Source organism: Pecten maximus, chromosome 19 (genome assembly GCF_902652985.1).
Source record: "Pecten maximus chromosome 19, xPecMax1.1, whole genome shotgun sequence".
NCBI lineage: Eukaryota > Metazoa > Mollusca > Bivalvia > Pectinida > Pectinidae > Pecten > Pecten maximus.
Genome location: NC_047033.1, coordinates 23,808,248 through 23,859,475, shown reverse-complemented (window position 1 = coordinate 23,859,475; position 51,228 = coordinate 23,808,248). Strand labels below are relative to the sequence as shown.

General features: G+C 35.8%; 1 protein-coding gene across 2 annotated transcripts; it reads left to right on the top strand.

Moving 5' to 3' along the window:
- Positions 1–3,192: 3,192 nt before the first annotated feature.
- LOC117318111 (electroneutral sodium bicarbonate exchanger 1-like) lies at positions 3,193–43,564 on the top strand. 2 transcript variants are annotated; one of them, XM_033873113.1, is made up of 23 exons: positions 3,193–3,325; positions 27,710–27,880; positions 28,243–28,383; positions 30,121–30,141; positions 31,770–31,899; positions 32,887–33,047; positions 33,499–33,714; positions 33,924–34,039; positions 34,363–34,608; positions 35,020–35,166; positions 35,501–35,640; positions 36,071–36,245; positions 36,837–36,970; positions 37,161–37,698; positions 37,946–38,059; positions 38,404–38,568; positions 38,799–38,977; positions 39,122–39,194; positions 40,061–40,129; positions 40,543–40,719; positions 41,185–41,307; positions 41,557–41,702; positions 42,056–43,564. In XM_033873113.1, the coding sequence occupies exons 2-23, from the start codon at positions 27,796–27,798 to the stop codon at positions 42,171–42,173; spliced, it is 3,414 nt and encodes a 1,137-aa protein (XP_033729004.1). In that variant the 5' UTR covers positions 3,193–3,325; positions 27,710–27,795; the 3' UTR covers positions 42,174–43,564. The 2 variants fall into 2 exon arrangements, with proteins under 2 accessions (XP_033729004.1, XP_033729005.1); XM_033873114.1 differs by lacking the exon at positions 30,121–30,141.
- The last annotated feature ends 7,664 nt before the right edge of the window (positions 43,565–51,228 follow it).

The window sequence follows — 51,228 nt, the reverse complement described above, 5'->3', positions numbered from 1 at the left end:
TATACAATGGGACCTAGGTATTCTCTGATACCAACGCAAATGTTTGATAGCAATGTTCGATTTAAAAACTGAAATTTAATTTGACCTACACACTTGTAAGTTTCCTCTGACATGTTCTGTCACCAATATTTACAGCGGTAATATTGTCCTACTAGGGGAAATTTCCTCACTTCAGATCAGAAAGAATTGACTTAAATAAATCATCACTGTGACGTCACGGTTTCGCTTTATTAGCATACATGTTTCACAAATCCTTGTAGGATAACAGATGTTTAAAACAAAAATTTCCATCTGTTTAGGGAACATTGGGGGCCTAGTTGTATGACTCTAGTATCCCACTACACGCAGATTGTAGGAGGCCCTGACCACCACTCCAACTCAGGAAAAATCGGCGATGACCCCCTGGATGTGTGTGTCAAGAACAGTAAATGTGTGTAACTTTTTGCTTAAGATATAATTTAAAAAAATTAATTGATGAGAATAAGTGCTGGGAGTAAATTACAATATACTTATACTGCAACGTCCTTATTTCGGCGTACTCAAGTGTTCACCTAACCAAATTAATCGCATTTCTACCAGTAAAATATCAAAAACTATTCATTCTACAAAAGTGATAGTGAAAAATATCACTTTTTCTAATTTGACCAATCAAAGCACTGCTTACAAACGACAATGGGAGAACTTTAAAGCTGCCCCGAAGATTTTTCTATAAAATGTAATGAACAGAATATCCCACAATATGTTCAGTAATACCAAATATATTTTACACTCGGGACTAATATTTTGATAGTTTTCACTCGTGCTACCCACTCGTGAAAAATGTCAAAATATTAGTCCCACTCGTGAAATTTATTTGGTATTAATGAATGCACTGTTATCTGTATGAATTGACACGACAATAGTCGTCTTACAAAGCTAATAGGTATAAACTGAAGTTAGTGCTATCATAGTTTAGTGGAATGTTTTTATCGTGATCGGCGATATAATAAGATTACTTCTACAATATAAGTTGGCAATAATAATATTTATCTTATTTCATATTGTTTCAGATTGGGTTGGCGATTCGTTTTTAAACAATATAATCATTGATTTCAGTTTCTAATTCAGAATACAATGTTTTCGTTTTCACTCATGTACAGTTTACCAAAATTATTAATATAACTTAAATGTATATCAAAATATGCATATGCCATATTACACTGAAAATTACAAAGGAAACCTAATTGACTCCATATTAAGACGAAGGATATATATGCATATGTGCACTGTGATATTATGATATAAAAACATTCTGTTACATTTGTCTTCCCTGGACTTCTTTGTCTTCCTCTCTTTATTTATTCCATCTGAAGTCTTTCTATTGTTTGGCTATATCAAGTATATATATATATATGTGTAATGATGCCGTCACATTGTTGTTGTCCTCGTTGTTGAGAGTGCTTCAATAAGTTGACATAACTTGTAACCAATCAACTTGCTTAAATTGTTGGAGGCATAATTTTCTGTTCTACACGAAGTTAAGCTAATGCGTTACGAAATTGACACCACTATCCGTGACGTAATCATATGTACTGCAGTGACATACATTTGTTTGTCCTTGTCGGCACGTCAAATCATCAGGCTATTAATGTTGTAACTGGAAGGCGTTGTCATAGTCTCAGCAGACACATTAACAGACTGGTAAGGACAATGGCAAGATATCACACTAAAGTAGCGGCCGACAAATACCGCCAATAACTGGCAATTTTCACAAATATGATCATATCTGTCTATCTTTTACAGATGTAGAGTCGGTCATGTTCGAATTAATTGTAGATACATAATATATTTAGCTACCTTTGTTATGCAAAGCACGTTTGGGGTTAGAAGGGGGCATGTACACAGAAAAAATACGACATCGTTGTCCTCTGGTGCAATTTCCTGTATTTTGACAACGAAATTAGACGCTTTGGTGTTCTCCGTTTCTCCATGTTAAGCCTCCCTAACAAGAAATTCACAATTAACTTGTAACATTAATGATCTTTTGTCCATTTTTGACATTTTGGTAAACAAGGAAAACGGACCCGATGTTCAATTTATAACGGATGTTTCGCTTTATGATAACTTTGACTTATCGTTTTTTTTCAGTATACGTTGTAATTTTAAATAATACTGAAGCCACGTCAATGTTATATACCAGCAGAAAGGGCAACGCGGTAGCTCTGTTGGCAGAGTATCGGGAGGAACAGTTCGCTCTCTACCCGGGGCGATGTGCGTTTGTCATGAAGTTGGGATGAAGGACCGTTCTGTATATGTTGACATTGCTATGACCTTTTTACCCCAATTGTTCTGGGTAGAACGCGACATGTCATCTGTTGTTGTTAAGTAAGACCACCACAAGGAGATGGCTCGCTGTCTCTTCACTGGGTGAGATCCCAGCGGGCAAATTGCAGAAAAGTATAAACTCGTATTGCCCTGATGTTAACTTCTGGATTCTAATATAATTTTCCTGAATCAAATTGTGGACGGAAACACAAAGATGAGTGATTTCTACGATGACAATGATGTATAGCCAGCGTTTGAACAAGCCGAGTAGTTAACAGTGAAGTAGTTCTATATTCTGTAAAATTTATTTCAATTTGAACATTCACAGCAGAACTGTTTTGGACATAACATTTTCACTTTTATAGTTGCAAATATTAATAAAATATTAATACGGACTATTTCCGGATGCTCAGTCGAGCTAAATTACAAAGTCAATCAGCTTCCTCAACAAGGGAAGAGCGAATAAGCATGTTGTTAATATGTAAGTGAATTGAAAGTGTTTCTTTCGTCCGTCTTTCTGACTTTGCAAGTCTACTACGCCGAGACGTTGTTGATGATATCTACGTAGTAACATGTATCATTATGACATCCATCAATGTTTATCTGTCATGTAAATTACTGTTGTGTGCTAATATCATATATTACAATGTTCAACGTCACACACATCATTTATAACATGATATAATGTATAACATGATATAATGTACACACGTTTATGTACAGTGAAATATATGCCCTTTCACATTACCGTACAGCGTTTGACCGTCTGCGCATGTTGTAAATGACACGAGATAGGTAATGACAGGCGGAAAATACGTCTGCGTCATAAGATGTGCTCACTGAAGCGTGCGAATGAATGAAACAAAAGTAGTTCGCGTCCGTATCACACTCTCTTTGTCAGGTGGCGCTCCGAGCGTCACGAGCCGATACGACGCCTGTCGTCTGCTAGTGTGTGAAAAGTGGGAGAAACAGGGGAAAATCTACCAAAATTGTGACAACTATCAGGATATATATATATAAGGTAAGTGTTTACATAAATGTGTCGTAATGTTGTATCGGAAAAAAATAAGATAAAACACTTAATGCCGAAAAACTGAAATATTTAGTGCGTATTTGCACATATAAATTGGAAATTGACTACTTTCATTTTCAAGGAGAAACAGTTTTTTTTCATAACTTTGTTATTCAATAACACTTAAAGAAATATGTTTCATTTTGAATTGTAGTAGCTATAACTTGGTGACAGGTAAAATAACTTCTGGTTTTTTTTAAAATGACATGGTAAATGTACTGCCAGCCCTTGAATTAGTAGATGCATCAAAATGGAAAAAACAAAATAAAATAAAATTGAAATACAATGTATTTAGATTTCACATTCGTTCATATGTGCACGAATTCACCTAAATGTATCTAAACCTTCTGCTGCAAAATGAGTAAATTCTCTTGATCTGGCGCAATGTCATGCAAAGGACATGCACATGCTCGGCTCCCATTGCCAGACAAGGTATTCACAAGTGAAAATAATCATAGTTCTGATAATAAAATTAGAAATAAACAGCATATTGGAATAGCTCAATATAAAATAAATGTCTTACAACTTGCATAAGTATAGGTGTACATGTAAATGTATGGAACGTGATAACTTTGACAACTGATTTACTCCCATGTTATCAAGTATCTGTAAGTACCCGGATGTTGGATATTAAATGTGTAAGAACAGTTCATAATTTATTTGACGACGCCTGAGGTAGGGAAGTAGAGCGACCGGCTTGTCTCTCGTTGATACCTTCCATGTGGACATGTGTTATATCGTAGCCACAAATTTTATCAATGAGAGTCCGACGTGTTATAAATCATAGATCACTTGGGTGGACGTGATAGACGTGGAGACAGAGCTAGTGTTTCTCTGACCGGCTCCTAGTCGTCCATCAAATCTAATAATCTACAGGGTATTCTGGACTTCAAGGAATATCCCTAAATTTTAACACCCCCGCCCCAAAAGGAAAGAATAAAATGGAAAAATGTATTTTCATTTTCCTTTTCTTTTACTTCGCCTACACTTCTCAACTCGCACCCTATCCAACTCCCAAAACTAGCTGTCCTCCCATATTCGGCTTTGATTTTTTGACAATCAGCATTATTTTCTCTGAAGGCACTTTGCTCGTTATATTTGAAATATTAACATAACGTCCCAAATTACACGTGTCATATGAACTTAACAAGACACTGTAATTAAATTAGTGATAGTTAACATTGAGTTAAGATGCATTTAGAATCCAAGGACTTAAGATTTACGTAGGCGCATGAAGAACAACTTCAAAGTGACCTTTTATCACGTGATAGAGGTAGACTAGTTCGTACATTAATTTGCATATCTAATGAGTCATTAATTCGTCGCTGTAAGACACAAGCTTCTGAGGTGACGTCACATATCCTAGGACATGTAGGTACATACAAAGGTGTCATCGCCTGCCAACTACGGCAAGGGCAAAATGGAAATCTAAGGGCATAACTGCCTGTTGCCTCGACTTCAATCTTTCTATATTTACTACAGTTAATCAACATCCCGGCTATGGAGTAATATGATTTCGGAACATTCTGACTCCAATTCCCACCGCATTTAACGGCGTTATTGATAACGTGTTTTTTTTACCGTAGTCCATCAACTTATGCTACTTTTGAAAATGACCTTCTAACTTATACACTTCTGATTCAAGTTGTGACAACGACAGAAAAGATTGTGCTAGTCATTATAGACGAATTGAGATCAAACAAACAGGCATCTTCGGCAATGTCGCTGTGGCATGCAGTCGATTTAAGGATACGAATTTCCTGTTTCTACAAATATTCAAGCAATTATAAAAAAAAGTGTGACTGATAGGAAATTGTCTATGATGTTTGATAAGAGATGTGTTCGCACTAGATTTCTGATTTCAATTAGAATGACAAACGCCTTGTCAAGGTCTCAGGAGGTGATGGATTATACAATGTAGTGAAGTCAGCATAATTCTATAAATCATTGTCAATTTAAAGTAATTCAGTGCTTCGTTAAAGAAGAATATGCAAACGAATGTAAAACTAAATCTTTTGAATTTATACAGAGTACAATGAAATTAATGAACATTTTTTTAATGGGGTAATTTCAAAGAAGTAAAATCATTCAGCTTTTCATGTTAAACACTTAGATGAGATTCCTGTTGTATTTCATTTCAAATACATTTTTATTAAAATTCTAACTGTAGGAAATCACAATAAGTCGTCCTTTATGTAACACAATGGAGTATATTTTCATGTCTTCTTAGTAAACTCTGACTGCGTTAAAATAATTAGTATGAAGCCTATAGGATGATAAAAAATGTTCTTTCGGTAAACACCGTGATAATATCCGAATGATTATACATATACTTCCGGTAAATACCGTGATAATATCCGAATAGTAACACATGAAGTTTTGGTAAGTACCTGATGTGAATGATAATCGACACGCCATCTATGGGGAAACCATGACAACTCTTGATTTTCCTAGAACCAAGTGACCATGTAACACAATACAAGTACACAAGGTTTTCACCCTCAATATGGAAATTATAAGATTTAGTGAAAAATGAGACATTTGAGGAGGTTTTTGCTCGTCATTAAATATGCATATGTTAATCAACCTATTAAGGGTTTACTGTACAGTGACCTGTTCTTCACAATGATGACTATGTACTTGTAATTTCAACAATATATTCTGTCAAACTATTTGAATACATGAATATGTAAATGTTTTATTTAGTATGGGTCTCGTTAACTATGATGTAAACGGACTGCCCGACCTGGTAGTGTGACCCCGATAGGCCTACCTGTCAGTTACTTTGGTTGATATGAAACTTGCGTTAGTTACAAATGATAAGTAAAATAGCATTTTTAATAACAAATGCGTATATGTCATAACTCATACATCGTCCCTTTAGATGTTGTAATTAGTAGGTACATAATCTCTAATATAAATCATGTTAGTAGAACAGTAGCAAGAATTGTTTGCTACGTCACCAGAATAGTGTAGTAGTATGACGTACTACACATGTGTACTGACTACAGATTATTTGAAACGAGTTTGTTTCTAGTTATGTTAGGTATAAACGACAACGAAAACTTAATAAATTAAAATATTATCATTAAAATGAACATTTTTGATACTATTATGCCTATAATAGCGAGTATTATTTATGGTAACAAAAAGTGGCGACCATTTTTGATTATGAAGAGGAAATCTTAATCTAACTAAAAACTTCATACTCCTGTAAAACATGCATTATGACTAAAGTGAGCACTCCATGTCGCATTGTTTATCATTATTCCAATACACCAATACTATGCCATCGAAGTTCTATTTATAATCTCACTCCCGTAGATTTAAATTCCATTGACCATTAATAATGCCATCTGTGAAACCTTATGGTATTTGGCCATGCACATAGTATTTATAAGAGAACAGAGTCAGTTTTTCACCGACCAATTTGAATCGCTCTTTGGGTCATAATGTTTTCCCATAGCTACTGTGACCCTTATAGGCCGGAATGATTTTTTTGTAGAATACAGCTCCTTTGATAACACTGCCATGGTTATAGAATCCATCTGACAGACTCTTCTTATAATGACGCCACTGTTTGTACAGATATACCAAATTATGGAGAACATAAGGCTAGAACAACGAGTGGATTTTCTTTTTGAATGTATAAGGTTTCAGCTAAATAATCATCAAAAGCTGTCACGTGATCTAACAATTATTCCTAGCCCGTGGTACCACCGTGGTAAAATCTTACCTCCGTGAAAAATTAAAGGGTTTCGACACTATCAAGTACAAGATGTCCAGTTTAAATACACGTTGGTCAGTTGTAAATAGCCACTGTTCAGTAGTCAGTGCTAATAGCCTTCGGGGCTGTATCAGACGGTCAAAGTACAGTTACCAATACTAAGAATGTGATTGCTTTCTGGTGCAATTGTTTTGTGGTCAACGATGAATTTTCTCCTTGTGATTGTAAAAGTTTGTTGAAACTATCCTCAGGCATTATTCGAGAATGTGCTAATGATTCAGAATCCTTGAAACTCTTACTTTGTGCTGGTTGGGACGTGACTTTTGATGATTAATTATTATCCACTCTGATGACTCCAGTGAATCACACACACAATAAGGATCATCATCTACTTTATCTCTTTCTGATGCCAGTAACAGATCTTCTAGATATATCATTAAACAGATTCCTTTCCTTGGAGTGTTGTATCACCGGACGAAGTGTTTAACAAAATAATACTGACTCTATTTACACCCAAAGGCAACATATTCCACACATAAAATCGCTATTCCACTGACGTCCAAAAATTGAGATGATTCTACATTCCTTTTAACTTGTGATTATCAAACTCTATATTCTAGTTTTTCTTTTCTATGAATGGAATCTGTACACCCTTTTTTATCCAGTTTACAAATATTCCTCACAGTCTGTCCATGTTTTTGATAATGACGAAGGCAACATAAAGTATACTGAAAGCGAAAGTCATGTCGTTGTAATGTGATTTGATATATTTCAATATCTATACTGCCATGGACGATTCCCTCTGAATCCTCTTCCGCCTCGGAAGAAGCCCCAGCCACGGGAGTTGCCTCCTGCTGTACGATTTCCCTCTTGTTGTACCGACAATTAAGGCCTCTAAGTGTTGTAATGACGTCAATGATTCTTAAGTAAAACCCGCCGTATTCTTGTGAATCGCTTTATCTTTGTCAAACTGTCTGTATTTTGTGAAATCATCATCCAGTTTTATGATATTTTAGAGTGGTCTCCACATTTTTTCTATCACTGCCGATTGCTCTTCATCCTCCCGTTTACTGCCTGTCTGGAATCGGACACTTTTAAGTCTTTGTGAGGAGTTTTAAACTTGATAAGGAGTCCTTTATACTGTTAAAGTCTCCCTGTTAGTCCAGGTCAACGCTGCCCGTGGGGAACCTGTCAATGTCCCAGTAATACGGCCTCCCAATTCCCCCATAAATTGAGGCAGAGGTCATCTGTACAACTTCTTTATTTTCTGCCTTTTTCCAGAGTGAGAAGTTTGAAATATTCTGAGATTTGTCGAAGAAAGATTTGTGAAGGGCTCGAAGCATCATAATTCTGCCTGTGGAGAGTAGGAAAAGTTGGTGATTATGCAGGAATTCTTGGGCAATATCAGTTATCTTTTGATGTTAATATGCTCCATACAGTGTTCAACTACACGGGTTACCAATGTCCACTGTATCATATGACTAAGTACGAGTTAATGGTTCAACTATGTGTCTCATATTACTTCGTACAAGTTAATGGTTCAACTGTGTGTCTCATATTACTTAGTACAAGTTAATGGTTCAACTATGTGTCTCATATTACTTAGTACAAGTTAATGGTTTAACTGTGTGTCTCATATTACTTAGTACAAGTTAATGGTTCAACTATGTGTCTCATATTACTTAGTACAAGTTAATGGTTCAACTGTGTGTCTCATATTACTTAGTACAAGTTAATGGTTCAACTGTGTGTCTCATATTACTTAGTACAAGTTAATGGTTCAACTGTGTGTCTCATATTACTTAGTACAAGTTATTGGTTTAACTGTGTGTCTCATATTACTTAGTAAAAGTTAATGGTTCAACTGTGTGTCTCATATTACTTAGTACAAGTTAATGGTTCAACTGTGTGTCTCATATTACTTAGTACAAGTTAATGGTTCAACTGTGTGTCTCATATTACTAAGTACAAGTTATTGGTTTAACTGTGTGTCTCATATTACTAAGTACAAGTTAATGGTTTAACTGTGTGTCTCATATTACTAAGTACAAGTTAATGGTTTAACTGTGTGTCTCATATTACTTAGTACAAGTTAATGGTTCAACTGTGTGTCTCATATTACTTAGTACAAGTTAATGGTTCAACTGTGTGTCTCATATTACTTAGTACAAGTTATTGGTTTAACTGTGTGTCTCATATTACTAAGTACAAGTTAATAATTCAACTATTGCTCTCAGTATTTCATTTACAAATTGACGATAAAGCTGTTGTATCTTGCAGTTCTTCAGTAAAGTTTGATAGAAGTTTGTTGTTTCATATTCTGCTACTCTAGACTGTATTACGTATTGTACTGTATCGAGATTTGAAGTAAAACAGCCGTGTTTGAGTAGGGAAGACTTAGGATTAGGTAAGCCACGCTGTTTATAACGTATACTTATGCTTGAGTTGTTACCCAAGAGTAAGTACTTGAGTACTTAGATTGTTGATCTGTGATGAATTGCATTCTCCAATTTTGACTGATGTGCGGATTTGATTACTATGAAAGAAAAATAATCAATATCTTCAGTTTTTGGCGAACAATCGTGATTTTGTGATATAACAGGAAATGGTTGGGGATGACGTGGTCGAATTGTACCATATGTGTTAGGAAACATAAGTGGTCGCTGATATGGTATGGATACAATTTTGACAGCTATTCTGCTATTTGCTGTCGACAAACCAACCCTTAATTTGATGATAATTGCATGATACTTAAAACTTAAATCACTACACGAATAAAAAGCATGCACTATACAGATTACGCCATGCATACATCTGTCACATGTATATCCCGGCGATATATAGGAACTGTAATATATGCCTTTAAACAGATCAGACAATCCCCTGTCCCCACTGACAATGAAGTGTTCTGTTTAATTAAGTAAAATCTACATATATATGTTGTGAAGGGCGAGCTGTGAGAGGTGAAAGTCATTGATGACAGCTACAGGTGACACGAAACAATGGGCGTGACATACAACAGCATGTAATTATCATTTCATAATTACAGAGTTATCTACCCTTTCAGGATCTGACTTAAATGCCACAGGAAAATACGTCTTCGGGATCTTATATAAATTTAGAATTTTCCTAATTTAGCATTCCATGAAATATGGTAAACTCATTTAATATAACCAGATCTCAGAAGTTTAAGGTCTAATTGCATATCTGGGATTACCTGAGAACACACGAGACTCAGCATTAGGCATTATGTCAGATGTAATGGAAGGGCATTGGTATCCTGATTCGTTTTTAACATTTGATGAATATATTTTAAGGTGTGATGGATGTGTATAATGCACCTTACATTGATTTAAATATGTTTCTTTTAATGATTCCTTCTTTTTCTTGGCGTCATTTTGTCTGACCGTTTCTGTATGGTCATGTAACTGTGGGTCACGGCGTTATCGTAAAGCCAGTGTACCTTAACCAGGAGGTGTCACGTGACTCGTCAAGGTGTTTAAGTATGAGTAATTGTCTGCCATATTTAACCTGTTTACACGAATCATTTATGGGTGACCTAGAAACGACAAAGATGCCCTTCAAGAGAGCTATGATTTCGACCAATCACGTGGTACACTGGTCAAACTGTATTCGTTAGTACTGGTCAGTTGTTCAGCCATCGTCCATAAAAACGACAAATATTTGTCTTCTTCCATCAATAAGTATCGGTCAAGTGTCCAAGCTTCAGGTAAAACTCAGTTAAAATGAAAGAAATCCGGATTTGGCCCTCCTTTAAATTTACCCATCGTGTGGATTTAATTGTAACATGAATACGTCAGAAGATGTACACGTCACAAGTTCAATAAACGTCAACTGATACAAAAACGGTACTGACCTGGAAATTATTTGTACACAGGGACAATATAAAGGTAAAGGTATATAGGAATCTACATCAGTAAAAGTGAGAGTGTAGGGTAGGTACCAACAATGTCAACCTAGGTTATATTGTACGATATGTACTACAGCAGGACAACAATTGATCAGATAATGCTAATACATAGTACATACACGTAGCATGCTAGGATACATAGCTATAGTGTCAATGGTTTATCTGGGATTTTATGTTACTTTTACATCCTAACGAGGCTACCGTGGGTTAACGACGATGCACTAGTGTTAATAGACAAACATACAGAGAGAAACAGTACCACGTGACATTACAGCTGTACAAAGGGGAAAGAATTAAAGTCTTAGAACAAACGTCAATATAAACAGGTACTAGGGTCATGACAGTAGTAGGAAGGGGTCATCAGAGATCCAAGGGCTAAAAAGGAAAGAGTAGGATCTAGTATAGCAGACAATGTTTACATAGACAACGCTAGGTACACAACTCCATGCTCATGCCATGCTTGTCCATCCCAATAAATAAGTTATATAACATGACACATCTCATATGACACTGAATATCGTGAGTACGTCACCAACAAAAACTTAGTGAGGTGCAAAGTTCTTCTTCTTCTTCTTCTTCGTGTTAAAACTATTTACATGAGGAGGACTAGTGGCCTACCCGTGGATTGGCCAACCCAGGGTGTCCAACTTGGCCTGATACTTCTCCAATGTGTTTGATGTCACTACCTCCCCTGGGAGTTTTTGTTTCATCCTCTGGTAGATCCTCGTGGATCTGGGAAAGGACATTTGTTAGACTTCCTTGTTTTTCTTGCTTTCTCTGGTTCTTGAGTCTCTTCCCTGACAGCATTAAGCATGGTCGACTGGGGCATGATGTTGAAGTCTTTGTTTATATCTCCGATGTTCTAGACTCTTTCTCTACCTTGGCCTTTACACGTCCAGGTGTTCTGGTGTAGAAGTCGCTGTAGGTGCTTGTTCAATCTCTGTGATGAGTTAATTGTGGATCCCAAACTAGCGCTTCCTACTCCGGGGTCGGTGGGACGAGAGAAAGGTACATACTACTCCAGGTATACACCATCGGATGTTCCTCCTGAGAATGTCGAGTATTCTTGATGCCTTGCCGACACTCTTGTGTGTTGGTTCTATGTCGGGTGCTTGTTGATGAGTTGCATCGCAACAATACCAAAGACAGCAATGGTCTTGTAGGGAACACATCACGGACATACCAATATGTATAATACTATGGACATACTCGATTAGAAGTTAACTCAACTTTGCAAATGTAGAGAGGGTAGTTTCAAGGTAGAAAGCACAACTTATTCCAACTTTATAATAGGAAAACAGTGTCAACGTACATAGCAAACGGGACTGTTGAACTACACAGAAATTCTACTGAGAAACACAGCCATTGGCTCAACATAAGCAACTAACATTAGACTACAAGTAAGAAGTAAATCAGAAGCTCTCTGTTGAAGAACACGTTATCTTCATTTAATTATAAACAGGTGTGGACATCTAAACACTGGAGTGTTGACAATCGTTTCCGCATGACGCCTGTCGGTATTATGCTCGCGGGTAATCATTGTGTGATCTACATGTTTCACGTCTGTTAATTAATATACACTGTCAGTTGTGTCTGAGTCGTCTTAGACACACTGTTATGTACATATATGGACAAGGAAACGATAGTCTGTGTGGAGAGATAGTCATACTGTCGGTACCAGTAATTAGGGTCTTGCCTGTTGATAGACTACAGGTATCCAGCAGAATATTTCGTAAGCATTCTGTAACCACAGAGTGACGTCATCAATCCATTCTCTCATTAGGGAATTCGTACAGCTTACCTTGGTCACTGCGTCCCGTGATATTCTCTGCATATGTTCCAATTTATTTCTGGTCTTGGTGGTCGATTATAAATCATATATAGAGGAAGGAACGGATTGTGTCAACTTAATTGTTATATACGCGGATCATCAGATTATGTTATCATAATGCTTATATACAGCGGAGAATCGGATAATGTCAAATGCTTATGTACAATGTACGGACATCGGGCGTTATATAAAAAAATGTCAACTTAATATCAACGTATCTTTACCTTTCGTTTTTCCTGAGAATATCATTGCTGTTTCTAGGGTTTTAGCAGAACTTTTAGATCCATATTTTGTTCATTTCAATCCGAAATTTTAAGTATTTGGTAATATACATGATTATCACAAAAATTTGAAGACTGATATGTCACTATCCTGAAATTGGGCGTATATTCATATAAACACATGCTTCCGGTTGTCCCAGATTATACCTCAAAGGAAAAATTGCCCTGCATTATGTACGAACATATCCACACCGGAAATGACGTAAAAAGTCGGGTCACCATTTTGACGCAAACTTGTCTAATAAACATGGAGGTCTATTTCCTCGAATCATTCAACTGTAAACGCCGATATCAAATCTGTTTTGATGTGACTGTCATCTCATCAAACCATTGACTTCGCTGACGCTAATTACAGGTCATTATCAATTCAATGAGATGTGTTTTCCTCTGAACAATATCAATATACAAATTTATGGTAGCAAACACTAACAGTTATATGACAATTATACTTCAATTTTGTTTGATATTTTTCTTTAAATTTAATAATTCCAGTTTTGTCAAATTTTGGTGTTCCCCACTTTTTTACGCCAGTTTTGTGTAACAGCAAGGTGTTGTCATCCGTGACCGCGTAAATCTGTTTCACCAGAATGTTTTGTCTGTTTATCTAGTCTCTGTGACATGTATAAGCGTTTGATTGAAAACGTGACTGCAATAAACACAGTGTCAGTTCGGTCAGCCACCCATAAAGATATAGTCATCCGTGTTTGATCACGTGGAAGACACATGTACCGGAAGTATACATGTTCCGAGGATGGACGATACTAGTGCGTTTGATATCAGGGAATCTTTCAAGCGTTTGAGCAATCAGGATAATATCAAAACCTGACGGAAGTAGCGACCGGTAAGTCTATAATATGTTTACAACTTTATTCCCTAACAGTTTTATAGGCGTATATGAGTTGATGTTCACATTCCTAATTGCCTTAGGGAATATGTAGTAACTTATCTATCTTTAATCATCCTTTGTTATTACCTAAGCTGCACACAGAAAGGTGCTTGTATAGATAAATCAGTTTTATATACAAATGGAAAGAAAAATACATGTAGCTGTAGCATGAACGCCGATAGGTATTAAATGGAACATGATACCCGCATTGTTACGGTCTAGTGCACTGTTCTCACAAAGACATATTTAACACTAAGGGTATTGCCTGACTCCACCTTGTAGTACACTATAAGTGATATCTGTGTCAATATTGTCATCAAGAAGATGTCTCATACAATGGGCGATTTACTGCGTCAATACAATGCAATTTTATCTATTTTAAGTTTTCACAACTCCAGTCAATTAACCACTGCAGTGAAACTACTTCAGGGGAAAAGTTTCAGAAGAACAATATAAAAAGTGAATGCATGACTGGGTGAACATGTGATGGTCAACTATAGGATACAGAAATTCTAAGTCATCACGATAAGATTTTTAAAATCTAATTAACTAGTACATAATTAATCATTAATCATTTTGTAATTATACATTTCCCCAGAGCAGTAGTATTGGTAGAAAAAATATATAATGGTAACATCGTAACCTTGAATTACTTTTATTGCTAGTGATGCGATTTACCTGTAGGACCAAATTACAATTCATTGGCTTTTTTTGACATTTAAGTATTTTCATCATCGAATTTCATCTTGTTAAAATCATTATAGCCTTAATGAGAATAAAGGTCGATACGTACCGGAAGTGCTAGTTATCAACCCTTGACAAACCATTGAATGAAAACAAAAGGAAAACAAACGTAAAAATATATAGATATATGTGATAAAAATCTGAAAAGATCCCAAACCAGCAGGTACAAATCTATACCCAGCAGTGTGGGCGGATTACGGGACTATAGGACTTAAAAGTTCAGCTGATTGGCTTAATGCCTCAATGCATTTCACTATGTATGTCCACAATGGTGATACCCTATACTGACCTATCCTAAACACCCGTATTCTATGACGCATATTCTCTACGCTGTTTGTGAAATGGAGTTGTATACAGCAGGATGGTGTTTTTAGCTCACCTCTGATTATGTAAAGATAAACGTATACAAAATAGAAAATAAAAATATTCTTAAAAGAATTAAGGATAAATTTGATTAAATCTGTAATAGATTCAAGCAATATTAAGAGGAATGGTATTTTTAAGGAGTAAGATTTGCATCTGAAATCAAGATTCACATCTCGGTAATAATTTAGTATATACAGCGATATTCTTATAACACAGTCTTTTGATGGGTCTTAAATCGACATTTGATATCACAGACATTTTATATAGTGGGGTAATAAACACAATCATTAAGAGATGTTTGTCACGTGGTAGAGATAGAAATCAGACATGCTATTTATAATATGTATATAGATGTTTTACGTTTGTGTCCTCGGGTAACGCTTACCTGCTTCTGACAGGTACATAGCAAAGTGAGTTCGGAAGTTTTCCGTAACTTATATCAGTGTTGGCGACGAGTAATACTTATTCAAGAAGATACATCCATAGACAATTAAATCAATGTTATATGAAGGGTTTTGTGTGGAATACGTAAGTATAGCGTTAAAATGATTAGTAATGTTCAAAACAAACCCCAAATTTTAAGATGACCAAACTCGGAGGGTTGTCCTATGAAATTCGAGCACGACCTCCTTTGACGTCACAGATGACGCATTCCATTCTATTTATAACGTAATTTTAAAAATTCAATAGAAGATACTTGGTAACATCTGACCTTAAAAGTGTTAATTTAGCAGCATCACGGGTAGATGGTTATGTGCTCATAATGTTTTATTACATAATGAAAACCGTCAGGTTATTTTCCATCCCGTACTGGGGGGAATGCTGGGCTCCCTTAAGAAAGTAGGTACACCTTCGAAAGACGTCCCATTGAAATACTGAGATTTAGATAATTCTCTCTCACGGTTTAGAAGCACAGCGAATTAGTTAACGTCAATATCATGCTATACTGCATGCTACTCGAGGCTTAATTTGTGGAATATACATTCTTGTATATCATAATTACATGTCAGGACTATTGCATCAAATTGTTTAATTTTTGCATTAAGTGCTGCATTTTAATCTTGAATACGATTATTTATCACTTACTACCATTGTGGAATACTATTATCAGAGTTAACGTGGCTATGTATGAGAATCCTCATCATTATGCTTTGCTTTTGCAATAATTATGAAACACTTTCTCATAACTTTTACCGGCTCTTACGGGAGCGTACAGGTATTGTCAGAGTGAGGGGATGACGAGATGAGCGGTATGTCAGCTCCCTACTCTTTATCACAGAATGATTAGTTTCAGCACAAACAAAAATAGAACATAAATCCTAACAACTGGTTCACATGACATTTTCCTGGAGGATAGAGGATCCGCTGACCACGTACCATTAATACAGCGGTCCTGGTCACCTGTCTGCCCTTAAGTCGTGAAAGAATGACACTTGGTGACAATCAAATGACCGTTACATGTCCAGGTACGTCACAGAGGCGTCAAGACAAATGCCTAAACAACGAAATGACCACGAGGATTAATTCCAGCTTGTAAATAATGCAGATATTGTTTGTCATATCTACTTCGCATGCAGAAGTGAACTTCTCATATTTCAACAGTCTTTATAGCTGTTGTAGGCTTGATATAGCTAGACCTTGTTTCGTATAGGTACTTTCTGTAAGCTTCTATCTTGTCTAACACCTTAACAGCATTGCTATCAACCTCTTAATGACAATAAATGGATGAGAGATGCATTGTAAAAAATTCTGATATAATATTTGCAAAGAATTTAGAAGTTGATATTTTTGGGGCCGATTTGTGTTGCTTTATATTTTGTGAGACAGATATAGGAATTGCTTTTACACGTTGTAAATAAGCTGAAGCTACAAGGATGGGTGTAGTTATTAGGGGATTGTTTTATGGTAGTCTGCCATTACTTTAGTAGCTGTCAGGGGGTGACTTTTAACTTGTTTAGAGGCTAAAGTTGTGATTTATTCGACGTTCACCTTTTAGATTAAGATGTGTGTCATAAATATATTTCACCTGGTCAAGGCGAGCTATCCAACCTCCCATCCATCGATTGTGGGACAGTTTACAGACACTGGTAATAGTAGGCCGTGGCCCAGGGGCACATATCATTCATACCATTAATATATCAAGATGGGAATTTTTCAATCGCATGACAATTATCCAACTTATAGGTACTTAGTCATTACTACAACTCCTTTCTGAATGAAACGCAAATTTATAATATTCAGATTGCATAAGTCTGTAATGTAAAAGTGAGGTTGGTATTCACAGCGGCCTTGAATGTATTAACTGGTTAGAATCTGTACGTATCTTCCATACTGTGTCATTATGTCGCATTTCTCTAGCTGTTAATGATTTCATTTCAGACAGAAGTTTCGATATTCTCTGGTTTAATATTTCTAATCCAACATACAACACACGAATATCATTCAATAATTCATCGTGAACTCGAAGTCCTTGTCTATTATACAAGTCCGTGATCAAACTATACTTTTACGTTTTAAGGCAGAATTGAATACCCCGGAGCTATAAACACATTCTAAAGTAATTATCAATCAACACGAGATTCTGATGGATTAACATAAGAGTGAAATAGACGATAACAATAAATTTAAACAAAAAAGGGGCCACAAAAATCCATTCGGTCAGCTTATAGGGATAGAGACATTTATATAAGACATAATAATTTGTTAAGACTAAGAAGAGAGAGATTTGCATTAAACATAAAACATTAGCCTTAGGATAGAGACATCTGTATTAAACATAATTCGGCCAGCGTAGGAAGAGAGACATTTATAGTAAACATAATGATGCGTTGAGCTTAGAGGGAAAATACATTTAAAGTATACATAATAATTCGTTAAGCGTAGTGAGAGAGACATTTATTTCAGACAGAATAATTCGTTAAGCGTAGGAGAGAGAGATTAATATTAGACATAACTCGGTCAGCTTAGGGAGAGGTATTTATATTAAACATGTAATTTGTTAAGTTGAGAGAGAGAGAGAGAGAGAGAGAGAGAGAGAGAGAGAGAGAGAGAGAGAGAGAGATTTATATTAGACATAATAATTCGTTAAGCTTAGGGAGAGAGAGATTTATATTAAACATCTATAGTTAAGCTTCGGGAGAGAGAAATTTATATTAAACATATTTCGTTAAGCTTAGGGAGAGAAACATTTGTATTGGACATAATAATTCTTTAAGATTGGGGAGAGAGAGGTTTAATTCGTTAATGTTAGGGAGAGAGAGATTTATATCAGATATTAGGGAGAGAGATTTATATTAGACATAACTCGGTCAGCTGAGGGAGAGAGGTATTTTTATTACATATAAGCGATGTACTTATTTATGATGAGAGGAAATTGATTTGACGTAAGACATTAACTGATACCTGTCATAACAACATTGACGTATACGTTATTTACACGGGATCGTTAACGCTCGAGATCGATTCACACCAGGAAGAGGTAACAGACAAAAAAGACAACTTATCTAACGAAAGTACGCACCATTGACGACTTTAAGAAGAACTTATTTACATGTTTGTACTCAATAGGTGTAACAATACATTGATTAACAAAGCGCGTGGGTCTATATAAGGAAACACTGATACAATGTAATATATATTTACATATTAAAATGTGTAACTGACTCGATATTAAAACCGAGTATGATATATGATTTATTTTTAAGACACAAATCATTTTAATATTAAGATACGTTTTTTTTTACATTTGATTTGATTAAGGAAATACTTTCGATGACATCTTTTTGACATTGATGTTTCATACAAGAATATAATTATATGGCACTTAGTAATCAATTTCACATAAAGGTTTGAATATTAAAACATAAATATTCTCATTTCGGGTTATATGATAATCATTATTTTTGTTTGATGATGTTTAGGAGAGGAACTTTGAGGCACTATGCATATGTAGCATGAAAACTACATCAGTATACGTACATTTTGTACTTTGATGGCTATTTCAACCTCGCAAAATAACCCAGAAAATAAATATCACCTCGAAAATATAGAAATTACAGTATATTCAATACCACATGCTTTTATAACATAATTCTGCACCACTACACAATTACGAGGAATCCCCCTGCACATGGCATCAATGTCGGACGACATAACATAGTGTGTTACCAACCAGGGACATACCCGTTGTAAAAAGGTAATTATCAAGCTTTAATAATTGTATCTGTATATGTGGACGTAAGTAGGAAATAACGACACTCGTACAAAGACAATGTTTCTGAACATGCTAGTCACACACACACAAACATCCAGGTGCAAGTCCAAGTCTTATACCAAGACTGTTATAATGAAATTTTTCCGTGACAGTTGAAATGTATTTAATTCTATTTATAACTGACAGAGTATGAGGTCGTCTGCCTCTGATACAGTTGTACTCTTTCTACAATGGACGAATTAGTTTATATGTGTTTGGCTTGTTATATGTCCCTTTCTCACCTGGATACGGATCGTTGAATTGTGAAGGTAGGTAGCAAGTTCTAATTACTTACACGACACACATTAGAAAGTCTACTATTACTAAGTTTGGCGGGGACCGGAAGTAGCAATTAGTTTCGTTTCTGGCTTCGTGACAGTATACGTTATGATAGGGTAACTTGTGAGAATATGTATGATATTTGACTGGACAGTAATGATATGTGAGAGTATATATGATATTTAGCTGGACAGTATTACGTTATGATATTGTAACTTGTGAGAGTTTGTATGATATTTACCTGGACAGTAATGATATGTGAGAGTATCTATAATATTTAGCTGGACAGGTATGATATTCGAGAGCATGTATGCTATTTAACTGGACAGTTAATTATATAATAATATGTGAGAATATGTATGATATTTACCTGGACAGTGATGATATGTGAGGATATGTATGATATTAACCTGGACAGTAATGATATGTGAGAATATGTATGATAATAACCTGGACAGTTATGGTATGTGAGAATATGTATGATAATAACCTGGACAGTTATGCTATGTGAGAACATGTATGATATTTAGCTAGACAGTAGTACGTTAAGATATAGTAACTTGTGAGAGTTCATATATATGAGAACGACATTGAACTGTTCAAATCAATTTACACGATGTCTCAGTTAGCCTACAGCGTACATTAGTCCAAGTCAGACCAGTTTCCATTTTACAATATAATTGTCTAAGTGTATAACTCTCGTGAGGAATCTCTGGAATGTTACTAATATCATACATTCGTCATGTGTGCTGCATTCTATCTATGTCACGTGACATCATTTAGTCAACATTTAGTCGTGTTGATAGTTTGATTCATGATCCCAGCAAAACTAATTTGAAGATTTGACCTTCAATTTTTCTTATCGCGTTTTGTTGATTTGATAAGTAATTATCGGGATTAACATTATAACTAGCGGCACGTGTTCTGGTTCCTAAATTGACTATCATGAAAGTGATAAAACGTGTATTGTTATGACTGATGGTAACACGTCTGGAACTCCGGTAGTCCTAGTTTCTTGTGGCCATGATACCATGACGAGACATGGTGTTCGGGCCAGAGGACCCCGGACAAGAGTTCCGGTAACTTTGGTGTTCCATTATGAACAGTAGCATACTGCTCTGAGGTACGCATTGTGGTTTCTGTTCCTGATTAGCTATTAAGATGTATCGTCATACCTGAGCAATCGTGCTCGTGATTTAAACGTTATAGAAAAAAAAGAAGAAAAAGAAAAAAAACAAACACAAACAAACATGTTGATGTATAATCGTATTTGATCACTGGTTCATTGAAGATTCCTAGAAGGAAACAGCCTAATACATTGTGTTTAATTACTTGGTATATGCTGTATACATTGGATTGATACTTCTAAGAAAAAGTCAACTGTTCATTCTCGGTGGCCTGCCGAAGGATGTTTAATTAGTCAACAAAGGTTTGTTGAAATAAACTTACTTATCTCGTTTTAATTCGTATCTAAATGGTAGCGGCGGTTCACACTATAAAATTATTCAACAGTCGATATTTTATCAAATATATAAAATCACAGGGCTAAGATGTGTCCATTTCCTTATTTTAACATTTCAAGGCCAATTTTGATTTTCTATGACCTGTATTTGGGTGGTCACACTGTTACGACTTGCCTCCAAAGAAGAATCCTAGTTGGACAAAAACTGTGTGTCATGTCGAGGACGAGAGATATGTTGCCTAGTTCGCCACAAATATTCCGTCACCGAGTGCAGGAGAGGTCACAATATATGTTTGTGTACTGATTGTTGATATTTTATCGATTTCTGTGGTCAGCAATGTCATTTATGACAGTTCCAGTTTACAGTAGACATACTATGTAGACATATATATAAACAATAGGATATACATGTATATTGTACCGTGGGAGGATTCCTCAGCATAAAATTGTGGAGTGATAATATTAATTTAATCTACGCTGACAAAATTAATCGATAGAAAGTATGCGGTAGTTTCCGCTTGAAGTGAAATTTACCTGAATTGAAATCGAGACATTTAACAATACACAATATTGCCATGTATAGCAACTCACTTTCCCATTTAATATATGTGTTCTGATTTACAGACAATAGGAAACCGTGGTTACAAATCATCGAATCTTAAATACATTCACTTCACCTCGTGCCCGTGGCGTGAAGGCTTCGTCCTTGTCCCTCTAGTATTTCCATAATTCTATGGATGATTAGGTTTTTTTATTTAAAAACTCATGTATTCACCTAACCTTCAACAGATTATACCAAGATTAAAGGCAGAACTACACGTTATGAGTTAAAACTTCTTGATGTCGCCTTAAAAAGAAAGAAAGAAAAAACAAAAAACAAAACAGCATATTTGCAAACTATTTCGCCAGCCGAGTACATTTACATGCAATTAATTTTTGCTGACTTCACGTCATCAGGACCAGTTCGTAGTTTCCACTATGATCATGTCGCAATCAACAACGCAGTCTGTATCAGATGAAAGAGCCAACTAGTTTTGCTTAGGATTTTTATCATTGTTGATAGTTTTTACCTAGACGCTATGTGATACGTAATTATATATTCACACACGTAACCCTAAATGTACCTTACACTTACTATGACGTCAAACGATTCAGCAGCCTCCGTCATATGACCGAGAGGTATATCTTGGCTTTATGAACTATTAACACCTGAACTCTCACGTCACTTTCCAGTCAAACGGCGTATCGACAAATATGGAGTACAGAAACATGTTTACCTGTAAATCGGTAATCCGAGAGTTGTTTTATCAGTACGAGGTGTACAGGTAATCCGAGGTGTACAGGTTATCCGAGATGTACAGGTAATCCGAGGTGTACAGGTAATCCGAGGTGTACAGGTAATCCGAGATGTACAGGTAATCCGAGAGTTGTTTTATCAGTACGAGGTGTACAGGTAATCCGAGAGATGTTTTATCAGTACGAGATGTACAGGTAATCTGAGAGATGTTTTATCAGTACGAGATGTACAGGTAATCTGAGAGGTGTTTTATCAGTACGAGGTGTACAGGTAATCCGAGAGATGTTTTATCAGTACGAGGTGTACAGGTAATCCGAGAGATGTTTTATCAGTACGAGATGTACAGGTAATCCGAGAGATGTTTTATCAGTACGAGTGTACAGGTAATCCGAGAGGTGTTTTATCAGTACGAGATGTACAGGTAATCCGAGAGATGTTGATCAGTACGAGGTGTACAGGTAATCCGAGAGGTGTTTTATCAGTACGAGGTGTACAGGTAATCAGAGAGGTGTTTTATCAGTACGAGGTGTACAGGTAATCCGAGAGGTGTTTTATCAGTACGAGGTGTACAGGTAATCCGAGAGATGTTTTATCAGTACGAGGTGTACAGGTAATCCGAGAGATGTTTCAGTACGAGATGTACAGGTAATCCGAGGTGTACAGGTAATCCGAGGTGTACAGGTAATCCGAGAGGTGTTTTATCAGTACGAGATGTACAGGTAATCTGAGAGGTGTTTTATCAGTACGAGGTGTACAGGTAATCTGTGAGATGTTTTATCAGTACGAGATGTACAGGTAATCCGAGAGATGTTTCAGTACGAGATGTACAGGTAATCCGAGAGATGTTTTATCAGTACGAGATGTACAGGTAATTCGAGGTGTACAGGTAATCCGAGAGATGTTTTATCAGTACGAGATGTACAGGTAATCTGAGAGATGTTTTATCAGTACGAGATGTACAGGTAATCCGAGAGGTGTTTTATCAGTACGAGGTGTACAGGTAATCCGAGAGGTGTTTTATCAGTACGAGGTGTACAGATAATTCAAGATAGAGATGTTTTATCAGTACGAGGTGTACAGGTAATCTGAGAGATGTTTTATCAGTACGAGGTGTACAGGTAATCCGAGAGATGTTTATCAGTACGAGATGTACAGGTAATCTGAGAGATGTTTTATCAGTACGAGGTGTACAGGTAATCCGAGAGATGTTTATCAGTACGAGGTGTACAGGTAATCCGAGAGATGTTTATCAGTACGAGGTGTACAGGTAATCCGAGAGATGTTTATCAGTACGAGATGTACAGGTAATCTGAGAGATGTTTTATCAGTACGAGGTGTACAGGTAATCCGAGAGATGTTTATCAGTACGAGATGTACAGGTAATCTGAGAGATGTTTTATCAGTACGAGGTGTACAGGTAATCCGAGAGATGTTTATCAGTACGAGATGTACAGGTAATCTGAGAGGTGTTTTATCAGTACGAGGTGTACAAGTAATCTGAGAGGTGTTTTATCAGTACGAGATGTACAGGTAATCTGAGAGGTGTTTTATCAGTACGAGGTGTACAAGTAATCTGAGAGGTGTTTTATCAGTACGAGATGTACAAGTAATCTGAGAGGTGTTTTATCAGTACGAGGTGTACAGGTAATCTTACACCAACACCAACTTACACTACTAAGTGTTTTCAACGTATTTTAGATTCGAGTTCCAAGTCAGTACCAGCTCTATCGTCTCTTCAGAAATATTATTAGAAAAAAATAGAGAAAATATAACAATTTGTTGTGGTTTGTGGTAGTTCTACACCTAAAAACAGGTAAGGGCAGCTCGTGACACCAATTATAAACTTAAAAAGACATAAATACATCGTCCTTGAACAACCGGGACTAAGCAATCAAAACACGCGGAAACACATTAGCAGATACCGTATTACGTAACGGTAAATACCAAAACTATATAGGACATATGTATGTACTTACTGACAACATAGTACGAGGTAGGACCAGGCGTTCCGTAAGGATAAACGTGCATGATCCCTCCGCAACAACCACAAACTTTTAAACTTTATGCAATCTAATGAAGTGTACAAATGACACCACTATCAAAAGAACATCACACTTAAGTGTTATTCTGAGTTTTTTTAATTGTCATTTGGTATTTTTCTCATCAATAACGTAAGTTATGAGATTATTCGAATACCAGAAGAAATATTTCGGTAGCTTTAAGTAGCTGCCCAGAGGACAGGCGGTTTCTAACGGTACATCGTAAGTGTCTGATAATACCAGGCACTTGCCATGGTTAGACTAAGTAGTGATATCAGACATGAGAGATTTATACCTGAATTGTCTACTTAATAATCCTATCACTGGGCTTGTTTACGACAGTTTACGACAGCAATTCCATTCACCTTCAGACCCACTTTCGCTGATCACGTGATCGGACTGTAATTGTGTGGATGTGTGTCAGTCGTCCAACTTTTATGGAGAGAAGATTTAGTGAAGACAAATTAGGCAGGTCTAATTTAGTGTTAAGAGGATAACATAGTGTTGTTAGTTCTATCCCAAATACGACAGGACATTATATTAATACGTCTACTTAAATAAACGTCGTATACATGAATTCCTCCGACGTCTAGATACAATGTTTTTAATGCAGTGTTATTCATGAACGCTGTGTTCATTTTGCTGTGAATTAACTGTAACTTACGAGTGCCTTGTTTGTTTTCATATATTGAAGCATTCTCGCTTTCGATTTTCCACTCCATAATGATTTCGATAAATCTTTGTCGAGAGGTTCAATGGTCAAAAACAATAGAATGTATACGGTTCTTGCTTTCCGGAGGTAATTTGATATTGATTAATTTAATCAAAGAAAAACGGCTTCATTTTTTTGATAAGTCGGAAGCTGGTATCCGCAGTAAACCGCGTAAAAGAGAAAATGCTATGCATACAAGTGACCTAGAAATAAGGACTGACATGGAAACAGGGCGGCCATGTTGGTATATTGACCAATCGTATACGACCGTGTTGGTACATTGACCAATCGTATACGACCGTGTTGGTATATTGACCAATCGTATCCGTTTTTGATTCTGTTTGGTTTAAATATGATTTTACAGCTTTTCGAATTTTACAGATTTTTCAATCAAGCTTGCAATGCTTTTTAATTTCCCATGTACTTTAACTTACTAGAGATGTTTAAGCTTGTTAGCTTAACGTTAGATAAAATGAAAAATTTCCATAATTGATAATGAAAAAACTATCTTTATCTGTTATTTAATGTCACATTCAATGAACGTCGGATGATGGATATCTTAAAAAAATATATGCAAGCTATTTCATTATCAATCTAGCAACTGACCTTTCTATCGGGTTCTGAGGACGCATACCGTATGTCTCGACGGAAAACTACAGTCAACTCCTCCGCTCAGCAAAGACTTTCTACTTTCGGTTTTATAAAGACAAGTTCGCCACTAAGCCATAAATCGTATTAAAAGTTCATAGGACATATTGACTTTCGTATAAAACAAAATTGCTGTATTTTCCCACGTGTCTGTATATTGTAGCTTGCTGTAACAAACTGATTCAAACTTATTTATATCTGATTTATTAATAAAATCAGTTTTTATCTATAGGATTACAACAGGTAGATTGTATATCAAGATTCAAATAAAATCAGAATTAATGAAATTAGCATATGTATAAACTACATGAGCTAGACCCTCAGGCTGTGTCTAACATTGACTGGGGAAAACTGGCATTTTCCGTGTCATCTAGTTTATTTCTCTCTCCTACTCACCTTCGCCGTCATCAACGCACAGCCACGGTGACCTTTGTCGTCGTAGTCGTCTTGCACGCACTGTGTCGGACAACCATAAGTTTATGATAAACATAATGCATTTCAATTTGAATATTTTATGTTTAAGTTAATAGCTGAACATACATTATTTAAGTACCTTGACGGTGAAGTCATTCTACAAACAGATTTGAAATTAATTTTAGTGAATTTCATGCGTTCTACGTGGTCTATTCCACTGTCTTGATGTCTGTCAGTGTGTGTCTGTCTCGGTGTCTGTCTGTGTGTCCCTGTCTCGATGTCTGTCTGTGTGTCTCTGTCTCGATGTCTGTCTGTGGGTCCCTGTCAGGATGTCTGTCTGTGTGTCCCTGTCAGGATGTCTGTCTGTGTGCCCCTGTCTCGATGTCTGTCTGTGTGCCCCTGTTTCGATGTCTGTCTGTGTGTCCCTGTCTCGATGTCTGTCTGTGTGTCCCTGCCTCGATGTATGTCTGTGTGTCCCTGTCTCGATGTCTGTCTGTGTGTCCCTGTCTCGATGTCTGTCTGTGTGTCTCTGTCTCGATGTCTGTCTGTCTGTCTCTGTCTCGATGTCTGTCTGTGTGTCCCTGCCTCGATGTCTGTCTGTGTGTCCCTGTCTCGATGTCTGTCTGTGTGCTCCTGTTTCGATGTCTGTCTGTCTGTCTCTGTCTCGATGTCTGTCTGTCTGTCTCTGTCTCGATGTCTGTCTGTGTGTCCCTGTCTCGATGTCTGTCTGTCTGTCTCTGTCTCGATGTCTGTCTGTCTGTCTCTGTCTCGATGTCGTCTGTATGTCCCTGTCTGTCTATTTGTCCTTGTGTGGAAGACTCGGTATTTCCCCTGAGGTGTTTGTACCTGTATCTGCACTTTGTCACCCAGACTAGGATCGATCAAACTGCACTTCACATCTGTGTAAGTAAATACCTACTAGGATATACTAAGTCCTATATCATTGACTTTAAAGAAGCAGTGGTCTTTGATCGTTTAATTCCATAGGTTATAAAACGTTATGACTTATAAAATACACATACCGTATCTCAACTGTACACTTTACATTAAATATGTACAGTTAAAATTACTTTCCTTGTTCGATTTTTCTATTATTTTCTCCATTCTTGAGATGTTAAACAGTGAAAAGGAAAGCTTTAGTTTACATTCACACTGAAAACATTGCATTCGTGACAACAGTTTCCACATCATTCTAGTCTCTTCCGATTCACGTGGTTGCTTCGCTGCATCCCTTATGATCATGTATCCATGACCTGTGACATAAAGTCACGCTTTGTGTTTGTATTATCTAATTGGATATTGATTGGTTTTTTTTCATGAAGTTTCTAAACATATTTCATCTTTTAGGGCCATTTCAACCTCGATCGGGAATCCAAGATAGCGACTGCGAGGTCATTTGGGGGACTTTTGCAACGGCCATCCGTTACAATATTTTTAGTAATTAATATCATTGTGTATTTTCAGAAATCAGCAAAGGTTGTAGAGGGCGTAGCGTGTGTTGAGACGTCGCAGTTCATCTATTGACGACTAGGCGACACTTATCACGTGACATGTCGAGCTCTGACCTCGTGACGCTAGGCGGCCCGGTAGTCCGTGACCAGGGTATTGGGCGCCAATTCAGCGATGAAAGCTACAGTAAGTAGGGTCGGGTAAGATAGGGTGGTACAGGAGCTGTTTGGTTATGGGAGGAGGGGTATTGTCTCTCTAACTCCCTGATCAGTTCTTCTCATCCGGCTTCATCGTAGTCCAATCTGTTACACGTACCCAGCTCCATTCTCCCATTTTGTTACACTTACCCAGCCCCATCTTCCGATTTGTCCTCTCAAAGTTGCATGAGAAGCGGTAAGCAATACAGGCCAATTGGACCTCTTGTATATTCATATATATTGTTTTCCTTCCGAAAAACGAAACCTTTGTACAATTTATCTGTTTTATTAATACCCTACACATTTAAGCTATTTAATGTCTTTCACACAGTTGTATATCGTTTGTTCCAGATGATAGCCATCGTACAGACAGTACGTTTATTGGTCTACGCCTGCCCAGTCGCCCACATCGACCGGGAAAGCACCACCACAAACACCGCGGGAAGACCAGCGCCTCTTACACAGTGAACCATGTAGACCCAGTAGCTCCCAGTAGGTATCACAGGCGCGCACGTGTAAAACATGTATATCTTAGAACATATTTAATGATAAAGGCTAGTGAAATTAAACCAAAGAAAACCGATGGCTCATCCAACCATTTTAAAGAATGATTTCCCACAGTTGGCGTTAGTGCTTTGAATTGGTAAGAAAACAAAATGTCAATGGCATCCCGTTGAATATGATCTATGTTTCATTCGATTATTTTGTTTTCACAAGAAAATTCACGAAGAAAGAAAATGTTCCGCTATAGTCCGGAAAGGCAAATGATATTTCATTGGAAAGCATTTCAATATATGCGTTTATATACATTCCGGACTGTCGGTTTTTGGTTTTATTTCCATATCTTCCTTTATTCCTAAGCCTTAATGCTGTCTGTACCCTGACAAATGTTCCATGTTTAAGGTAGATCACCTCGGTGCTCTATCTCGAACGGAAAAAAACCCTCATTTGTTGTGTTTCCAGTTGACACACAAACATGGCTCCAGGCATAGGATTCGTTCCCATAAGCATTTGATTGTAAAGCGGAAATTTAAAATGGAAACTTACTTACTGTAAACGTGGAAATTTACGCTAATAACGCGGAGTCCTTTCGATCGCGAAAATTTCCCCCGCGAGTATTATTTTGATACCAATTTGTGTAATCTCGAACTTCAAACGAAGGTAGATCGATCGCGAGAATTTCCCCCACGCGTATAGTTTACATATCGAAATCGCGAAAATTGACCCCCTGCGAAAATAAGCACGTTTACAGTATATAAGCGGAAATATGACCTTCACCTTCCCGCTGTGGAGCATTGCGCTAAAATCTGCCCTAATTAATACTTCTATATACTATTCTTTCAACTAATATGAATATATCAATTTCATTATAATGCTAATCTATCAAAACTTTGACGATACGCTAAACTTTTAGTACAGGTTCTTACGAGGAGCATGTATAGATAGAGAGTTTATAAATTAGGTGGTCACCTTTCTTAATTAGATAATTACTTGAAATAATTACAAGACGTTCTCAATCTATGAACGAGTCATCAGCCTATAGCTGTCTGTATACGACTATAGAGGAGATACACTGCTATCGGTAGAAAAGCTCACCTAGGTCTGTATACGAATATAGAGGAGATAGACTGATATCGGTAGAAAAGCTCACCTAGGCCCGTATACGACAACTTTGATGGCATTTCCACTACCTTGAACTTTCATGGAAATAGTACAGTAATCTGCCGTCAAAAATAGCACTACTACATATGTATATGTCTAACCATGACACACGAATCCTGTCCATCACGTTACAGAGAGAAATGGAAGATATGTTTAATTAAAATGGTTTTACCATGAACTTACCTATCACGAAGGAGAGGTATACTTGTCGTCATGGTTACCATCAATCACATAACATTGACTTACACTGTCACGTTTTCCTACAGACAAAATCAAATGATTTTTAAGAAAATACTTCTGCAAAAAGACCCCTTTTATTGAATGTTGTAGTAGATCGCTGTAATTCTTTTGTTTTAATTACAAAATGACTTTTTCCAACTTCCATGAGGTCATTGCAATATTGGGTGTATTGACATACTCCACGATATCTGTGACATATACACAGCAAATCAAAGCCTCACGCTTTAAATATTTCCCTTTATATTATACACAAAAATCTAAGCTCAGTAAGGTTTCATGACATAGGGGTTCTGCTTTCTCTTATTCTCCTCCTCTCTACACCTTTAGCCGCTGTTGAGAACTTTCTCGGTAAGTGTGTGGTAACTGTGGTGAGGGTGTGTGTGATTGTCTTTGATTGCAAGTGAATTGTTGTATAAAGGTTTAAGCCTCTAAATCTAACAAAGATGAATCTTGGATTAAACTTAACAATATTGCACATACATATCAAGCTTATGTGTTTTTAAATTTATGCATCACGCACTAACATTATTAATTGACCTACCAGATGGAATTTCGCAATAACCAAGAAACCAAAATACTCGACATTGGGACTGTAGCATGCTGGGAAGAAGGGCTTTTTCATGTGTTTTTATTCCAAATCAATGACATTGACCTACATTCAAGTTCACAAGGGTTGAATAAAGCTAAAGTTTTGAAACAGCTTGTCAATAACCAAGAAACCCAAAGACCTGACTTTGGGCCTGTAGCATGCTGGAGTGAAGGGTTTACAAATTTGTTCAAATCTCTGACCTTGATTTATATGCAAGGTCACAGGGGCCAAATATGCTGAATATTTTCAAAACTTCTTCTCAATAACCAAGAGACCTGAGACCTGATATTGGGTCTGTAGCATGCCGAACCGAAGAACTACCAAGTTTGTTCGGCATACCTATGACTAATCCGTTTCAGTTCAATTATATTCATTTGACGAATGGGTTTCCAAATATGGTTGTGTAAGATTATTACCGCTGTCGACGTCATACTATTTGTTCTAGCATTTGGAATTCTGCAGATGAATGTGAAGGAATATTTCTTGTTACGTTTATTATAGGATAGAGTCCTACCGAAAAAATTTGACTAGCTTTGTGTCATTCTGTAATTATTTTTATTATTTGTGTTTATTTTGTCATTCATTTTCCAAAAAAAAAAATGTAATTTTTAGTTTAGGGAAGTTACTTTAAAATGTTTAATTAAAAAAAATCACATCACCTATTTACATTTTTATGCTGGTGGATGGGAAAATATTCCTATTTTGTGCACGAATACTACATTTAACATTTCTAATAACATAAAATTGTACATTTTAAACGAAAGGAACGTATTTGCTTAACAGAAATATGCATGCAATGGTCAAAGTTGGCCAAACGTTCGCCAAAGTTGGATGTAACATTTCTTTTCGATTTTTTTAAAATGAGGATACGTACCATGGATCAGGTAAACAATTGGTTATATAGTGTATTACGTTTAATTAACGTACTACAAATCAATCAAAAATATCATACAATGTATATACAGTAAATATGCATGGAGGTGACACATGTATGAAATCTGTAAAGCTTCAGATAAGGTATAGTCTATTTGACAAATCAAACCAGTGTTCATATGCAGACAACTGGTGATAAGTAGCTATGGTATACCGTTAATTGATGTAATAATATAAGTTGTATCTACCACATATATAATATAAGATATATTTCAGTCTGTATTTTCAATAAAGCATTAAGTTGGAAATTTATTTTAACTTATCAAGTTCAATCATATTTCCAAATTGAAGAAAAAAATCATTCATTTTCTTTTAAAAAAAAACAACCCAAAACCCTTCTTATTTGATCGCCATGATGTAAAATTCTTAAGAATTAATTAAACGTTCTTTATCAGTGTAACGAGTCGTCAGCATTGTAGGTGCTGTAACGTATATTACACTCACATGTTGACAGCCTCGATGTCGCCGAGCGAGAAGATCCAGCATCTCATTGGCGAGAATGACGAGGAAACTCACAACATTTTCTGTCAGCTGGACACACTACAGCGAATAGGTGTTGAGTATCAATGGAGAGAGGCTGCAAGGTTTGTACCAATACTTTTACAGAAACATTTCTCACCTGGCGCTTCGGTGTAGTAGTAAGACTCCTGGTCGGTAATCGCGTGCCGCTTGTTCGAGTCACGGCGCAGACAACAAGCGAGTCATAGCGCAGATTACAAGCGAGTAACGGCGCAGACATCAAGCGAGTCACGGCACAGACAAGACGCGAGTCACAGCGCAGACACTGTGTTGTATCCTCGAACAAGATAATTTAGTACACTGACTTTTCATTCCACTCAGTTTTAATAGTTTAATGAGAAAGAGGTGGGGTAGTAATTGATGGAAATGTTACACATTCTCTCAAGGAAGACGACTGGTGGTAACTGAATGTCATATTAGATAGGATAAGACATTGGGAGCCACTATCAGAAAGCTATATTGCTGTGATAAAATGATATGTAAAACACTTCAAATTATCATTTTCCTTTTTATTTATTTAATGAATATTTAAATGACATCTGTAAACCTATTTGATACCATCACTATCAACTCTCGCGAGTTCGAAGATTAAAACCAGAAAAAAACTGAGCGGTATCTAGTACCCGGGATATAATCTAAGTTATTTAAACGGGAATTATAACCGCAAACAGGAGTAGGTTTACAATCATGATTAGGAATATATTCTTGTTGCTTCCGATTCACCCGACTTTAACACACGAGAAATTGGAATATTATTGGAAAATGTTGCTACAAAATGCTTTAAATCCTTAAAACTTTGAATAACATAATTCGGAAACTCGAAGAAAAATATGTATATGACAAAGCCATCCTTGTCTAAAACATTTATTTTGTTTTTGTTAAGTACAATATTAAGTAGTACCTCGCTGTAAAGGAACTTTCCGGTGGAAATCTCTCTATAGACATGACAGTAAACTTTATAAACATTCGCACCTTGATGCCGATGACTTTTAAATATTTGTGTAGTATCTGTCTTGGTTATCAGCCCTTAAGTGTCTACTCTCTATCTACAGATGGGTGAAATATGAAGAGGATGTGGAGGAGGGAGGATCAAGGTGGTCCAAACCTCATGTAGCCTCACTATCTCTTCATTCCCTATTTGAGCTGAGGTCCTCTCTCCTACAAGGCGCCGTGATGCTATCTATGGATGCCTACCATATTGGTCAAATTGCAGGTAACATGTTTAAAATGACTATTAGAAGTAAAAGTACACTTACAAAACTGAAATTATATCTTTGTTTTAAATCTGAATTGGTGCTCTTTATCATGCACTGTCAGCTTTAAAATTACATTTTCGAATAATATCATTTGAGGATTAACTCCATATTTTTCCTGAACACTATTAATTTATTTTCATTAACTGTCCTTGTAGATATATAAGGGGGCCGCAGTGGTTAAGGTGTCCCGACACTTTATCACTAGCCCTCCACCTCTGGGTTGCGAGTTCGAAACCTATGTGGGGTAGTTGCCAGGTACTGACCGTAGGCCGGTGGTTTTTCTCCGGGTACTCCGGCTTTCCTCCACCTCCAAAACCTGGCACGTCCTTAAATGACTCTGGCTGTTAATAGGACGTTAAACAAAAACAAACCTTGTGGATATTACTATATAATTTCCCAATGTTACAGACATGATCCTAGACTCGCTGATTAACAACAAACAGTTAGAAGAACGTCTCCGGGACCCGATCCGGACGGCCATGGTGTCCTTCCATTGGAATCAACACCAGAAGAGAAGACGCAGCGTGATGCCAGGGGACGATGATCCATCAAAGGGCTTCAAAAGACGTTCAGTCAAGAGAACCTTCTCAGAAATTGGTCGTTCGTTCTCCGTCAAGGGTAGAGGTATGCATGCTATGTTAGTGTATTGTGAACCAATTTGCCTTTGCTCTTGTATTTCTGTCTTCTAAACGCGATACGTAACTTACCGAACCCGAACATGTCCCATTCATTAAATGATATTTGTTGATTTTCCTAACACAGAGCTAAAACTTGAGATTCGAAGAAATTGAAATGAGTTGACTTTTCTATATACAAATTGTATTGTTTTACAGAAAACAGTTCTGGTCATCTATCACATCGGTCAGCTGCAAACCTCCGTAGCAACCCAAACAGCATTCCGAACATGGAGAATATGGGAGATCTACCCGACTCCGCCTCTTCTACAAAGGTAAGAATTCAGCACAAGGAACGTTAGACATAACCGAAGCATTAGGTTAACTTCCACGGTCTGGTCTGTTCTTATGTCTTTGGATATCCTCAATGGTTTGTTAGTCTTCCGATATTACTACACGTATCCTCGTAAATGGATTGCCAAATACTGATCTTAACTTTTATTCATAATATGTTCTGCACATCATTAAAACAACTTTAGAAATGCTATGAAACATAATTAGAATTTTTCAAGAACTGAAATATATTTTTATAAAAAACATGTATGAACGTGGAACACTTTCTAAGTACGCAGTTCTAATTACGATATTTTTTATTTAGTTAAATGTGGACTTCATGAGGAAGATCCCAGAGGGAGCAGAGGCTGCCAACATCATGATCGGAGAGATGGACTGCCTTAAATACCAAGTGACGGCGTTTGTTCGCCTAACGGAGGGTCGTCATGTCGGGGACATGACCGAGGTACCAATCCCCACCCGATTCATCTTCATATTGCTCGGTCCAACAGGAAGCTACTCCAAAAACTTTGAGATGGGTCGATCCATATCTACAATCCTCGTCGACGAGGTATGTCACATGTTCGGCTTAAACAATAAGTAGTGTTATATAATTATCACATAATCTGCATCATCGCATATCACGGGTGTTGCATCTGTATATACTTTACGAATATACTTTGGTTAATCACAACCGGTATTGGAAGCTTGGATACTGGTTACTTACTTACCTGAAGAACAGGTTGCATCATCTTCTTTATAACATTACCACCCGATTGTAATGTTTACTTTTTCTAATGGTGTTTGTCAGGAAGAACACTCACCAGCTTTTGCTGCAATATCCAGAGGGAGATTGGCAGGGCCCAAAATCCCATTTAGAACAGAAAGTTCGTTTATAGTCTATATATACCACACACAGTGGCCAGGTGATTTATGTGGTTCCTGTTCCCATTATATCATTTCCCAACTAATTCCTCCGTAGGTATTCCGGGAAGTGGCGTACAAAGCAAGAAACCGACAGGATCTTCTGTCCGGAATTGACGAGTTCCTGGATCAGGTGACGGTGCTGCCACCTGGCGAATGGGATCCAAAGATCCGTATTGAACCACCTGACAGTGTGCCATCACAGGTAAGAGTCAGTTCATTGAATATGAATTTAAATAGTCCTGTAGTTCAGGCTCAGACACCAGCAACTCCATCTGTGGGAGTACATGTAAGGGGAAAACATGGGATATCATTCATTTGATGCCGTCCATTTCAACATAGGGAATAAAAATATCAGATAACGACAAAAAAATATCCAGAATTAGATTAGTTCATCTCAGACTACTATACATGTGTATATGTAATATATACAGCCCAAACTTTTTGTTAAGGTGATTGTGGAATAAAAATGTTATCGGATCCAGATCAAACTTTAGAATAACGCTGTATCAAGGTTTTATAAATTTAACGCATTGTAGGAAGGAAGGAAGGTAGCTAAAGTATCAACAGCAGTGTCTGTCCCGACTGAGAATGGGGCTCCTGTGGCTCCCAGAGGAGCCCCTCAGGAGGAGGAAGAGGAGGAGTCTCACTGTGACCCTACCCTCCAGCGAACCGGCAGGTAGGTTATCAGTCTGGGTCGGAGTAGAAATTATAGATGTTTCGGTGGGATTCTTACATGCAAGATAGCGTAACATATTGATATAGCATGCTATACTGAATCAATTACGAAACTGCTGTATTTCAGAAACAAAATATATAGTTATCTGCGTTATGGAAACAGTTTCTGAAAGTAGTTTAATACTATTATTTTTAAATTTGCTTGCCTGTGAAAAATATTAACATAGAGCAAAAAAAAAAAAAAAACTTCTCTATGAACTCTACAATATTGACTTGGAAAAGCACCCTGACAGTACAAAACAATTTCTTTTTTTTTATTATTATCAATTGGATTTATACAGGTATATCTACTTTCACGATGACAATGCAAAGTCTGTAAAAATCCTTGATCAGTCAAATAACGCTATTTTTTTTATTGTATTTTCGTTTAGATTATTCGGAGGGCTGATCGCGGATGTAAAGCGGAAGGTGCCATATTACTGGAGCGACTTTAAGGATTGTATGCATATACAGTGTGTGGCCTCTATCGTCTATCTTTTCCTCGCTACACTTACTCCCAATGTCACATTCGGTGGTCTCCTCGGACAGGCTACAGAACAGTACATGGTTAGTAGTGAGACAAAGATGAGGTTCACCCCAGTAAGAAACACTGTAATTACCAAGAAATAGTTCACCCCAGTAATAGTCGCTGTGATTACCAAGAAATAGTTTACCCCAGTAATAGTCACTGTGATTACCAAGAAATAGTTCACCCCAGTAATAGTCACTGTGATTACCAAGAAATAGTTCACCCCAGTAATAGTCACTGTGATTACAAAGACATAGTTCACCCCAGTTATAGTCACTGTGGTCTAGTCACTGTAATTACCAAGAAATAGTTCACCCCAGTAATAGTCACTGTGATTACCAAGAAATAGTTCACCCCAGTAATAGTCACTGTAATTACCAATTGTACGCAGTATGCAAAACAAAGATATATTCACAGTTGGATATAGTGGCATTAAATGATTTTATTGTTTTCATTGACTTCCTGCCGATTTTTTTCTTCCCTAATATGATATTTTTGACAAATGATGGCTTTTCGACGAACATAGCTATCTAATAGCAAATCATCCAAATCAGAATTCAAAGCTCTAGAACAACCTTATGTTCATAACCATAATATCCTTTAAGACATTGAACCTTTTTTTTGTCTAGGGTACGATGGAATGTATCTTGACGGCGTCCCTGTGTGGAATCCTGTTTGCCTTATTCGCGGGACAGCCTTTAAATATTCTGGGTAGTACCGGACCTATGTTGGTGCTTGAAATGATTCTCTTCAACGTTTGTAAGTAAGTATCTTCGAAATGAGCCCATGTCTTTAGAGCAGATATCGACTGGACTCATAATGGATATCGTCAATAATATGCATGTATATGTACATATATCCGGGGAAAAGAGGGCGGGCTTGTTTTAGATCCCGGCATATATGTTAATCTATTATTGTTGCGAGTTAACAAAATATATTTGGTGTCGTTTCAGGGATCAGGACCTGGTGTACATGCCTTTCCGATGTTGGGTAGGTATATGGACAGCATTATACTGTATGCTCATCGTGGCCTTTGACCTTAGCTCTCTTGTCAGATATATAACGAGATTTACGGAGGAAAGCTTCGCCTGCCTCATCGCTCTCATCTTCATTTACGAGGCTTTTAAGAAGGAGATTGGCATCATCAAGAAGTATCCTCTCAATCCCCATCACTACAGCGACGTATGCGACTGCGTGAATCCATTCTTCAACGAGACGCTCTTGAACGGAACCGACTTTAACGCTACCTATAGTGGATATAACATGTACACACCAGGGGCAGCTAACTCCACAAACATGACAATGGATTGGGGCTCATTTAATAAAACAACATGTGCAATGTACAACGGAACTTTGGTCGGAGAGGGTTGCGAGGAACATGCTGAGTTCAAGCCCAATGTTTTCTTCCTTTCTGTTCTCCTTTTCCTCGGAACATACGTCATCGCATCCACCCTTACTGGCATGAAGACCGGTCAGTTCTTCCCTTCGGCTGTAAGTACGAAATCATTCAGCTCAAGAAAAATGTTTTATATTCACATTACTTTTTAACTGAAGAAAGGAAACGTGTCATTTTTGCAAGAAATGATAATATAAATTTGACTTCATCCCTATAATATATGTAACGAAGGAAGCAATTTTATACGAATCGATATTTAAATTCATCTCTTTCAAATGTGTAACAAGAGAAGAAATTTGTTAAGACTTGATAATGTAAACTCATTTTATCACGCATATACAGGTTCGTCAACTTTTAAGTGACTTTGCCGTGCTGCTGTCAATCATTATCATGGTAGCTATAGATATGTTGATCGGCGTACCAACACCTAAACTTGAAGTACCTGCTGAATTTACGGTAAGTTAATTTCTTAAGAGTCGGTTCACAAGTGTAATGATGTTTACTTCCTGGTCTGCAGCATGTACATGTACACTCAAGTGTACAAACATTTTCCTATCCAATGCACACGAAGGAATTTTACCTAATGTCAATTTTAATCAGAAACTATTAGAAGTTTTGGGCTTGAGTATTAGAATGTTTGAACAACTGCAATCCAATATGCTAATGCATGAAGAATTAATTGCATCATATTGACGTCTCGATCACAACTAACATGAATATGCAAGTTATTACACGTTGAAAACCTTTGTTATTATCTGACCAAACAAGATGTAATGTGGAATATTTATAATGCATTGCAGACCAGCAGACCTGGCCGAGGCTGGCTTGTCACCCCTTTCCATCCCGACAACCCGTGGTGGTTGGCCTTGGCTGCTGCCGTTCCCGCTGCCTTGGCGGTAATCCTCGTGTTTATGGACCAACAGATCACCGCTGTCATTGTAAACAGGAAGGAAAATAAACTCAAGGTAAACAACCGTGATGCCAATTATCTACATTTTGTATTTCTGAAACAAGAAAAACATTTGAATTGCAATTTGACAATAATTTTGGTTTCTGACAATGATTCCTATATGTGGAGATATTCTTGGAACGTGGCTCCGGTTTGTTTACATATATAACTTAATCTACATCATAACGTATATATCATTTTTGGATATACGGCCATATTTCAATCGCTTACAATGTACGATTACAGAAAGGCAGTGGGTACCACTTGGATATGATGGTAGTTGCTGTCTGTATTCTGGCGTGCTCCTTCCTTGGCCTTCCTTGGTATGTTGCCGCCACTGTATCAGCCCTTGCTCATGTTATGAGTCTGAAAAAGGAGTCGGAGTGTACTGCTCCCGGAGAAAAACCTGCCTTCCTCGGCGTTCGGTACGTAGTTTGCAAACTTCCAATATTCCAACATTGTTTTTTTTTGTAAACAAATACTCAATCCTATTGCTGTTGAATATCGAGGTAAGCTTCTTGTTTATATAAGATGAATGCCATTGTCAATTACGTGGATGTATGTTTCAGGGAACAACGAGTGACTGCATTGATGGTAGGAATCCTCAGCGGTCTAGCTGTATTCTTGACCAAAGTCCTTGGTGTAAGTATGCTCATGAAACTTCACTGATATAGATACAATACTAGACTGATGCTAGATTTCAATTTCCGTAGGTTGATTAAAAAAATACAAGAAAAAGGAATGTTATTGATATCTATAAAAAAATGATTTCTGGATGGGCGTCAAGACACTGCCTAAAATTGAACCAAACTAAGTAATTTTGATAATGCTATTCAGTCCCATTACATTTACTGTGATATTTTAATTACGCGGTACCTTTCTAAATGAAAAGGGAGATAGTCATGTCAATGTGAGACAAACTACAACGTGGTATACTGCAAGGAAAAAATACATTTTAATGGGGCAGCTCTTCAACAACAAAGCAAACTCACACGAAATGACAACCACCTGAGGCAGATACCTCGTGCTGTATCGCCTGGCAATCTGTGCGGTCTCTAAGATGATTGCGCCGGGAAAATGGTTCAGATCTTAATGATTGTTGACATATCCCGATATATAAAAGCATTGAAGATGGTTAGATTATCATTCGATTAAAGAGGCACGCCTCTTTTATGTTTAAAAAAGTCAAATTGTCTCTACACATCGAAATGTTGCAAATATACCTACAGATTATTGGTTTCTGTTGGCTGTGGATCCGACTCGAATAAAGACGGTGTGTTACGTTCAAACTCCAATAATTCAATGAAGGACAATTTACAGCGGTTTTCTGTTACATTTGGTGACCCACATTCCATTTTACTAACACTAAGACACCATGTATATCTGTGTATATTATGATATGCATTTTGCTTGGATTACCTGTGGTGGAATTTCCAGACGACGTGGCTTTCTGTAGATGGGGTACAAGTCGCCAAATCCCACTTCATTTCTGCTTTTGTTTTATATAGGTAATTCCAATGCCTGTACTTTATGGAGTCTTCTTGTACATGGGAGTGGCCGCTCTCAGAGGAATGCAGGTATGTACAGCCCTTAGCGAAATATTGTCCAAATAGAGATTATGTTCAGTCCTTAAGGAAACATTGTCTAAATAGAGGTATGTACAGCCCTTTGGAAAACTATGTCCAAATAGAGGTATGTACAATCCATAGGGAAACTTTGTCCAAATATATGTTTGTACAGCCCTTAGGAAAACTATGTCCAAATAGAGGTATGTTCAGCCCTTAGGAAAACTATGTCCAAATAGAGGTATGTTCAGTCCTTTGGGAAACTTTGTCCAAATAGAGGTATGTTCAGTCCTTAGGGAAACTTTGTCCAAATAGAGGTATGTTCAGTCCTTTGGGAAACTTTGTCCGACTGTCGAACTTTCGTTAAACGTTTCGGGTAATTCAATACAAAACAATTTAATGTATTTTTATCATTTTTTTTACAGTTGGTAGACAGACTTGCGATCATGTTCATGCCTTCCAAGTACCAGCCTGACCGACTGTATCTTCGCCACGTGCGGATCAAGCGTGTCCATCTGTTTACCTTCATACAAGTCGTCTGTTTGGCCATTTTATGGGTTATCAAACAGGTCAAATCCATATCGATCGTCTTCCCCATCATGGTAAGAGCCGATTTGTTTTTCAATCTTACAAAAGAGGAGGGAAATACATCAACGTAAATAAATGCAATTTTTAAGATTTCCGAACCAAATTGTACGGCGTCATGAATTGAATATTAAACAAACGAACATTGAACAAATGAATATTGAACAAAAATATGTAAATAAAAAACAGCTTTTACAGACTGTGAATAAATCTAATTATCCATTTTACATTCAGAGAATAAATTAAATTTATTTTACAAAAAAAAAGAAGAATAAATCAAACAGCTTTTACAGAGAATAAATCAGATAGATTTTACAAATAAAAGTTATCAGCGTAGTTAAGTATGAATAGTTGATGTATTCAATAATCAAATTATCCCCTAATCAAGATTCTATTTTCAATTTCCTCTGACCTGCTGTAGTCTTTACACTTTTAAGATTGTTATGTAAACATGATTTGATATATTCTTTGTTTCTGTCTAGGTTGCCGGTACATGTTTTGTCAGGCTGGCTATGGGAAAGGTGTTCTCACAACACGAACTAAAATGGTTAGACGATATCATGCCTGAAGACAAAGCTCGTGCAAAGGAGGACAAGAATGCGGAGGTGAGTTTCTTTTTGTATATTGTTAGGAATGGTAAATGTGTCGATAGAGTAAAATGATATTTCGGTGTGTGGTCAGTACACTGTCTTATAAAACAAATTACAGAAATGAACATGCAATAAGGCGATCAGTGACACGCTACGTGTTCCTAAAATGTAGCCAAGAATTGTACCTTCTTGTAGTTTTATTGATCCTGTTGACATTGTTAGAAATTCTTGAATTATGTATTTAATAAAATTATTTATTTACAGACTGAAGGTTTACTGGAGGACGAATATGAAAAGCCGAAAGGAAATTTCGATGAACGTGTTAATATATCTGAGGAAATGAGCAAAACGTCAATCTGGTTACAAGTACGACGGGATTCGTGTCGTCATGACAGCGAGGACCTAGGGATGTAAGTATACGTAATGATGAAGCTGTTCGGCTGGCACAGTTGTAAGGCACTCGCCCAATAACGTATCGCCTTTCACCTAGACCCCGGAATCGTGATGATTTCGTAAAGAGCTCGAAATGTTTTCCCTAGCCTTCATGACTAGAATTTTGGTAATGATATGAAAAAATCGTGTCAATTTCGTATGGAACCGACATAAAACCACACACAATAAAACACAAGGTACATATGATACGCATTTCCGTCTTACTAATTATCACAAAGATTCTTACTGATAATGGAGCGATCATTTCAGAATTCAATTGAAATAAATTTTATAGAGTAAAGTTTTCAAGCCATTGCGATTTTTTTTCCAGGCGAGTGAACAAAAGAAAGAAGGATAGAAAAAATCAAGAATTAAGTGGAAAAGAAGAAAAAGCAGCATTTTACTTCGGAGATGAAGAAGAAAACAAACTTAAAGATCTTCCGGAGTAAATTCGGCTAAAGCCTTTGGTCAATGTCGTCACAGTGCTTCAGTTTATGATGAATTTTGTATGCATGATACATATCTCTACTTACAATTCAAAGTTCAGTTTTGCCAAACAAATTGATATCGTAGATGTGTTGTTATATAACCAACGACGAATGTAGGTTTGGAACGAACTGGCAAGTGCTCTATCGTACACAAGGCACTTCAACAAAACTAGATATTGTATATCATTTTATACCAACTGATTGCTTTGAACTAGTCATTGTATATCCTTAGCTTCATGTTTTAGGAATCTAGACATGGACTAATAACATGTCTTGGAGGTCATCCGCTTAATATATAAGTATACAAAACGTGTTCTGTGTTAGGATTTACACACATCTAACACGTTGTTTTTAATTAAGATATAGGATATAATTTAACTTATATAAATTATCATATGTTTGAGGAAGATAAAGGCTGTAACGTTTTCCGTACCATCTTTTATATCACATGGTTTAATAAAATTCTGTCGAATTTTTTTTTCGTATTTTGTTTCAATCGCTATTTCAATCTTGTATTATTATCAAAAGCAACGCCCATAATCCAATGCAATGTTCACAAATATTTAAATATGAATAACAATTTTGATACCCTGCTTATAAGTTTATGTATGCTGGTTTTGATGATTAAATCTCCTACCACTGTCATTCTTATCATTTAAATGACTTACTTGATATTGAAAATTTTGCCATGTTCACATTTTCATCATGCATTATTCTACGAGGCCATACTACTAGTCGTGTCGGTCAATGCGCCAGGTCCGGGTTTTCGTACACGAACCCTGAACTGTTTCGAGACAAAGGAGGCTATTCTTTATAAAGCAAAATAACTCGAAATGTCAAGACAAAGACAATGTCATCATGTAACAATCACGCCAAGTGTAAAGAATGTGTGGAAACGACAGCTGTTTTTAAACTGGAATGTAGCCGTATATAGCCGAAACATTTGTATGATTACGGCCTATGACATTGTGATAGAAAACTAACATTTGCTAAACGGCTGACGTTCATGCGTTCGTCATCCTTGACCCTAGGAAGAACTTGTCTTTCTTGGAAACAGACATTGTGATATAGATCCGACTTCAATTGTATATGTGTAAGTCGACAATTTATCATCGAAAATCGTATTTTTAATTGATGTTATTTTGCACGTGATTTGATCTTTTGAAATTTGTAAATTTATCAATTATTTTGATGAAATTTGAAGCTGAATTACTACAGCTTGTATGTGTTTTACGGTGATCATTGAGTGCTTTCAAAATAAAAACCTTATACGATATTTAAGACAACGACCCATTTTTAAATATGTATACAGAATCTGGCATCAAGCCTAAATAAAAGACATTTATATCATACACTTTATTTTATTATTCATTTTTTGTCAAAAACCGCTACATGGTTACCAACTAATGAAAATAAACGTTAACACAAGCATTAGTATATAGCAATTTGCCATTTTGAGCTACATTTCAAAACGAGATTATGATAGAGTTTGGTCGAATGGACAGTGTGGAGTGCAAGGAAATGTGTAGGAGTACTAGAATGATATTGGGACACTCATACTTACAATTAGACTTGGAGATTTCTTCTGTGGAAACATTTTACCGAATGGATCGGAAAGAAGTATGTCCACCTCCAGATGAGCCGTTTTCAATAGCAAAACATCCATGTAAAACACAAAAGTGAACTGGAAATATTGAATGAAAATAATAAGAGACAAAATATGCCGGAAATATTGATCTTTGGTATATATTTCCCCAGAATGTTGATCCTCGTTTAAAAATACTTTAGTTTATAATATGTTCCATATCAACGACTATATATTTATAATCATTACATTGATATGTACTGGGATATTTGGTCATTACCAATTAATTATGATTAAATATTAATTATGATATAAATAAATCATACGCGTATATACTTATATGTATACATAGATATATATACATTATTCATGTTAGAAATGAAATTCGTATTGCTATACCGTTATGAGTGGTATGCAGGCTTCTTCATAAAAAATCTGATTTCCGTGAAAATCGATTTGAATTCGAAAGTGCCAAAACTATTTTGATTGAAGTAGCCTTGTTTCGGTGCGTCATTTCTACAGTACATACATTCATCTGAAAAAAATATCACATACGTTTTTGCCAATTTCTAAAAAAAAAGTATTGTTACGCATACTATATGTTTTTGTATGTGACGTTTTAACATAGCTGTACCTAGCTTGTTTGTATGATTTATCGAATCAATAGAGGACTGTTCCTTCGAGACAGTTAAGTTGTCAATACGTCATTATGTAAATAGAACTGTTATGATATGTCTTGGTACGACAGTCCGATGTCAACATGACAGTTACTAGTTTACGATGAATTTATCATAGCTTTGTCGGTGTATCTTGTGACTTGTATGATTACATCATAATAGATGATAAATGGCATTTTTGTTTGTTGCGCACATGTTCCATACATATCAATAAGCTTAGAATGTATATATCTAAATACTTATCAAATTTGACTATCTTTACTTATAAGTAGGTGTTAAACATGCCACTAAAAAGTTGTCATAATGTTGAACTACTTAAACAGGCCATTGTGTAATGCTTTATCTTTAACATCTTTAACAAAATATATAAATTTCCTTTTTTTTTTGGTAAATAAAAAGTCATCTTTCTATTTTTCATACTTTGCTGTAATAAAACTTCGATATATAATATATAGTTATATTCCGTATCCAGTCACTTTACGCGGTCACGTTCCATGGATATAGTAATTTAATAATAATATGTACAAATTTGTGCTGATTATTTATAAAAGTCCTGAGTTAGGACACTACAAAATTCACATAATATCTTACACATCATATCTAAATCAATTCTAATGAATTCGTTACTTAGGAAGATTAACTATAATATTAATGATCATGATATTTCAATCAAAATAACTTAACGCACAGAATAAAAATGTGACAAAAGTTTTATATAGAATATTAAAACTATATCATAAAGCGAAAATTATACAATTAAAACATGGTATTCCGTAAATTGATGACAGGTGATTTAGAAATATTGACTAAAAAGCTGATGTCCTCGATATTTTAAAATCACTTACATATCTAATACACCTTTGCGAGGAAAATCAGTATTTATTATTTTTGTATCAAAATCGTCTTTGTTTTTAAGATGCCTGTTGATCACGTATCTAACAAAGTTACTGATATGATTATAGATTATATAAATTAATCTAATTTCTGATTGTAACTTTTGATACTAAACCTCACCAATTATGTAGGAGTAAATATAAAGAGTTTTATGTTTAGTGGAATGTTGATACAGAGTCAATAAGTGATTATGTAGGAGTAAATTATGAGTATAATAATTAATTGATTGATACAGAGTCAATAATTCGTGTGATTATATAGGAGTAAATAATGAGTATAATAATTAGTGGATTGAAGCTGGAGTAAATAATGAGTATTATAATTATTGGGTCGATACAGAGTCAGTAGCTCGAGTGATTATGTAGGAGTAAATAATGAGTATAATAATTAATAGATTGATAACAGAGTTAATAACTCATGTGATTATATAAGAGTAAATTATGAGTACTATAATTAGAAGGTCGATACAGAGTCAATAACTCGAGTGATTATATAGGAGTAAATGACGAGTATTATAATTAATAGATTGATACAGAGTTAATAACTCATGTGAACTCGAGTGATTATATAGGAGTAAATGACGAGTATTATAATTAATAGATTGATACAGAGTTAATAACTCATGTGAACTCGAGTGATTATATAGGAGTAAATGACGAGTATTATAATTAGTGGGTCGATACAGAGTCAGTAACTCGAGTGATTATATAGGAGTAAATGACGAGTATTATAATTAATAGATTGATACAGAGTTAATAACTCATGTGAACTCGAGTGATTATATAGGAGTAAATGACGAGTATTATAATTAATAGATTGATACAGAGTCAATAACTTATGTGATTGTGTGTGTCTTGTTGTGATGCGGACACGGGCTTACTGGGGGTGACTATTAGTTTGAGCGGTTGAGAATCAATATCGAGCAGGATGGTAAGATCCATATCAATGCCGGTAGGAATGTACACGGAAACGAGTTTTCAAAAATAAAGATTATAACTTAATCTGTTGTTGTTGTGTTATTTCAAATGGAGATCTCATCAATTTATAATTAAAACTTGACTTTAGTGAGTATGGCAAGGAAAATGCTTAATTTGAAAAAGGTTTGTGGAAAGAATTTTTCACAATAGGAAAGGAACAAAAAGCCCACCTCGCCATTATCAAAGATCATCATCACAGACATACCATGTAAGAAAATCATTTGGCTATATCAATGATTTTATGAGTAACAAGTGACACTAAATACGGGAATGTAAATGGTTTATGATTTACAAGTGACACTCGATCTGGAAATGTAAATGGTTTATGATTTACAAGTGACACCCAATATTTTATTCATTAATCAAAATATTCAATACATATACAAATATTTTTTTATGAGATGGGAAAACAAGCTTGGAGCTTATATTAATTCCTTTCCCATTTACATACAAAGGCAAATATAAATCTTCGGAACTGGAACACCTTACATCAATATGAAATGAAATAATAATATTTATTGTTTACAATTAATACCAATAGACATATATACATGTGGTGAATAGAATTACTAGTAGAAATAGATGACAATGACACCTGAAAAATGTATGTCATTATACATTCGATAGATGACATAATGGGTTCAAAAATATCAGCTAAAACGTTTACTTAGCTTAATATAATTTTGTACTGTCAAGAATATTTGATCATTTTTTCTGTATTGAATAAGTATCACTTCCCCACAGCAATGTTTTTTCAGTTAATATATCTAACTGAAATAAGATATTTTGTCTGATAATGTTGTACTTGTCACACGATAGTAAAAAATGGTAAGTACTTTCTACTTATCCACATGGACATAATGGACTTTCCTCTAAATTTCTTATGTATAAACGTTGTTTAAGATTACTACATTTGAGCCTTAATCTGTAAGATTTGAAGATTTCTATTTCCAATGTTAAAATAATTGGGGATGATTAGTTTGTCCTTTTGTAAAAAGCCTTTGATTATACTGACAGACGGATTTTCTCGAATATCAACTGGTAATGCATTCCATAACTGTATTGAGGCATTTAAGAATGAGGTTTTGTAAAACTGAGTTCTGCAATTGATTGAGAGTAAATTATTTGAATTTCGTGTATTATGCCTATAACTATCTGATACTTTACCTGGAATAAGATCTGATAGATAAAATGGAGTTTTCTTGTGATACATTTTATGAAACTGTACAATTTTGTGATTTTCCCGTCTTTTAGATAATTTTTCCGAGCCCACATCTTTATACAATAGATTTACACTAGACAATTTGGTAGCACCTGTAACTATTCTTGCTGCTTCTATTGGAATGCTTTCTAAATTTTGATATAAGTAATTTGGTAAATTATCCCAGACAATATCAGAATATTCCAAAATAGGTCTAATAAAAGTAAAATATATTGTTTGGAGAGAATTCCTATCAAGGGTGTTTTTAAATTTCTTAATACTGCTATAGTCTTGGTGACACTTTTTTCAATATATATAGTCAACATGTTTATGCCATGTACCATCGTCAGATATCAATACTCCTAAGTGTTTATGAGATTTTACACTAGTTACATTTATATTGTTCATAGTAATAGGATCATAGATTCCTGGTATAGTTTTCCTGCTAATTAATAACGATTCTGTCTTATCGGGATTGAATTTTACTAACCACTTATTTGCCCATATGTGTATTTTCGAAAGATCATTATTGATAGTATTGATAGCGAGAGTGCGATTTTCAACTATTACATACAAGGCTGTATCATCAGCAAATAATTTTATTTTACAATTTATGTCATTTAAAATATCATTTATGTATACGAGGAAGAAAAGAGGTCCTAAGATTGAACCTTGAGGTACACCTGCTTTGATATTTTGAGTTTCCGAAGAAATACCATTTATTACAACCCTTTGACTTTTGCCAGATAAATAATTTTCGCACCAAGCTAGTAATTTCCCAGATATGCCCGATTCTTTCAATTTATGGATTAGACCCCTGTGCCAAACACGATCAAAGGCTTTACTTATATCACAAAATACAGCAATAATTTCTTTACCCGCGTCTAAAGCCCTCCCAATATCATTTGTAATGTCTAACAATTGATTTGTTGCAGAATCCCCAGGTGTGAAGCCTGAATGACAATTTGTAAAAAAAAAATTGTATCTCTAAAAAAATTGTAAACGTGTTTGAAAATACACCTTTCCATTAATTTGCCAACAATACTTATCAAAGATATGGGTCTATAATTTGAAACAGTAGTTTTATCGACTTTCTTAAAAACTGGTGTAACGTTCGCTATTTTCCATAAAGAGGGCTATATACTACAGTCAATGGACGTGTTAATTTGGCCAGAATTGAAATTACAGACTGTGTCTTTGCTGCCTTTATTATTCTTGGACTCATTTTATCTGGACCAGAAGCTTTGGAAATATCTAACATATTGATTGCATCTTCAACATCTTGTTCAGTAATATTAATATTTTTAAGTTTTTGATCAGGGGTATTTACATTGCATGGTAGTATTATATTAGAGTCATCAATGGTAGATTGACTAATAAAGTAGGTATTAAAAATATCTGCTTTTTGTTTATTATCTCCATAGTATATATTATTATGTATCAGCGTTGGTATATGAGATGTTTTGGCTGAAAAATTTGTAAAAGTGTTAATCAATTTCCACCAGTCTCGTGTCGATGTAGACATACATTTTATCTTACCGGTTAACTTTAAAATATGTTCATTTTTTGCTCTCCTAACAGCATCAATACATTTATTTCTTGCCTGTCTAAATTGTAGCCAATGATATGGATTTTGTGTACTTTTAGCTTTCCGATGTAATCGTTTCCGAACCCTTATTAATTTTCTAACTTCATTATGCATCCATAGTGGTTCATTTTGCCTTATTGTTACAGTTTTATTAGGAATACATCCTTTTGCAATGTTCAAAATTGTGGAAATAAAAAACCCAGCGAATTCATCAATTGTTAAATTTTCAAGTGGACTAATCCAGTCTATATCATTCAATCTATTACAAAACATTTTATAATCACCATTCTTATATAACCAAATATGCCTTTCGATACTCATATTAAAAGTATTAAGACCAATATGTAAAAAAGTGTAAATAGGACAGTGATATCTTGTCTCAGCAGGTAAAAAGGATTCGCCCACAACAACTTCCTTTATAACATTTATATCATTTGTCATAAATATATCTAAAAGAGAGGAAGAGTGTTCTGTAAAATGAGTAGGTTCGTCAACAAATTGAATGAAATTATATCGATACATTATGTCACTGATATGATGCGAATTGGTAGCTAACTGATTTTCATTAAAATCATCTGTAATTAAAATATTGTCAGATTTATAATTAGCTACCATATCAATAGAATAATCTATTAAATTCTAAATTTCATTTCCAGAGTTTGGAGGTCTATAAAAAGTTCCCAGCATAATTATCTTATTGTTAAAATGTAGTTCTATCCAAATGCATTCAAGATTATTTACTTCAAATTCCGAACGACGGATCGCAGTAATATTTTTATCAACATATACGGCAATACCTCCGAGATTTTACAAATGGGTCATGAAATTTATAATGGGAAAGATCGTCTGACTTTTCTGTATTTGGTGATAACCAAGTTTCAGTAAATGATAAAATATTATATTGATATAGTTCACTAAAAATTATGTCTGTTTTTGGTAATAAACTCTGGACGTTGTAGTGCACTATCGATAAGTAGTTTTGGTTTAGAATGGATAAATCAGAAAGGGATGAACGTTCGGTACCCGGGTTACTTTCAATATCGCCACAGCGAAGGAGTAATTTTAGAAAACATATCAGAAAAAATATATCAGTCACAGTAAGAAAACTTTCAATAACACATGCAAAGACAAGGTCAGGGTACGACCCATAACGTAAAAGGGGAAAATATAGACATGAAAATAATACCAGTATATAGGATACAATATTTGTAATTGTATGTACAAGGTGTTTAGTATCAGAATATTCATCCAACTTCTTAACAGTACACATGTTTAAGGAATGTTTATCATCAATAAGCACATAAAGAATAACTATAATAGGTAGCGCATTGATTTTGTAAACAAAAAATAAATTGGTCGCTAATAAAAAAAAAAGTAGGTCTATTTGTTTGCTCAAAGGTAACCGACTTGACCTCGCATGATACAAACCGATACTGACACGGTAGGGAAAATAATCAACAGGCATTATGTAATATGGTAGGCATAGTAAGGATATATCCGTGTTCAAACATATTCAGTTTGCAAAAGACGATTGTAATTTGACCTGCTGTTTACTAAACACACAACCATATGTATACATTATATCATCACATGTCCAATAATCATCAGCATGCATATTTGGCGGGTGCAACATAGTAAATGGTAATTCATGAATCAAATGTTCACATATGCAAATATGTATAAATACATAAGAAAAATCAATCAAATACAGGATTTAATATATATATTAAGATTTCAGATTATATATAAATATACACACACACCAGCACGCACCTCATTGAGTACACACAGATATAGCCACTAGAACGGTTATGCACATGCACCATGACACACGGCGACGCATGTAAAGGTTATATGCTAGCCATACAGACACACATCCACACATCCACTCATGATCACTTACAATAATCATATACAGACATCGGCATACATATACACACATTCATTCATTAGCTCACACATACACACATGGATTCATTAGCACACTTATACACACATGCATTCATAAATGGTTTATAATTTACAAGTGACACATTCGATCTGGTACGTAAATCAGTTTAATTTTGCTAGGAACATGTTGTTACGTGATATATA

What these genes read in the sequence shown, in the direction of transcription:
- LOC117318111 (XM_033873113.1), top strand. Translation starts at nt 27,796, where the DNA reads ATGTCGAGCTCTGACCTCGTGACGCTAGGCGGCCCGGTAGTCCGTGAC. An exon ending in ACTCCGCCTCTTCTACAAAG is followed by an intron (nt 34,040 to 34,362) that starts GTAAGAATTCAG and finishes TTTTTTATTTAG; the next exon opens with TTAAATGTGGACTTCATGAG. An exon ending in CTGACAGTGTGCCATCACAG is followed by an intron (nt 35,167 to 35,500) that starts GTAAGAGTCAGT and finishes AACGCATTGTAG; the next exon opens with GAAGGAAGGAAGGTAGCTAA.